The 60,948-nt window shown below is 43.0% G+C and overlaps 3 protein-coding genes across 3 annotated transcripts; 1 reads left to right on the forward strand and 2 right to left on the reverse strand.

The window, feature by feature from the left end:
• Positions 1 to 1,794: 1,794 nt before the first annotated feature.
• LOC135477829 (fibrinogen C domain-containing protein 1-like) lies at positions 1,795 to 8,406 on the reverse strand. The gene is made up of 4 exons (XM_064758034.1): positions 8,304 to 8,406; positions 7,136 to 7,232; positions 4,994 to 5,158; positions 1,795 to 2,057 (listed from the first exon to the last, which is right to left on the reverse strand). Exons 1-4 carry the CDS (start codon positions 8,328 to 8,330, stop codon positions 1,795 to 1,797), a joined length of 552 nt encoding a protein of 183 aa, XP_064614104.1. The 5' UTR covers positions 8,331 to 8,406.
• A 13,688-nt stretch (positions 8,407 to 22,094) lies between these two features.
• On the reverse strand, positions 22,095 to 44,987 carry LOC135477830 (fibrinogen C domain-containing protein 1-like). Its single transcript, XM_064758035.1, has 5 exons — positions 44,612 to 44,987; positions 41,963 to 42,120; positions 40,291 to 40,387; positions 23,829 to 23,993; positions 22,095 to 22,889 (listed from the first exon to the last, which is right to left on the reverse strand). Exons 1-5 carry the CDS (start codon positions 44,745 to 44,747, stop codon positions 22,627 to 22,629), a joined length of 819 nt encoding a protein of 272 aa, XP_064614105.1. The 5' UTR covers positions 44,748 to 44,987; the 3' UTR covers positions 22,095 to 22,626.
• Positions 44,988 to 57,474: 12,487 nt separating this feature from the next.
• Positions 57,475 to 57,990, forward strand: LOC135477831 (uncharacterized). The gene has a single exon (XM_064758036.1). It carries the CDS (start codon positions 57,475 to 57,477, stop codon positions 57,988 to 57,990), a length of 516 nt encoding a protein of 171 aa, XP_064614106.1.
• The last annotated feature ends 2,958 nt before the right edge of the window (positions 57,991 to 60,948 follow it).

Here is a 60,948-nt window from a genome sequence, read left to right on the forward strand (position 1 = left end):
TGTTTGTGTCAATGGTTAAATAGTAGCAAATTACATGCTCCTACCCCAATGGCTTAGGTAAAATTAGGTACAAAAATGCACTGATGTTAACTGCAATTTAGTACACGTCACTGGTCTAGAATTACTTAAAATGCTATAATGCCATCACATGTAATATACAATAAGATTAAAACTGTACGAAGGAATTTAATTAACACTAAAACAATGCAAAACTGAAGTGTCTTCAGAATTCCGAACTGCATCATCAACAACTTGCTGTAACAAAACGTATTTCATGTAATGACAACTGTTGCAAGTAATGGAAGGAGAAATGTGTAGGAACAGTCCACAAGAAGTCTGTAATTGTCCTGAGAAAGTTAAACAATAGATATAATGAAATTCTATCAATTAAATTTCTGTGCAAGATAGAAGTGTAGAGATGTCCTTATACTGTACGCGTATCTTAGCCTCCAGTTCTACAGTGAGGCGTTTGGAGTTTTGAAGAACAAACATACAGTTGACGTCTGAATTTTGGGTAATTACACAACGGTACTTATTTCAAAATGACTACTTCTTGTAGTGCCTTTGTTAAAAAGATAGATCTTCGCCTAGCGCCTTTGTTAAGAAAGGAGATACAAGTTTGGGGGTACAGCTTCTCGACCCCTCAATAAAGCGAGCTTTGTATGGGGATTTGTGGGATGTTTGGGATACAGTAAAGTTGTGCTTTACTGGTGTGACGTGAAGGTATGGATATACTCTGTTTGTTGAACGACACATGTGACGTCACGCTATTGTCTAAGCAGTTGACTAAGCAGCCAACACTTTGGTGTTGGCAGATCCAGTGGTGAAAACTTTCACCACCTTAGTCCTCTTTTGTTTGGTGTACGGTAGAGCGGAATTCGAACCCACGAACACAAGGCTCTAAGTCATTCTAATACCTCACCGAGCTCTCCGGTATGACCATAAACCCTTCTCCTTTTAGGCGACTTTACACATTTGTTATGACGTCAATTATTTGTCTAACCGGATTCGATTCCACTTGGCAAACTGAAAGGCCATCGCCGGGCGAGGGAAACTGGTCCTGTTTCCTGCGTGGCTGAATATTGCCATCCAGAGGCTTTGGCTCACGAAATTTAAGTTGCCTTATTCCAATGACTTGATTTGTGTACTCACATAACACGCCTCGTGGCACAACAGTTACACAGCTTTACATGCAAATTGTCTTGGGTTTTTTATATGTATGGTATCCGTTTAAAGATATTCCATGGAAATCGAGCTAACCGCGTTCACAAAGTATTTGCATGCATGAACATACATGAACTATCAATTCTTGAAAAGTAATGTACAATTATTGCAGGGGTCTATGATGCCGTGTAAGTAGGAGAAAAAACTCGTAACTGTAGGTTCTTGAAAAAGAATGAGAGAGACGCTCGCGCTTCCTTCATTTTGTTTCAAAAATCTACAAATACGAGTGCTATCTCTACTACAGAAAAGACTGATGTTTTGTAAATAGTTCCTTCTAAAAAGTTATGATCATTTCACATAGTTTGGATGTGATAGCCTAGTTATTGTGATCAGCGTTACGGCATGTTATATTTCTATAGTCCGAAATTTATCTCACTAAAATGATAAAATATAGAATAAGTCATATTCATTAATTATACTTTTTTTGTTTTAAAATCATTTGAAAGGTTAAAAACAGGAAGAGGAAAACAAAAAAGAAAGATCAAGTGAAAGCTTAAAAGGAACAACTACCAAGAACGTTTGATTTATTTATAAGCAAACAATTTGTAAACAATCACGTGCATCGTCTATTTAGTGGATATTGACCGGGCGTATTTTCAACTCGCTGAACTGAAGAGGGAGATATTTAGACGACCAATGGTACCACGTGACTGATGAAGTATTTTCCTGGGATTTCTCCTTCACATGAACATATAGCCCATTGAGATTGCTGTTATGACAACCATGGTACCACCAGGCCCCATGGTATGAGGCAGCACAGTTCACCTTGTTGTAGTCCTTGTCTCGGTCATATGTGGAAAACTCCAAGCCGTTGTGCCAAGCCAAGGAGTCACCTAAGAGAACAAAAAACCATCAAAAGTCGTAAAAAAGCTGTATTCTGTAGAAATAAACTAGTTAATTAAGAATAGACACAGGTTATTTTCTAACTCAGATTGATTGGATTTATTCATTTGATTCATGTTTGCCGTTAGAAAATTGTGGTCAATAAATCCGAAAAAGTGCAACTAAACAGACGCGCCCGGCCCGAAACATCGGGCGACGAAATTTAAAGGGTCAAAGCGACCCTATACTTTAGTGAGTGAGTCGGTGCTTGGGGTTTAACGTCGTACTCAACAATTTTTCAGTCATATGACGACGACCTATAATTTAGGAGCACACTGCGACGTCGGATTGGGTCCATTCTTGGCCGAACAACATTTTTGCCAAAACCTCACATCAAGGCAGCTTCGGGCTAGGGTGTGTTGTAGCACTTTTGTCGCCCTACCACAAGAAAACACAGTACATGTATGCACACAAAATGACTTCCCGTCAAATGACTCGAAACATTGTTAAGTAAGACGTAAAGCGCCAAGCATACATACATGCATACATGCATAAATACATGCATTTGTTTTTGGGTTTTTTTTTTTCAAGTATATGTGTTCAATAGTTAAAAATTATTTTCAATTAGCTATTTTATTCGAGAGGTCCACTTGTTTTGGAAGTTGGGTCGTGTTGTTGTGTGTCGGGCTATCGTTGGTGAACGAGTCTGTGTGCTGGTGTTGCGTGGAACGATCTTCATTGTCCTGCCATCCCGATGTATGATATATCTGTACTTAGTTTAAAATTAATTCGTGTATTTAATTTAAAATTAATTTGTGTATTAAATTGATAGTTACACTGTCATCGCATTCCTTTACTAGAATTAACAAGGCCAAAGCCAGTATAGTAACTGAACATTATATTGGTTGCTTTGACATCTGCTACAATAATGGCCTATGGTTACCTTCAACTAACATGTCTAAGTATACACATCAGATTGAAAGATTTAATGGCTGTGGATGTTCAGGGGATGTACTCAACCTTTTCAAAACCATTTCCAAAATATGATAAAGGATTTCCCATCATAACTTGCATTAAGATAATAAATTTGATACAGGTATACAGGTAAGGGTCTAATTAAAGAATACTAATAGAAACCTATTTGAAAAATTTAACGGACTCAGGTTGATGCCTTTATGAACAGTTGCAATTAAAGCGCGACTGAGATACTTGTTTAGCTGTTATTTGACATGGAACTCATTCACGGACTACGAATTTGAACTTTGATATGGAATTCATGCCTGGAATATTCATTGTCTGCCCGGCATCATTGGAAACTGATGACCGCTTCTCTCTTGTGTGTTACCGGCTTCTTACATACCTTTGTCTTCGGGAGTTAGTATTAAACGTTGATGTGGAAATGGATCATGCCATTATCGACTTGGAACGCCCTTTACAGACTACGAATGGTATAGAAATGTCGGACGCTTATATGTATATTCATTTCCAGTTAAGCTGGGACGTAATAAGGCAGCCTCATATACTTGTAATCTTCATGGAGTTTTGATGAAGAGCAGAATATCAACATTGCAATAAGTAATTTTTTAAAATTTAAACAATCATATTAAACATTAATTTAGTTCTTTTGTTGGATTGTTGTTTTACTCCGTACTCAAGAATATTTTACTTATGCGACGGCGACTAGCATTATGGTGGAAGCAAACCGGGTAAAGCCCGGTGAAAACCCACGACCATCTGCAGGTTGTTGGCAGACCTTCCCATGTACTCCTATGGAAAAACATTTTCAGCTACACTTATTTAAATAATGACAAAAGCTAAAAAGTGTGACCTCACCTTTATCCATTTCAATATGATTTGCAACTAAGTCCAGAACTTTATAGACTGCAATTTTTGTATGTAAAAGATACAGAGTCTGAAGCGCTGGTCATACGTCAAAAGTACAAAATGCTTTGTTATCATAATATAGAGAGCACTCTCATTTATGAAAAAGCGATGTCTGGTGTACGTCTCTTTGATAACGTAAATTTTATTTTTTGCGTATCTTCGACCAGTCCAAATACCAGGACAAAGGTCAGGGATCACACTTTTTTTTTCTCAGTTGTTTTTCCAGATAGGAAGACGTGCACAAAGTAGCAATAGGCTAGGTTACATTCTACTTTCAGGTGAGAAATATAAAAAGCCAACAACAGTACTAATATTCTACAATTAAAAAAACAGAAAAATATAAAATAGACCAGATAAAAATAAGACAGAATAGAAACAAAAAGATATCATGATTAAGTAAATTCAAAAGTTGTCAACATGCACGGATTTGGCTGGACTTCTAAACTCATCCAAGACAGAATTAACAATGTGGCGTTAAGCCATAATCGTTCATTCATTCAAATTTAATCCTCCTCGGTGACTATATATTTCTTTCCGCCGACCATACTTTTTACTGTGACCAAGAATATTAGACCATAAGAATTTTGGTCGCTTGCTTTACACTATTCGCCCAAACTTTTTCGACCATCATTCCCACGGTCACCAACTTTTCAGCTATTATTTACACTTAGTGGCAACTTTTCAGGATAATTTTCTGGGCGGGTTTTAGTTGATGGTTTTTGTCTGAGATTATATTTCTCTCAGATAGAAAAACATGTCGGCCAACTTACCGGTATCCCCCTTGGTATTCCTCCCCACCCTTCGGTGACTATATTTTTCTTTCCGCCCACCATACTTTTTTCTTCCACTAAGAATATTTGACGCTAATAATTTTGGTCGCTTCTCTTCCACCTTTCTCCCAGAGTTTTTCCACCATCATTCCTACGGTCAACAACTGCTCAGCTATTATTCACGCTTAGTTGCAACTTTTCAGGATAACTTTTTGGCGTATTTTAGTTGATATGTTTTTAAAATTTATTTTTAAGATTATGTTTCTATCAGAAAAACATTTCGGTCAACTTACCGGCATTCCCCTTGAACGTGCCCAGTAAGAGTCGGAAGTTTTGAGTCTCGTCGGCCACACGAAATCTGCTGTAGGAAGCGTAACCCGTTCCATTGGTGTACCTTTTCATATTCACCAGGAGTTCAAAGTGCGCTTGAGAGGTCAGGAGGTGAATCTTCTTCAGGCCTGCGGAGACAAAATTGTATGGTTTTGACCGACTACTGTATCTGAGTGAACTACCTCGCAAAGCGCTGTTTATGGAGTGCAGTTCATCGTATTTCATCTCATCGGCATATTATGTTACATGGACAATGTCGTCAAGATGTCTGAAAGAGGTAATTGCAATTCAAGGCAAACTGCTTTAGATAATGATTTCTTATTTGGGTATGTATGTTCACTGTGGCAGATTTAATCCGCGGCTGTTGTAATCATATTTCTCGTTTACGTTGAAATTGACGGAAATTAGTTTCAGTTATATGTTAGTAAGAAAGCAGCTGGAAAAGAAGTTTCAGAGACGTCATCTCAATGGAAGTCAAAAGTGTTTGCGATAAAGATTTCACTTTTAGTCTGAGATTAAAAACTGGGGCGAACTGGATTCTTTTGTTAACTAAGGCTGTTTCAAAGAAATTGTTGGTTTATATGGCAGTAGACTAGCATTGCACAGTTTGTACGTGTTTTAAATTTGTTATATATATATATATATATATATATATATATATATATATATATATATATATATATATATATATATATATATATATATATATATATATATATATATATATATATATATTGTTACAACCCAAACTGTCTGCATTATAAAGAGATGGCTTCTTCGAAATACACGACAGTTTAGCCGCACAAAAAAGTAACCAAAACCAGCAGATTTTATTTTACAACAATTTATTAGCTTTAACAAGAACAGATAATAAGACTTATACAAATACTAAAGTACTTAAGTTTAACAAGAAAGGATAGCAGTATCTACACAAATACTAAAGTACTTACGGTGTCAAGTCCAAACGGACGCATATATTCCACTATATATTCCACACAGGCATAAATGCTCAGAGGCAAATTCACAAGAGGGAAAATCCACAGTTTAACTGAGTGTATGACGAAATATACACAAAATTCCACAGACAGGGTCCGTGTACTAATAAGCACTGTGTACACAAGAGCACGAATCAAATATACAAGCTCGGACTGAACAAGTGCTCGGTGGAGATATAACAAAGCCAGAGGCTATAAAGACACCAAAATTCAGCACAAAACCCCTACTAAAGTAATACACAGCGAAAGCATCCAAAACTCTCAATAATTCTCCGTTCTCTTTTTGACCTGCTTTCATAGGTCTTATATAGCCTGGTGGAATTGTCTAGAATAAGAAAATTCCTGAACACTTGATGTAAACAAACAGGCACCGAACTGAGCGCATTCTGGAACACTCTAAGGCAGAGGCAGACAGCAGGCGCCGAACTCAGCGTATGTAAACAGTGGCAAGCTAAATTTAGAAACTGACGGCGTTATACGTCGTTTTTGGGAAATGGGCGTGTGATTATGGACATGGAACGTCCTTATTGGTTCACGACTGGTACACGAATGTCTGTTTCGGCGCATTGCTTCCGAACTCTACCTAAACACTTAGGTTTATTATTCGACATAGTACTTTCTTGAACAGTTGCAATCAAAGCGCGAGTGAGATACCTACAAATGGATTTGACCTGAAAATTATTCACAGTCTAACGTTTTGAATGTTGACTGGGATTTCATGCCTAGAAAATCGACTTCGTTCCCTGTAACACTGAAAACCAATGACTAATGAGTCACTTCATGCACCTTATTTTTTAATATCATAGGTCATAAGATCACTTGCCTGTTTCCTGTTTAGCCTGGGTTAAGGATTTTACGCATAGAACAGTATTTCTTAAATTGCACGAATAGGTCTACAGGCACGTTATATCTAGAATAATGTCCCTAAGGTTGTGCCCGGCTCACACCACCATAATACTGACCGCCGTCAAATAAACAATTAGAAAAATATAGACATTGTAAAAAAAATAATTCCCGCCAAAGCCAGTTACCGTGATGTGGACTTGGTGATATTAAACTGAGTTAAGTAAGATTTACTGCATGAACTTTGACCTGTTTAAGGTAACTTACCCAACCAGAACTCCCCGTAGAGGTTACCAAACCCATCCGTATAATTCTGCCAGTTACGATAGAAGTCAACAGAGCCGTCTTGTCGTCTTTGGAACACCTGGAACGCCAGTTAACATTAAGATTACCATTAACAAAACAGAGGCATAATGACTTTATTTCTGTGTTTTACGCCGTACTAAGGCTTTTTTTCACTTATACAACGGCGGCCAACATCACGGTGGGAACCTGGCAGAGGCCAAAGGAAAACCACGTAGATCTGCAGGTTGTTGCCACAGGAATAATTAAAATATGTACTATAACTTCCACATGTTTCCGGCCTAAGAAAATCCTTCTGCGTTTCTTTGTATGTGCGTGGCCATGTGTGGTTGTATGGGTGTAGGAGGCGTTGACATCTGTTTGGGGTTTTTAGATTTGAAACTTCTACTCGCAGAATGTGTCTGAAAATAATGTATAATTTTAATAATACACCAACTTGTGAAAACATGTTCGCATGTCAGAGTAATTTCCAGTATCATTCCTTAAAGTGACGTATACAGCCCTTTTACCGTACCTCGTCGCAGAGGCGTTTTGTCTTCATGCCAGTCATCTGGATACTTTTTCAGGGCAAGCAGCATGGGGTACCATTCTCTTAGGTCGCTTTAATCTCAAATTTATTTATGTATTTATTTTGGTTGGTGGTTTACGCCGTACTTTCGCTTATGCAACGCCGGCTATCATTAAGGTGAGAGGAAACCTTCCACAGCCCGGGGCAAATACAGAACCATCCACAGGTTCCTGTCAGATCTTCCCACGTACGTTCGGCGAGGAAGCCAGCATGAGCTGAACGTGAACTCACAGGGACCGCATTGAGCGTCTATTTTAGCCCATTAAAACATCAAAGGAAAATAAAAAAATTACTCAATTTGTTGAAACTTTGTCATTTCTGAATGTGTAACAGGCTGCATTACAGAACATGGACCTAACTACATTTCTGTGTGTTGTTGTGTAAAAAATTATCCCCAGTCACACTCTTAAATTAGTGTTGTTCGTATCTCTAAAACGTCATTCAACTGTTTGGAATAGTCTAACAGACTTAGATTTAGGCGTTGTAGAAGGCCTTCGTAACCAATCGTAAATCATGACGAGCGTTCCAGGTTTGTCATGTTATAATCCCTATTTACAAACTCACCAGCCATCCACCTCCCTGCGTCACCATGTCACAGTACACAAGGAAGCCTTTTCCCACTCCGAACGGAAACACTCGGTAAACGCCGCTCTTTGTGTGATTGCATTTCTGTATTACTATACAATCGGTAGGGTATGCGCATTCGAGAAAGTTGCTGTGACCTGAAAAAAATCGTGGCGTGGTATTAATTGCGATTTACATCAATACACGACACGTCGATCCTGGTAATACTCTGCAAACATTTGTACACAACATATCCTTAACCTGTACAATATCAGCCTAAGATGATGAATTCTGGACAAAACCTTAACTGAATGATTCACTTGAATCACGCCAAATACAGTGCTTCTCTCTGTCGATGTGAGAACCAACAAAACCTGGTGGGCCACTATATCTATTCCATCATCCCTTTTAGACAAACATCACGGAAAAAAGGTAAGGGCCTACCGTTTAATAAAAACGTCAGTTCTCAACAAAGCTCTGTTGCACACCCTTTACTGGTGTAGCTGTCTACCACAGTTCTTGTAATATTTCTGCTTCACATGAGGTACCCACTTTCTAACGGAAATCCGACATTGTCATGCTTTTTCTCAACGAAAATTAGGGCTGTGCTAATCATAATTTTCACTTGTCTGTCTGGTATCTAATGAGAAATAAGTACGACTAGACATCGTTACCATGTCAATGCGATGTTATAAAGGTGATTGTTAGACTAAAGGGCCAAAATGGCGAAAGCTGGACTCAAACACGCGACCACTTATTGGTCATGATAGCCACAGCCAGTCGGCGCTTTAAAGGAAAACCCCAACGACTTTATTTTCACACTAAATTTTCCCTAAACACAGTACTTATGCTATGTTAATCTGTAAACTGCATCAAAAAATATTATGTGAACTGATTCCATTAAAAAAAAAAAAAACATTCAAGTTGGACCCTTTGTCTATCTTGTCGACCGCAGAGCCCTTGCCAAGTGACGTCATGCCTTGGGTACCGCCCTTGAATATCTATTGAAAAGCCCTGCAAAGCATAGCCGACTCCATGCATTAGGCCTACCGACTATAGCCCCACATGTACACCTCTTAATAAGCACCCTGAAAACAATATAATTAAATCAGCTTTACAACAAATATTTTAAAGATAGGCTACCGGAGATGTCTTAGACACGGTAAATCATGTACAGCATAGCGCGATACGATGACCGATTTTCGCTCACATATCGGCCATATTCGCTCCCTACTGATTTGACTGACACCGAGCGGACATCCACCGAATTATGGTAGTATATGTGGAGAATTTGTCACGGTTTCGCAGATAACAGGCCATTCATTTTTATAGTCAAGTTGAGCGATGCCGGCTTACTCACGAATATCCATGCAGTCGGGCCAGCCCATTGTGAGTTGCACTCGCGGCAAAAGTCTGTCACTCAACGCCGGGAAACTAACAATGAAGTTAATCCTTTGTGTTATATCACCGACAAAAATAAATAACTGAATGGAAACAACGATTTTTGACTCATAGAAATGCCAGTTTAAATTGTGTCTGGGTTACCGTTACGGACTTCCAGGTAAGGTATCACTGAGCTCGGGATGGGGTTGGAGGGGGGCACCCTGCAGCCTCGTGGCCGTTGTACTGCACAGGCTAGAGCCTTCAGTTTGTGTCACAGGCTGCTGTTTCAAATAAGGAAGAAGCTTCACAAATTCTGCATTCAGTGGGTGAAAATCCGGACGTCTTTTTCGTTTGGATTTGGGGGTGTTTGGCTGGGGGATATTACAAGGCTCGTCCTTCGGCCTGTTCTTTTAGGAGGTATGTCTCATACGGCTACGATCGTGTGCACCGAATTAAAGGGCGTGTTTGACTAGATCTGGACCGTATTTTGTAAATCTGTGGTATATTTAGGGCATGTATGTAACTTTAAAGATTCCTGCGTTGTGTTACTGCAGTCGGAAGCCACACCGCAGTGGGAAGAGCATGGAATAATCTCGAGATTATCTGTACAAGTATTATTTCCTGCTGTTTCTGTTGTACACATAGAGGGCTCAGATATCAGCCGTGACTGTACCACGTCACAATGTCAGCGCTGGCTCGATCGTAGCGGAGTAGATTTTCTCTTGTTTGGTGTCCAAATTCTTACATGTTTTAAACAGTAGGACTTGATCCATGCGACATCAAATTATCCATCTGCAATTTGTAAGGCCCAGCGCTGGGAGTCTACTTTTATTATATGAGACAGTGAGGGCACCGTAAGTCATATTGACATGTCAGAGTGAGTTCTCTTCTACTGGGTTAGTATTCATTTATATATTGATTATTAATTCAGTCAAATTGGCAGGCTCAGCACGATATCTACTCAAAATTTGATTCCCTGCATGCTCCATCTACATATTTATTCATTGTTTTTATTGGTATTTTACGTTGAATTAAAGATTATGTAACTTCTACGATGGCGGAGAGCATGTATGGTGGGAGGAAACCGGGGAAAATACGCCGGCAGAAATTTTCTAGTATGACTGGAGAGCAAGCCACCATGAGCTGGACTTGATCTCACAGCGATCGCAATGGTGAGAGGCTTCAGATGATTGTGCTGCACTGGAACGCTAACTTTTCCGTCATACTCATACTAAGTCGTACTACGCATTTTAGTGGGCTAGAACAAGTACATTGGAATTATTCCTGTGAACTTTATCTTAAATTTAACCCCTTTTTTGACATATGAATTTATGATGCATTTATTTATATTCTCGACTGAGTTGAATCACATCTTTCTCTCTCTCTCAAATTCCGTTGACAGCTCCTCAACTGAAAACACAACTCAGGGTAACCGGCCTTCAGAATCTAGGTGAATGATTTCAATTCTTTAAGTGGCCCAGCTTGTAATCTTTCAGGTAAAATTTTAAACGATTTCCATTATCATTTCTAAAATGACGTATACATCCCGTTTGTAGTAACTCGTCGCAGAGCCGTTTTGTCTTAATTATTTAATCACTGCATGAAGTATCATGTGAAATTACCAGTTGCAGTTATCATGTGCATAACAGGATGTTTCCAATACGAAAAAGATAACACTGATGGTTTCGTATTATGTCATATTTTAGTCTATCACAACTCCATGTATGTGAACTACCGCACTGTTCTCATGTTCCTCTAATCGCGTATAAATGAATGTTATCAGATGTACATACCGGTCCACGTGGAAACATCGTCTTCATCGGCTTGTTCCACCAATGGTTGAACATCATATTTCTTCAAAACTGTGTTGTACGAAGACTCCACAAAGCCGGTGTTCAACAAAATAATTCCACACATAACGGACAACATCTTGAATGGTTAGAATCTAACAACTCTCGACTGAAGATTGTATGTTCACATCCACTCTACAGTGACTTTATAGCTGCTTACTCAAACCGGACTGGTGGGCTGTGTTGACAGCAATTAACGTCATCACTGCGCGCTACTTTTCCCGACTGATGTTAACAAAACTGTCGTTTAAAGCCATTTTACTTCATCAGAAGAAACAGGAGAGCCTTTTTTTTGTACTTGTAGCTTTTATGACATATCCTAACTTAAATGCTGAGAAATAAAAATAAACCGTTTCGTGTATCTTTCAAAAGAGCTGATTAGTGAATACTAAATCATATTAGTATGATCTAAGCAGTGCTCCGACATGTGTAATTTGTGATGCCTAATATGACATGTAACATATTCTGGTTAATAATGTACACTTTGCAAACGTTCTACACGGATGGCTTAGCTCTATACACATGTATGATTTATGTCACAGTGTCCTTGGTGATGAGGTCATTATTTGAGAGCTGGTGGCCTGTCATAAACTATACCTTTATATTCTGTGGACAGGTATAAAACATCTTCCTCATTACATGTTTTATTTTACCGAATTTGTTTGGATTTTTTTCAGTGGTTTTTAAAAGTGTCTGTATATTTTAGTTTGGTTTTTTGACGCTCTCTTCCGAACTCCATTCACTGCCACTTTTAAATATATTCTCAACACGATGTGACCGAAAAATTACCGACGTGACGTTACGTCATAATCATTCTTTCGTCCTTTCCTCCTTTCTACCAACCTGTCCCATTTGTATTCCAAAATATCCATCATACAAAAATTCTCCTTCTCAAAGACAATTCGAGAAAAAAAAATCCGATAAATAATGCTATACCTATAGTGTCACATCAGAGGGGATAGCAATTAGTTATAACAGCAACTCACTTGTATCGTTACGTTGTCTTTCTTCTACACTTTAAGGTAACGTCACTGGAAGCCATTTCTGTTGTGACGCTGAACATACGTGATAGCAAAGATCTATACTTGTATGTGGCGTTGCTTTCAGCCTACAGGATTGTATTCATTGTGAAAAAAAAAACACCTACCAGATTGAAATTAAGTAGGCGGTCTTATTCTTGGTTCAGAAAAGCACAACTCTGAAAGAATATCAGGATATGTATGGTGCCCCAAAACAAGATAACAAAATACAGTGGTAAATGGAGGGAAAGAGCCAAGTCTGGCAAAAGAGGACATGATGTATCTGTTGCAGTTGGTGATATGTGACACGATCACCTGAACGACCCCATATTCTGTCTTCATTCTGCAAGACTTAAGAGTGTATGGGTTAAAGTGTTTGTGCTTTTTGTCTTATGTCACGAACAGTGTTTATACGCAGAAGAAATAGACTGACTGAAATATTCCATGCATAAGGGCGTTCCACAGACAACACTTAAAAGACTGTACATCTTAATATACTGCTATCTACAGCTATAACGTTTTTTACCCCACTATTTTCTAACTGCCGTCGTTTTATTGAAAGATTATTGAGTACGGCGTAAAACACCGATCAAATAAATTAACAAGTCGACAGTTATAAATGCCTTAAAGCGGTGACACGGATCTGTACTGAAACAGATACCAAACACTGAGTATGAACACTGTTGGGAGATGTGAAACGTAATGGAATTTTGTAATGTAAACCTCAGATACGCCTTGATCAAAACCCTTACACAGTTCACTGGCACTAAACGTATCCCCTGCCTTCAGGATCCGGTTTTAGTGAAACCAGATGTTCACACTGACTCAACTTGACGTAAGTCTGCACCAAATGAAGGAGTCGGTTTAAGCCAGATTACATCTATACATTCACGTATACGTAACAAAACCCCCACAAGGTCGACGATGAAAAATCCAGGCTAGTGTTTTTGCAGTTCGGAGTGTAAAATTTCTTGTCACGTAACGGGAACTGATTAGTGGTCATGTAGACTTTACACTAGAAGAACGCTTAAACTGAGGGTCTCATGTGCTTGCCACGTGTGTGACATGTGTGATGTGTTAAGGACAGGCAGAAACTTTTTTCACCTATATAAAGTGACGAGTATAATTTTGTACTTTTTGCGTGTGACGTTGAGTTTAAATCGCGTGAGAATTTGTAGAGCAGTGAGCAGTACATTTTGATATCAGAGTGGATTTTCGATGTTTTACGAAGTAAAATATCCGTTATTCAGAAAAAAATTAGTCAATTAAACGACTGTTTCATTAATGGTAATAATAATAATGAGATAACGATTATTGGAATTGAAATCAGTGTGGTATATGTTTTGGTGTAATAAGTATTTTTGACAGATCATATTTAATTCCTCTAAGGCTTGTTTTTAATTAGTTTCTACATGTAGAACCACATCCAGGTGGGGACTGGTCATTTTATAGCCTATATGTGTGTAGATACTATAAAACCACTTCCACGTGAGGACTGGTCATTCTAATTCCCTATGAAAACACCACAGAATCCCCTCCACGCTGGGGTTAGTAATTCTTATTCGTAGATTCTTAGATACTGTAGAACCCACTCCACTTGTGGGCTGCTCATTCTAACTTCTTATGTGAATGCGACACAATGATCTCCACGCTGGGGCTGATCATTTTTATTGCCTGTATGGACACAGACCCCCAGTACAGCAAGGAATGTAATTCTGGGTTCTTAAGGGTGTAATTTGTTTTTTTTTTGCTGCCAGCCTGCCGTTTTTAGTGTACAGGTCTATGCTTGGTATCAAAATGATGCAAATTATCTAAGCTTTGGGTAGGTTTGAGTTTCAGTGATGGAAGTTTGAAATTCTGGGCGAGATAACACAAGTAGACAGGGTGATGAGGCTGCGAGTGACGTCCCCTGGGCGTTGCAAGGCACCCCTTCCAGCTGCCGGCATAGAAAGGTCCAGATTTTGACAGTCAACCTATGTCAAGATTTTCATGGCTTCAGCCTGGGCCATGTATGAACCAAAGCTTATTGGCCACGGAATGTTTGGGACTGAGCTACAGCGCTAAACGTTAACAATATCGCTCATAGAAAATTAATGGGGGTCTGTGGCCATATAGGTACTGTAGAACCTTCTCCACTTGTGGGATGGTCATTCTAATATCTTATGTAAATACTACACAATCACCTTCACGCTGGGGCTTGTCATTTTTCTAGCCTATACAGGTGCTCTGCAATTACCTCCACGTGGGGACTGGCCATTCTAATTTCTGATGTAAATACTACAGAATGACTTCCACGCTGGGACTGGTCATTTTTATGGCCTATATAGATATCACAGAACCACCATATTACTTGTCTCAAAAACAGAAAATGAGCCTCATGCATGTGTTACAAAATTCATAAATGATTTGTTTGGCTTCATTCCAGGAAAACATTACTACCTTGGTTCACAACAAGATATACATTTTGTCTGTTCCGACGTAAAGCCAAGGTCAAACTATCCAGAGTTGGATTAGAACCAGTGTGAATGACAGAAATGATCAAGGATAAAGAGCGTCCGATGGAAGCCTTTGGGTACCTTACCTGTGCAAGAATGTATGTTATACTCTACACACTAGCATAGTAATGACTGGTTACAGTAGAAATATATTTTTATATTTTAACATCAATTTCGAATTAACAAGCCAGTTTGAAAACTCTTTAATTTCTTTTTTGAAAAATTTTTTGAAAGTCTCCGTTTCCGAGGTAGTTAGCGCGCCAGCGTGGCGCAATGACCCAGGAGCCTCCCAAGTGGCTGTGAGTTCAAGTCCAGCTCAGACTGGATTCTTCTCCGGCTTTAGGCTGCGTGAGAAGGCCTGTTAGCTGTGCGAGAGTGGATGTTATACTCTATATACTAGCATAGTAATGACTGTTTACAGTAGAAATATATTTTTACATTTTAACATTAATTTCGAAACATCGTGACAGTTTGAAAACTCTGTAAACTCTTTTTTTGAACAATTCTAGTATTAAATAAGTCTTCGAAGACTCCGTCGTCGAGGTGGTTAGCGCGCTAGCGTGGCGCAATGACCGAGGAGGCTCTCACAAATGTGGTCGCTGTGAATTCAAGTCCAGTTCAGACAGCATTCCTCTCGGACTTAGGCTACATGAGAAGTTTTTCTAACAACCTGTGGATGATTGCGATTTCCTTCCACCATAATGCCGGCCGCCGTTGTATAAGTGAAATATTGAGTTCGGCTTAAAACACCAATCAAACAAGTTCTCCGTTACTCACATATAGTGTGTGACACATTCAGTGGAGAGGAAATGTTGACAAATCTTGTGTAAACAGAATAAAACTTAATTTAATGGTAGGCCCATTTTGTGTTGCATTATTGTATGACGAATTTAACATTGTTAAGGGACACATGAAAAAGAACTCCAAAACGAAGAATATCGTTTTAAGGGAAAAGATGTGAAAAAAAAATGTTTAAATCTTTTTTGAGGCATAAGTTTAATCTTTTAACAACCCCTCTATTTTCTACATATTTTTCGTCGATAGCTGGAAACTTTCGAAAATGACGTCATTGATGAAGCTACAAAGAACGCGAGGTCAGCTTTGCGTACACCCAACCAACCCAACCCCCATTTCGGACCGTTTGTACACACACATTTGTTTGATAGTTATCATTGTTGACCTCACCACTGCAGATTACTTTATTTCTGCACTGACTGCTAGGCCATTGGGAAAACTGTAGTGTAAAGTCAATTTTACGTCCAAAAGAAGATAGCTGTGGAGTTTTTTTTTTTGTTCTTTTATATCTTAGGACCCAACCCAACCTGCATATTGAGAGATAAAAACCAACCGTTTCACAGAAACCTTCTACATACATGTCATGAATACCCTACCTAACAGACTAAAACAAAACACAGGAAAGGGACTGCTGCCAAATTTCAGCAACCATGGGAAAACATATCAGCTTAAAAACACGGAAATCAAACTTATACCAAAAAATTAGCTCCCTCTATAAATATGTCTGAAAATAACTTCGGCATAACTAGGAGAACAGCAGGATATGGTTTTTTTATGATAGGGAGCTTGGCAGGAGACCGTAACTGGCACTGAAGACAAGCGGCAGGTTACAGCTCTTTTAGCTGTGAGCAAAGCAGGTGATATCCTACCGCCTTAGGTCTTATATGAGAGAAAGAGTGGAGTAACACCCACACGTTTAGATATTAGAGCACGGAATAGTCAATACTGTGAACGAGGCCATGGCCCCATATTTTCAGAGACCAAGGAAAGTCCTAAAGTTACGAGCGACACAAAAATGCCTGCAGATTTTTAGCTCGCCTGTATAAAGTATAGGTGTAGCTTATGTCGAACCCTGAGCGTCGGCGTCGAATAACAGAGAGAGCAATTTTAAACAAAATGTTGGGTGTCGTACTTAACACTTTTTCAGTCATATATGACGACGAAGCAATCCTTAGAATGGATGTAATGTGCCGCCTCCTTGTTGCAGGACGGATTTCCACCGCTCTTTTGTCTAGTGCTGCTTAACTGAGACGTCTTAAGTCGCCCTGCCCGAGCCATTCTACTTATACGGGTCAACCAGTAGTTGCACTCTCCCCTTCATGCTGAACGCCAAGCTAGGAAGCTGCAAATACCTCTTTTAAAGTCTAAGGTGTGACTCGACCCAGGATTGACCGTGGACCTACCGCTCCCGAAGCGGACGGGTCAAAATGTCACGGGTGGCACCTATAAAAGTAATGCAGATTTTGGGGTCAGGCCTTAAGTTAGGAGCGACACAAAAATGCCTTGGTATTTTTTACCCCACCTGTATAAAGTAGAGGCGTAGCTTATGTCGAACCCTGAGCGTCGGCGCCGAATGACACAGAGAGCAATTTTATACAAAGTGTTAGGGTGGTATCTATTAAAGCACTGCAGATATTGGGGTCAGGGTTTGCACACATGTAGAGCGCAATAACTCGAGGGGGGTATTCCATCGTTGATTGGGTTTGTGCACGTTAAATATCGTGAATTACTGTATTTCTGACTCAGTATATAGTGTATATTAGAATCACTATTAGACAAAATGTTATAGATGGTATCTTAACTGGTATTGTATGTATTGACTTTAGGTTTTACATGCAAATAAAGCACAATGACACAAGGAAAGGGGGGGGGGCTCCATCGCTGATGCTTTATGTTCACATTAATTACCGTAAATTACCAAATTTATACATTCATGTGTCTCATACAGGCGAGCTCTTTGGCAGCCTTGCTTCCAGTTTTAAGTGGCTGTATTTAAGGTACACAAGGGAGAGACTTTACTGGCGTTACTCATGTAACTCATGCGTTACACCTTCTGTGTGATTATGCAATCTCTAGACTTGTCCGTTAACAAACAGTTCAAAGGCGAACTGAAGAACAGTTCCCAAGGCCTGTACGCTGGGAGAGGAAAGTCATGTGGACACCAAGACTTCCATCATGAAGACCATACATAACAGGCGTTTGATGAAGGCCTACGAGGTAATTGCCAAGCAAAAACAACTTATACTAGACACGGTGTGTTGTAATTTATTGTCTGTACATGTTTCTTTTCTTTCTTAAATATTAGTAATTTGAAACTCAAAAAAAAGGGAAATCATTTTATCTTGTTCTTCTTTCGCCCACTTTGTAATAGAAAGATTTTATGCCATGCTACATTGTATATTCGCTGGTTGTGTTTTTTAGATAATTTGGGCCCTATTTTCAACGGGAATATCCTCTAACCATTGTGTTTGCAGTGTTTTAGAGGCACCATGGGTTCCTCGGTCTTTACACCTTGTGGGAATATCCTTAAATAGAAAGTACAGACAAAAATTTATCCATTCCCCAATCCACTGCTCGGCGTCCCGCTTTAAAAGCATTATACATTATGTGCAACCCACAGCTACCGGTGTTCATTTGTCAGACTGAAGTTTATCCACATCTTTCTGTCTAGTTGGTCATGTAACTCTCAGTTAACATTAGGACGGCCCATAGATATTTGCAACGGCTGGGCAAGTGACAACTCCCTGGCAGATTCATTGAAATAAATGACTAAATTATTTGCACTGGGGTGCCAAAAGAACTGAGAAAACGGGTGCAGACACCGTCTGTTTCACAAACACGAATATACACATCAAGTTGCATGGAGTGAGTTTTTCTACTGAGGCTTTCATCAAACAGCAGCACTGAACAGTCCCGAGACCCGACCTTCTCTAACCCCACATTCTGGAAATGTGGAGCAATCTCGAAACAGCTTAAATACCAGTTCTTTGTCTCACCACAAAAAATGGTCTTGCAATGCCAGTGTCACGACACATGGCCTGCAAAACCCTGGAGAACTACGCCATCATGTAATCTGAAGATGTCGCTGTCGCCAGCCTCTCTGTCGGCCCTGGCGCCCAAAAGCTCAGTGTGAGTCAGTGTTGGACAAGGCTAGGGGTTTTTGCCACTCGTGCGACCTGTTAATGCCGTGTCAGTACAACTATTTTTGAAATGTGTCTTATGCTTTTTACTTGACACGGACTGTAGACATTTCTGAAATCTGTGGTGAAACGGCCAAAAGGCTGCTGAAAACACTGTCCCGGTGAGGTGCAGTCTGGAAGAAAATGCGACAGTCCGTCCTTGTCATGGAGACGAACTTGTCTCTTCGCACATTACGCCGTCAATGATGTACAAAAAAATATTACTTTCCGAAACATAAGAGGGGTATTGGATTGACAGGACCATCTAAAATGTGGTTAACATTCTTAGCACCGATGTATATGATGTGTTCGACCAGTTTGGCTTGCAGTCTAGATACATTTCGTTAAGCATTTTACAGCATGTTGGTAGTAAATTACTGGAGATAAAAAAATATTTAGACCTGTTTTCCAAATTTCAAACTCTCACTTGAGAAAACTTGGTTTCCAAGCGCTTTCTAGATCTGGAAATCACATCTAAAATCAAGGACTTTAAAGGACCCAAACGAACCCTGTCACACTTTCTAGAGATGATACACGTTCTATGTGCAGAAATCAGTGGCTACAGTCCTTTATCCGGAAGGAACTGTGAATCGGGTGTATCCAGTGTGTGCCTGAATGACAGCGTGAACCCTTCTCCTCATACCACCTGTCAGCCTCCTAATATTCTGAAGGCAAAGATGCCGCCATTCCTCGTGCAAGGCAGCCCCCAATTGGGCCAGATTATGTAGTGGTAGATCCCATGCTTCCACACGACGACCACCTGGCCCAGTTGACGTAAAACGCTTGATGAAAACAAATGATGCTTTTATCGAGTAATTTCAACCACTGCTTTAAAACTGCTCACTCCAGGACCATACTTATCTCCGGCCTTGACTCGTCTCAAGCCTAATCTATCTGTCTACAGAGATAATGGTAAGGGTTTGTCTAATAACCTCCCCTGTCCTTTGCACTTGGATATATTAGATTCAGGTGTGGAGGAAAACCAGGATGGCTAATGAGGATTAGGGTGTAACTAACAGCACGGTGTCTCTGTGGCTCCTTCCATGAGGAAAGGAGGTGCACGGAACAGATCCATAAGCGAGGAAAAGGGCAACAGCTGATAGAGCTGCTGTGGCGAGAAGATCAGGGAGCAGTGAATTGTTTTTGATCTAACAATATTCAAAATGAACTTAAAACAGACGGACGGGTTAAAAGACCAGTTAAAAGAACTAAAGCTTAGTTAAAATCCGAAAAGCACGGTATGACACATGTCATATACACAGCTTAAGTAATGACAGCATCGCCGGACAATACAGTCCACACAGTCAACAACGACATGTTTGCTGCAGTGTTCAGATGCACTAACGCCATCGGGAATACAATTTTGTGTTAAGAGAGACTACCCAATACGACACATCGATAAAAGTAATTGATGTATGTGCGATGATTAAAGACTTAGACCATAGAGAATTAAAAAAGAGCGGCGACAACTGTTTGATTGGTGGCAAAAGGTCACACATGGGCGATGAAACACGGACGGTCAATTTACCTCAATTAAAAAAGAGTTTTTATTGTGTTAATGTAAATAGTTAAATAGTAGCAGGTTACACGATCCAACACAAAAAAATTTGCGTGCAAAATAGTAGTGTAGAGATGTCCTACTGTACGCGTATCTGAACCCCTGGTTCTTCCCTGAGACGTTTGCACTTTTGAAAAACCCGCCCACAATTGACGGCTGAATTTTGGGCTATTCCACAACGGTACTTATTCCAAAATGACTACTTCTTGCAGTAACTTTGTTAAATACATAGATCTTCCTGTAGTGCCTTTCTTAGGAGATGAGATACAAGTTTGAGAGTACAGCTTCTCGACCTTGGAATAAAGCGAGCTTTGTATGTGGTAGGAATTTATACCTAACCGTGTTACCTCCCTTTGCCCGTGGCGCTGTGGCAGGTCTTTGCCAGCTCAGTCAGCTGATTACACTTGGCTGATTGGGCTACAGTGACCCATTCTTCAGGTAATCTGGCAATTTATTATTTGAAGATTTTGGTGAATTATTTTATCACCCGGTTTTATAGTCCAGGTTAATTAACAACTGTGAGACTGGTTGTAAGTGCCAAATACACAAGTGCATTCTTAGTCATCATTCAGCTGCCGTTGGTCGATGTGGCAGCTAGTTTCAGCTTTAGCTCTTGTTGAAAGTTGCGACATACGATCAATAAAAAACTATGTCAAAGTATGTATTTTATATCTTTGTATTGTAGATATAGTGGAATTTGTTTGCCATAATTATAAGGATGAAAAATTTGTCTTAAAACTAATGTTTTATTTATTGAGGAAAAACTAGAAATATTTAGGCGTGTGTGATGGGTTTACCTGTTAACAGTAAAAGGTGTAGAGAAAGTGTGATATTTAAAGGAAACAACTCATTGTTTGGATGTGAGTAGTGCATTCTGTGATACATGATGACCACTGTGTGGTATATTGTTTATTTTTGTGTCCTGTTTTAAGAACACGACGTTTTATTCTGTGGGAATAAACAGAGATGTATCCCTCCAGTTCTTATTGTATCGTCTATCCCGTACAGTATAGGGATTTGTGGATGTTTGAAATACAGTAAAACTGTGCTTTATCCGTGTGACGGAAAGATATGGATATACTCCTCTGTTTGTTGAACGACAAATGTGACGTTACGCTATTTTCTAAGCAGTTGATTTTTTGTTTTCAAGAATCCACACTTTGGTGTTAGCGGTTTCAGTGGTGAAAACTTGCACTACCTTTGAGCTCCTTCGTTTGCTGTACAGTAGAGCGGAATTCGGGCCCACAAACACAAGGCTCTAAATCATTCTTATACCGCACTGAGCAATCCAAGATGACCATAAAACCTTCTCCTACTTGGCGATCTGAAAGGCCTTCATCGTCGGGCGAGGGAAACTGGTCCTCTTTCATGCGTGGTCGGATATGGGCATCCAGAGAATTTGGCACACGAAATTTACGTCGTCTTATACCAATGACTTCATCTGTGTACTAACATGACACGCCTGGCGGCAGAGCAGTTACGCAGCTTCACCTGCAAAATGTCTTGGTTTTATTTCATATTAAAGATATTCTGTCTAAATCTGGCTAACCGCGTTCACCAAGTATTTGTATTGTTATGCACATACATAAACTCTCAATTTTTGACAGATTACGTACAATGATTGCATTGATCTGTGGTGTCGTATAAATAGAAGAAAACATTCGTAACTGTAGGTTAGCGCCTCCTTTATTATGTTTCAAAAATCTACAATTACGAGTGTATCTCCAGTACAGACTAATGTTTTGTAAATAGTTCCTTCTAAAAAGTTATCATTTTTGTGTTTTCTCCCTTGACATTGGGCATATTGGGATTATCCTTACGGCATGTTATATTTCTTTAGTCCGAGTTTCATCCTACTAATATGATAAAATATAACATAAGTCATTTACAGCTATTGGACATTTTTGGCTTTAAAATCATTTGAAAAGGTTAAAAACAGGAACAAAAAAAAGAAAGATCAAGTTAAAGTTTAAAATGAACAATTACCACGAACTTTTGATCTATCTTCGTCCATAATTTATAAACAATCACGAGTATCGTCTATTTAGTGGATTTTCACCGGGCGTATCTTCATCTCACTGAACTGAAGAGGGAGATGTTTAGACGACCATTCGTACCACGTGACTGACGAAGTATTTACTGTGGACTTCTCCTTCACATGAACATAGAGCCCATTCAGATTACTGCGATGGCAACTATTGTACCACCAGGCCCCGTGACATGATGCAGCACAGTTCATCTTGTGAAAGTCGTTATCTCGGTCATATGTGGAAAACTCCAAGCCGTTGTGCAGAGCCAAGGAGTCACCTGAGAGAACAAAAAAATGGTTCCAAAATCTCTAGACACAGAGAAACACAGATTATTGCACAGCTCGGATTTACTAGATTTATTCATTTGATTCAAGTTTACCGTTAGGAGAATCTGGTTGATAAGTCCAACATAAAAAGTTGGTCGTCAGCGACTGTCCAGATAAGCCCGACCCCCAAAATCGGGGTTGTTTTTTTATTGGTGGGGGGGGGGGGGGGGGAATCAAACAAAACTTACGTATCAAAATTATATTGGTTGCTTTGACATCTTATACAATAATGGCCCATAGTTACCTTAACGAATGTCTTATTATAGACATTTTAGTGCTGTATGTGGTCAAGGTATCACTAGTGATACTAACACACGTACAGTGTATATCACATGATGTGATCCAACATAAAAACCCACCAAAGATGACCCGAAGTGATCAATATATTGATATGTTCCGAATGACCAGCTAGCAACAATAGGTCTACATAGGTTTATTGATCAATTTATAAGCCTCTCTGAGGCCTACTACATGTATTCGTGATGTCTATAAACAAATCATACATTGGCTCATTGCCGCTGTGATGTCAAAATTCAAAACAAATTTTAGAGTAGGCCTACTTAAGGTTTCGGCCAATCTTTTTAGTTTTGAGGAAAATCAGCCACCAAAATTTCTTCGCCACCATTATCGATGACCACATTTTTCTTTCCGCCCACCATACTTTTTTCTCTGACTAAGAATATTTGACGCTAATAATTAAGGTCGCATCTCTTCCATTTTTCGCCCAGAGTTTTCCTACCACCATTCCCACGGTCACTAACTGCTCAAATATTAATCACGTTTAGTTGCAACTTTTCAGAAAAACGTTTTGGCAGATTTTAGTTTATATCTTTTTAAAATTTGTTTTCTTAGATTATGTTTCTCTCAGAAAAACATGTCGGTCAACTTACCGGCATTCCCCTTGAATGCACCCAGTAAAAGTCGGAAGTTGTGAGGCTCGTTTGCCACTCGAAATCTGCTGTAGGAAGCGTAACCCGTTTCCAAGGTGTAGTTTCCCAGATTCACGAGGAGCTCAAAGTGCGCCTGAGAGGTCAGGAGGTGAATCTTCTGCAGGCCTGGGGAGATAAAATTCGACGGTTTTCACCGACTTCTGTATTTGTGGGAACGACCTCGCAAAGCGCTGTTTGTGGAATGCAGTTCATCGTATTTCATCTCATCGGCATATTATCTTACATGGATAATGTCGTCAAGATGTCTGACAGATGTAATCGCAATTCAAACCAAACTGGTTTTGATAATGATTTCATATTTGATGTTGTTATGTGCACAACTGCCGTCAGCTTCTAAATTTAGCTGGCCTTTGTTATATCCTATCTCCACCGAGCACTTGTTCAGTCTGAACTTGTGTATTTAATTTGTGCTCTTGTGTACACAGAATTCTGTGTATATTTCGTCACACACTCCCCTATACTGTGGATTTTCCCTCTTATGAATATTGCCTCTGTGCAATTTTTAAGCATTGTGGAGTATATGCGTCCGTTTGGACTTGACACCGTTGTACATGTAAGTACATTAGTATTTGTATAGATACTGCTATCCTTTCTTGTTAAACTTAAGTACTTTAGTATTTGTTAAAAGTCTTGTTATTTGTTCTTGTTAAACCTAATAAATTGTTGTAAAATAAAATCTGCTGGGTTTGGTTACTTTTTTTGTGCGGCTACAATGTCATGTATTTCGAACAAGCCATCTCTTTATAATACAGACAGTTTGGGTCGTAACAATGTTCACTGAAGCAGATTTAACCTGCGGCTGTTGTGATCACATTTCACGATTACATTGAATTCATGGAAATTAGTTTCATCTGTGTTGGTAAGAAAGCAAATGGAAATGAAAACTTTTCAGCGACGACATCGAAATGGAAGTCAAAAGCGCTTGCGATAAAGATTTCACTTTTAAACTGTAGATTTAAGTTGAGTTGTACTGGAATCTTATGTTAACTAATGCAGTTTCAAAGGAATTGTTGGTTTATATGGCAGTAGACTAGCATTGAACAGTTTGAATGATAGGAATACTCCATGTATTGTAGTCATTCCCGATTAGAGAATCCCTATTTGATATACAGGTTCATATTGTGAGTCAGTTCCAGCCAACCGATAGTAAACAATAACCCACCATTCCTGAGTTTTGCATAAATAGCATAAAATTTTTCTTCAGCTAAACGTAATACCAGTTACCTCAGTACAGTTTTAGTAGTATACAGAGTATAGGTTCTGGCCCACCCTCCTGTTTGTGGAATGCAGTTCATCGTATTTCATCTCATCGGCATATTATCTTACATGGATAATGTCGTCAAGATGTCTGACAGATGTAATCGCAATTCAAACCAAACTGGTTTTGATAATGATTTCATATTTGATGTTGTTATGTGCACAACTGCCGTCAGCTTCTAAATTTAGCTGGCCTTTGTTATATCCTATCTCCACCGAGCACTTGTTCAGTCTGAACTTGTGTATTTAATTTGTGCTCTTGTGTACACAGAATTCTGTGTATATTTCGTCACACACTCCCCTATACTGTGGATTTTCCCTCTTATGAATATTGCCTCTGTGCAATTTTTAAGCATTGTGGAGTATATGCGTCCGTTTGGACTTGACACCGTTGTACATGTAAGTACATTAGTATTTGTATAGATACTGCTATCCTTTCTTGTTAAACTTAAGTACTTTAGTATTTGTTAAAAGTCTTGTTATTTGTTCTTGTTAAACCTAATAAATTGTTGTAAAATAAAATCTGCTGGGTTTGGTTACTTTTTTTGTGCGGCTACAATGTCATGTATTTCGAACAAGCCATCTCTTTATAATACAGACAGTTTGGGTCGTAACAATGTTCACTGAAGCAGATTTAACCTGCGGCTGTTGTGATCACATTTCACGATTACATTGAATTCATGGAAATTAGTTTCATCTGTGTTGGTAAGAAAGCAAATGGAAATGAAAACTTTTCAGCGACGACATCGAAATGGAAGTCAAAAGCGCTTGCGATAAAGATTTCACTTTTAAACTGTAGATTTAAGTTGAGTTGTACTGGAATCTTATGTTAACTAATGCAGTTTCAAAGGAATTGTTGGTTTATATGGCAGTAGACTAGCATTGAACAGTTTGAATGATAGGAATACTCCATGTATTGTAGTCATTCCCGATTAGAGAATCCCTATTTGATATACAGGTTCATATTGTGAGTCAGTTCCAGCCAACCGATAGTAAACAATAACCCACCATTCCTGAGTTTTGCATAAATAGCATAAAATTTTTCTTCAGCTAAACGTAATACCAGTTACCTCAGTACAGTTTTAGTAGTATACAGAGTATAGGTTCTGGCCCACCCTCCCCTTGGTAAATAGAGGCTCCCAGCCTCCCTTCCCTTCCCTACTTCTAGGGGTAGTATACACAAGGCCGATTCTGGCGCCCCCCCCCCCCCCGGGCCATCCCCAGAACAAATAGAGGCCCCCAGCCCCTTCTCGGGTTATAGTTAGACACATCAGCCTTTCGCTCTATCCCCCCCACGCCCTCCTAGCAGTTTCAAGGCAAGGATTATAGGCTGCACATCATCATCATGGGATCTCCCGCCCAGGCGACGCAGACGCTGGAAACGACCAGCCCACCATCCGCGGACGGCCAGCCTCTTTGGGCGAAGTTAGTCGGCACGGTGCAAGCCTTGCGAGGCTATCAAGAAGTCACCCGCAGCATGTTTGAAGACGGCCGCGTCCACGCGGGCCGGCTGCTCGTGCTGAAGCTCTCCACCAACGACGTGTGTGCTTCGGTGGAGCACCCTGAGACCATTCGGCAGTATTATGAACACCAGCTGCCGCCAGAGCTGATGAGGCTGAAAAACCCTCCAGCCGTTTCTGGCGCACCCTCCCCTTGGTAAATAGAGGCTCCCAGCCCATTCTCGTGTCGCAGCTAGACACATCGGTCTTTCGGCCTATCCTCCGCCGAAACACATACCAGAACGACAAAACAGATATAGCGTCTAATAATATCACCTTCGACTGCCGCCAAGGCCTCCGGCAAGCCGCTTTCGACGGTCTTCTCGATTGAAACCTCCGCCCGCCCGGCCCCCACGGTACGAAGTACATGGGGCGGCTGATGGTGCGAGTTCTCAAGGAGAAGCACGTCGGCCAAATCTACCCCCCCCCCCCCCGCCACCCTCGACTACACGAAGGCCCACCGCGAACGCCACCCCACCCTCAATGTGCAGCTATATAAGGACCGCGTCGAGACAGACGACCAAGGCGGCTCCAAAGGAGCCCTGACCGGCGGCGACCAGAAGTCCGTGCACTTTCGCGTCCGCCAGTTCGTCGATGAATTCTTCAACGCGACGATAAAGAAACGCCTAACCGACGGGACCATCATCCTCCGGGATGCTCGACGCAAGGACTACCAGCCCGGCGTGGTCGTCGTGCCCAACACCACGATCGTTCCGCTCTTCCAGACCCACGTGTCGATAGAGGCAAAGACGGATCCCGGTACTGAGCTGGCGAACCCGATCTGCCCCACGAAGATGAAGTTCGACAAGGACACGGGCCTCCCCAAAAGGTCACATTCTTCGACTACACGAAGGCCCACCGCTACGCCAAGACTGGCAAACCCACCTATGAGCCTCTAACCTTTGACGGCCACCCGGTGACGGCGCACAATGATCCGCTCCCATTCGGCCTTCAGCGGCATCGTCAATATGAACGCCGTCTGCGCCTCGAACATGGGCTTCTCAATTCCCCCAGAGATGGAGGTGGTCGTCGTGGAGCCGCCCGCCAGCCACAGTATCACGGTCCACGACGTCTTCGAGGGAGACGAGCTCGACGACGGCGACACCGCAGCCCCGCCCTCCGCAGCCACAACTCCGCCCGACAGCCGCCTTATCACCAAGGGGGATCGCCAGCGCAAAAAAATCCGGAGCCCGCCGTTAGGGTGGTGATTAATTGGTAACAGGTTGAGCTATAAACCAGGCCTTTTTGGACAATGGTTCGAGCCCCCACACTGGGCACCTCCCCAGAACATCATTCGGAAAGAGCGTTTATCAGCTCTTGCCGAGCTAGTTTTCGGCCGCGATCTATAAGCTGTTTTTCGTGCTTTCATTGATCTCTACGGCGTTGAATACTTTACGAGACTTGGCGCGTGTCTCCTGCTTCAGATCAGAGTAGTTCTTGAGCTTCTGGACGATTTGTCTGAACTCTACGTATGAAATAGCACCATCAGATAAAGCCGTAGATACCGGCGTACGGATGCTGTTAAGTTTGGCCTCAGCCAACAGCCGTATGTTGTTGTGCTTTTTGGCCTTTGCGTGAAGTCGGCTAACGAATTTTCTGGCGACATTTAAGATACCGCAAGCTAGGGCCGCAGCTTCCATGGCGAAGACACCAGGGGTTGCAATTATTGTTGTGAGTAGCCCCACGCCTGCAACCCATAGGCCCAAACCAGCCATGAGCTTGGCCGAATCAAGGGCCTCGGTGGCTAAGACACCACGCCGGTGCTTTTTGTACAAGGCCCAGCGGAGATCTCGATCAGATTCAAGCTGCCTCTGTATTTCGCTGATATACTGTAGGCAATGGGCGTGCGCTACGTTCTCCGGCGGCGCGGTCGGGGCCAAGGGATTTTCAACCATAATCGTCGGCGCGGTCGGGGCCAAGGGGTTTTCATCCGTGATCGTCGGGTACAGTCGTACCATATTCAATAAATATCAATAACGTCGGATAGCTCTAAATTGTCATCGGGACTACTGATACGAAAGTGGCGAAAGCCTATGCCGCACTCTAAATAGATTTCATCGAGATTTAAAACGCCCCCTGTGACGACTCGTATATCCTCGAGAGAGCTCTGGATGACTGGGTCGCTCTGGGCCGGTAATTTGATCATAAGTCTGAGATCCTTTGTATCGTGTTCTGCAGGCCACCTTATTTTCAACCCGGTAATCAAGGTGCAACGGCGACTGCCCGCGCCAAGTATGAAGTCGATGATAAGTATAGATCCAGGATTTAGTGGTAGTGCGGCCCTAAAATCGGTTTGCGCGGTAAGACGCACGAGCTCTCCCAGCCCCGACATTAGTACGAAGCGGCCTCTTCTGTCCCGATCTAGAAAACAGCCGCAGGTTGGTATGTACGACACGAAATAGGTTCCGGAGTTGAAACTTTTTCACATCGGCCCTAGTGGCCTGGACCGACATCGGGGTCACCTTCACATCTATCAAACAATCAGGGTCCGAGCTCTGGTAAGAACAAAGCGGTCTTCAAAGCGAATTAATGAGAGTTTTTGTTCTTCAATCACCTCAGACGGCGACCTGCGCTCTTGCTCTGCAGAGGATGAGACATCTTCAGGGGAAGCAAACATGGTAGGTTCTGCTTGACCCTCCTAATCTTTTTGCGGTTGTACTTGCCACTGTGAAACTGGAAGGCGTAGATTTTACCTTCCTGGCCTTGAAGTTCAAACTCCGACACATCAGCCAAGTCGCTTAAAGACAGGCACGCAGACCTGGGACCGGCTGCGTCCATCATGCTCATTGTATTTCTAGGGTAGCACTGAGGTACCCTACATTCATATACTTGCCGTCTTTATCTAAAAGTGCCACGGTCAAGTGCGTTATATAGTCGGCGCGCAAAGTTGTACTGTGGGTTGGGAAATGAAACCATCTTACCGCGGTTAAACCCTGCACCAGTCACGGCGATGTCCTGAAGTAGTGTGGAGGCACCACTGAAACCTGAGGTTATTCTCACGTTTTCTGAGGTGCTCAGTTCGTCTAAATGCACGAAGGCTTCTTTTTGCGGGACCAAGTTAGATGGCATATTCCCGTTGGAGAACCCTAAGATGGGGGCAAGCTCTTGGAGCATTATGATGGCATTTCTAGGGAGGGTAAGGACTAGGCGGCCCGTAGCTTCATTCATTTCCAGAGAAACTCCATGCGGGCGGAATATACCCTTGTCCAGCGTACAGACATTGTAGTAGCCCGTCTGCACTTCAACACGTTTGCCATCAAGCAAGAAGCCCGCTCCGGAGGGGATATTCACCCAGTTCGGGTAGAATGTTATCTCACGAAGGATGGTTTTAAGGCGGCCGTCAAGGTTGTTAAGGGCGTGAGGCAGCGTGTGCTGTACCCCATTTAGAATGTCAGTCAATGTGAAAAACATCTTAGCCACGATGAACAACCAGGCTTATAGGTTCAATAGAGAGGCCACTTACAAGGCCGGGGCATTTCATAGTATCAAAACCCACGCAGAGCAGCTCACGCGATTTGACATCTACATCGATGAAAAGAAGGCCTTTCCAGTCCAGTTCACAGATGTGTTGGCCAAGTACCGGCTGCCAAAGATAAGCAGCGATTCCATTGTTAAGGACTAAAACACCAATCCTATGCAATTCTGGCAGAACCAAGTGAACTTCGCGGTCTGGTGCGCAACCACGGGCTGTGGCGTCTCTGCAATAGACCATCTTCTCGCCCCCGACCAACGAATAAGAGCCCTGTACACATTCCATGTGTATTACCAAGTTAGGCGGATCTTGGAAGAGATCCAGCCCCGCCCCCCCCCTTCCCCCCCCACGCCGCAAGACAGAGCGTGGGCGGCATTCAAAAACCCCTACGACCAGAGGGCCTATGAGAGTATTTGTAGGGAGTTCCACGTAGATGCGCACACAGACTGGAGGCGCGGTGGAGTGAATTACGGCCTTCAAGTGGCATATTACTATGTCACGAGAACGGGCTACAGCCCCATTGGCGGTGGTTCCCTAGAAAGCCTACAGCGCTCCACGTCGACTACATCGAGCAGGACGCCGAAGAGGCTTGGGCGTCGTTCATTGTCGACACATCCCAAGGATTCACGCAGCCGGGCGTAGAGCGCCTAAACGATTCCATCCGGACATACGTGTGGGCTATTCTAGGAGCCCAAGCGCAAACAAGGGCGCGTATTCTAGGCACGGGCACAGCCTTCGACGCGCAAAAACAGTTTGCCGCGAACGTTGAAGACGCTATTTCCTCTCCGATCGACCTTCCGTCTGCTATCAAACGCTACCAGGACGTGCTACAGTATGCGGGGAGCGCTGTAGACTTTGTGTATGGCATAGGCCTATATATGGCCCCCAGCTGCATGCTTCTGCAGATCGGCCATGTGGGGAAATACAACAACAAAATCGTCGTGGCCACAGAGGACCAGAAGCTAGGCGCCAATGAGGGTGTGAACACTAAACTGCCGCCCACTTTGCACAAGCGCGCACCTTCCCACGGGATCGTTGAGCCAAAAGAAAGCGTCCCACCACCAACCGCGCGCGTTCAGCATGTTGCTGCGCGCCGCAAAGCGGCTGAAGAACCACCAGACCAAAAGATTCACGATGCGGAGAAGACAGCCATCGTCGTCGCTGGGGTTGGTATCGGCTTACTGCTGCTGTGGACTATGCGTTAAATACTTACGAACAGCCACGAGCAATAGGCCACCTACTGCGACGACTAGAGCCCAGACATTATCAGCCAGCCACCCAGCCGCTTTCCCGAGAAGGCTCAGTAGCCAGGACACGATACTGCCAATAATACCAGGAATCGCGGCGGCAGCCTTCCCACCCAGCTTGCCAAGGGCGCGCGCCAGGGACTGGAGATGCTTTTTCACCCATTCTTTAAGACCACGCCTGTCGGATGGGGGTGGCGTTGGCTGGATGCCCCCGCCGGTCCCGCCAGTCAGCGCCAACTTTATCGCTAGCCCCAGTGTCGAGATCGCCAACCCAATTGCCGTGAGAATGGAGACCACGGTTATTCCCTCCTCCCGGAAGAGTGGTATTCTTGTGTAGGATGCGATCGATCGTCTGCTTGATGCGGCGTATTTGCGTGCGCAGGGCTTCGCCCGTTAAAGAGGCTGCTTCGAGCCGGGCCACCCTCTCGTCCTCGAGATTCCTTATCAGGTCTGCGATCCGGCGCCGGGAGAATTCATCAGTGGCCTCCTCCAACTTCTGTTTTTCTTTTGCGATGTCCTTATCGAGACTTGACAGCTTGGCGAGGTTATTCGCGTGTTCGCCTTCCGAGGTCTACAGTGCCTTGTCAAGCCCCAGAAGTTCTCTCATGGGAAGAGGAGGCTCGTTTATCCTTGAAAGAGCCCACTCGACCTCACTATCCGTCAAGCTTGTATCCATTATGTGGACAGCATCAACGGCCTTTTTCGCTGGTTGGTTTAAATCCTTCAGCTCCATGGTATCTGCCTCGGCGGCTGCGGCATCGAGTTTTGAACTCGCTGTCTCCAGAGCTGCGGCTGCTGCCTTAGGCAATGATTTCTGTTTTCTGTGTTTCATTCTGCCTTCTCTTTTCCAGTCTACAAAGCCCAGCCCCTCCGCATCCCGAACAATTTCAGCCGCTCTTTTTTTACCGGCGATTGTTAAGAGGGCTAGCAGTTCACCAGTTTGTTCGTTGGTGATTTCCAGATCAGGGTAGTCCACGAGTCGCAGACGCCCATCGACAAGCATAAACTTTTTTTCTTCGTTTAAACGGAGTGGGGTAAGGTGGTGCTACCAATCACCCTTCGCCATGATTTTGTTATAAGACTGCAGGGCGCTCTGTACCACCTCTGGTTTTTGTTTTTCGTAGACCGTACCCAATATTGGTATCTTCGGAACAACATCACTTGTAGAGAGAGAGGTCTGTTCGCCGTCGTCGTTGTTGCCCTCTCGGGCGTTCTCCTCTCGGGCGTCCACCTCTCGGGCGTTGCCGAACTCCGGGATACCATAGCCTGCCATAATCCCCGTATTGAACATTGCAAGATATGCCTTCAATACAACAATGGATGCATACGGACGCAGGCTAAACCCCTTCAGAACACTCCGTAAGCCTCTCGGGGTACAAGGTGTACGGCAGTCCGTGGTCGTCACCAACAACCCGAGTACGATCGACCAGAATCAACTACTCGTGGTCCGCTTCCACAACCATGGTGTTGACCACTGCTGAGCACGTCTCCTTTAAACATCACTGCTGTCCTAGAAATGAGCCGTATGATCCAGAGGAACATGAGTACAACAAATCCGGAAGTGGAGATGGTGACAGCGGATTCTACAGATCCGTTAACCATGGCGTTGACCACTGCTGAGCACTGCTGAGCATTGCTCATTTAAACACCACTGCTGTCCTAGAAATGAGCCGTATGATCCAGAGGAACATGAGTACAACGAATCCGGAAGGCCCGAAGGAAGTGAAGTGGGTTACAGCGGATTCTACGAATGACGGCCCTGCGAAGAATCCCAAAAAAGTCGCTGCGGGTCGAGCGAGTGCTGCAGCGAGAAAGGCCAAGGCTGAAAAGCTCAAGAACGATCTTCGCGAAGCTACGGCTGCTTTGCTTGGCGCAGCTGATTTTACCAAGAAACAGCCGAAGGAATCGGATTCTACGAAGGAGGGGGGAGCCACAGATTTTGCGAAGGAACCGGATTCTATGAAGGCACACCAAATCACCCACTGGAGGGCGCCCCTGGCATTATTAGGCGTTGGCAGCCTTGCAGTGCTTGTGTTGCTACGCGTGTGGCGCAGCCGCTATACAGCACAAAAAGATATTACGCGCAAAAAGATATCACGCCGCAAGAACAGAAACCCCATTTGAATACACGTCGCGACCCTTTCCATATAGAGCAGCATGTCTACTCCAGCCAGTGACGGAAAAGTGCTAGTCAACGCGGCCTACCACGCCGCTGTGGTCTCTCTCCTGGCTAATGGGTACGCTCGTCTTCGCCAGATGTTCCTGAAAGGAGCCCTCCCGAAGCTGGACTTAATACCCCGAGAGGTCGGCATGGTCATTGCAAATGTAGGCCAGGCCATGTTTTCAAAGGAATTGCTAATTAAACAAGGGCTCCTTCCTCCCAATATAATCAAGTAGTAATGGCCTCCATCGCAATGAGGATGGGCGGCGCCCTCGTAAACGCTCTGGCCTTCAGCGGGAGCAGCTATATGTTTTCGATGCTAAGGAGTTCCGGTGTCGACGAAGAGCGGAGGCGCCATGACCGCGCTGTAGAGCAGCTCCAAGCCGCCTAGGAAAAATGGGCCCGAAAGCGCACTGAGCGCTTGGACTGGCTCAACGATGAACTCCGCCGCCAGGGCCACGCTGTCCAAACGTTCCGGAATGTCGACGCTGCAATCCGCGAGTATTCTAGGGTCACGGGAAAAACTCTTACACGCGACGCACGCGACGCGTTGCTGGGCTCACAGCCACAGCTCTCCGATTTCTATGTGCCTAGTGAAGACCAAAATCACCGCGAGATGACCTTCGTCATCCTGGGAATGTGTGTGGTGGGGGATGTGAGTTACGGAATCGCAAAACTCACGCAGTAATCCGAACTGACTGTGCCGTATGGCAGGCACGATCTTAGAAGTGAGGTGGTTATGCGCGCGCAGATACGCCGCGATGAATAACATCTTTTTCGTCGCAAATCTGTTAGAGGGCTGCTAGAATACCTTGATGACATGGCTAGTAAGGTGTCTGCTCGCCTGGAAAATATCTACTACAGCCCTCGTGGGTACTGGAAGGGCCGCCCGGCCATCCAGAGACTTGCCACTGCGGCTAAAGTCTCCGAAGATGTGGTCCGGGCCTGGCTGGAAAAGCAGGCTATCTGGCAGATCTACTTGCCTGCGCCACGAAAAATACCGAGGCCTATGTTCGATGTTTTCACGCCGAATGACATCCACCAAGCCGATCTTCTATTTCTACCACATGATCGGCGAGGCCGGAAGCTGTATAAGTACGCGCTGACAGTTGTTGATGTCGCTTCTCGCTACAAGGAGGCTTAACCTCTGGCTACTAAAGATTCCAAAGAAGTCGCTGATGCTCTCTCTCGCATTTACAAGCGGGGGGCTCCTTCGATGGCCGAAGCTTCTCCAAGTTGACCCTGGGCGCGAGTTTATGGGTGCGGTGAGCCAACTGCTGGCCAAACACCATGTTACAGTCCGCCGAGGCCGCGTGGATATCCACCGAGACCAAGGCATAGTTAAGCGTTTCAACCGTACTCTGGCTGAGCGGGTCTTTGGACATCAATACTCCCTCCCTCCTGAACACCGGTTTACTGAATGGGTGGCTCGGCTGCCCTCTGTTGTGGCCGCTCTGAATAACGAGACAACGAGACTGATCGGTAAAAAGCCGAAAGAAGCCATCAAGGCAAAAGGGGTGCCCCATAAGCCTTCCTCGATGGTTCCAGGTCGTCCCGTTGGAGTTAATGAGCGGAAGATCCCCGAGGTTCTTGGTGTTCGTTATCTCCATCAGCCTGGAGAGCAGGAGGGCGGCCGCCGTCGCGCGACTGATCCTGTGTGGTCTCTAGGGATATATCGGCTTGGGCGCTGTGTCACAAAGCCTAATGAGCCCGTGCTGTACTATCTAGACGATACGTCGGATGGCCCGCGACGGGGCTTCGTTCGTGAAGAGTTGCTTAGAGTGCCTCCCAATACTCAGCTTCCCCCGTATGGGGTTCTACGGCGCTAGGAGTTCCTCGATGGGGATGTCCATTCCAGCCCATCTTGCGGGCGCCACATCTCTATGGCCGTAAGCCAGGATGTGGACACCATCTTCGGCGATCCAGCGCTTACTATCGAAGGGGGACAGTGAGACCTTATTCAGGTGCTGTTCGTAGATATGGTGGCGCTCTGATCGCAGCACGTCCATATCGTGACGGAAGATCTTCTTCTCGAAGAGGACCTCTTTGTACTGCTTATGGTGGATGTGCTTTTCCACAACTTGCTTTTTCACGCCCTTGGCCTTCTTTATGTTGGCTCCGCCGGCCTCCAGAATGGAGTACATCTTGGGACGCAGACCTATGTATTCGGCGATCGGCCGCCCCGCGCACTTGTCCGTCATTTTCCTCAAGACCTTCATATTTGCTACGCTGTGCAGGGGGTGGTCTTTGGGGTAATCTTAGGTGTCGTACAGGTGTGCATTCTCAGCCATATCCCTATAAACATCATCAGTCTGAATCTCGAGTAGCAGACTATCCGTGTCAGTGTAGAGGAGCTGCAGCGCTCTCCGTACTGGGCCTTCATGTGGTTGTAGTAGAAGTCGTACATCAGGCGCTTTGAGAGATCTAGAATGCTCATGCCTACATAGATAAATCGGTTTAGGACTAGGCGGGTCTTGTGCATCTGAATCGCTGCGAGGTCATCATCAAATATGTTTGCCCGTGCGAAGCTCGGGCTGCCTATCAAGCGTCGGAGCTTGTCGTCTTCTCCAGAGCGTACCAGCTTGACGTCCACACGCTTCCGAAGGTTCTCCATAGTTTTTCCGAAAACCGAGTTGCTCATTAGCTTGTACAGGTCCTTCTCGAATTTACTCGCGGCCGTTTTTCGGAGCTCGGTGTTCATACTGATATAGGGTTCCATTCAAGGGCTCTGGGCGAATCTCAGGGCCCGGTGAACCTTTGTCAGGCGCCTTCCCAGAGATAGATACAGCTGTAGGTTCCAGTAGTGCAGGACGAACCGTTCCTTGTTGCGGAGGTTGGGTACCAGCTTTTCGACCTCGGTAGGCGCTTTCTTGCTGAGAAGACCGTGCTGATAGTCCGACATCCACCCCTTCTGGACCACCAGACGCTCCGTGGCCAATGGGTAGCCGTTATATGCGTTATGTAGGTCGGCCGGATACTCTAGGTCGACCTCGAGGATGTAACCGGAAAGATTGTCGTGGGGGTGGGTAGCAATCGTTTCACCGAGACGCTGCGCGTCGCCTACCCACTGGAAGCCGCTCGTTGGAAGGAACTGACTCATAGCCCAGCCATATAGATTATTGGCATCTAGGCATTGGATGTAGCTGTTTGGACTTTCGGGGTTGAATTCCTCCACCTACGGATTATTGGCTTTGGCGTATCGCTTACTTACCATGGAGATACCTCCCCGCAACCCCTTCTCAATGAAGAGATGTTGGTCATAGTCCGTCAACAGCTCCAGCTCTACCCCGGTCTTCTCGAACAGCGCATCCCACGAGAGACCTGAGCTCGTAAAGTAGTGAGTGGGGTCCAATCCATACTGCTTTAAACATGTCTTCCGGAAGGACTCAAACACATCAGCCAACAGGAGCACGTCTGTGCGGCAGTAAAGGTCTGTGTAGTCTCCCAGATTGGTGCAGTCAAATGCTTTCCATACCTGTTTCGCATGAATGTAGTCCTCATCGCTAATGCCTGAGACTTTGAGCTTACTGTAGAAAGCCTCTTTAGGCGGGAGGCTAGACTCGTCGAAGCCCTCCCAAGAGTCCATATACTCATAGGGGTAGACGCCCTTGGGCATGAGTAACTTACGTTTTTCTTCGGCCGGCTCATACCGCGCTGTGATGTGGAAAGCCGAAGGTTTGTTAGCCTCTACCAGATTGTCAAGGGAAGCCGGTAAGAATTGAACGCTGTCGTTGAAGCGGAGCTGCCCCAGCGAGAAGGAGATGTACTTTTCCGTGTTGTTGGGGATGCAGGAGATGCGGCGCTCCACCTTACTTATGGCTTGCATCAGGAGGTGCCCCGTAGGTTGTGGAAGACTACTGGTATGGCTGTCTTGGGACCCAGCCGCAACTTTAGGTTGCATACGTTATGAACCGCGCCTCTGTACTTGCTGGTGATATGGCAGTGATCGCGCACAGGTTGTGGCGTTGTTGTAGGCCTGCCAGTCCTGGGAAGTCATTCTCATGGTTGGGTTAGCTAGAACATTTTTGATATCCCGCTCCTCCTGCCGGAGAGCTCTGAGGAAGTGTTCCGTCGCGTTAGGGCCTCTGTATTCCACGGGGCGTTTTGTGCGGCCGTCGCAACGCACCACAACGTAGCAGTTAATACTGGGCTTGTGATGCTGAGTCTTTTGAGTGTTGCTCTCTGTAGGGCTGAGCGGCGGGCCTTCAACCTTTTTGGTCAGAGCCTCGAAGTCGGCATATATGATGAACGGAGCCGGTAGCTGTTTGTGGTGGTTCTTAAAGGTGTACTTGCTTTCCCCCTCCTGGGGCATCTCCACCCTCACCACCGTCTGGCCAATTCCTCGGCATTCCGACTTATGCACCTCGAGCAGATCCTCCCTTGTGTAACCGTGTAGACACCGCTCGCAGAAGTGTTTGCGATTTCGTGTCTTACTTTCTTGGAACAGGAGACGATCTAGATCTTTTATCCACGTATAATGGAATTTACCTGCCTTCCCAATCAGCAGCATATTGATTCGGGGCGTGTCGCCGGGCTGCTTACTGAAACGATGCACGATAACACCCTTGTCCCACCCGAACACGTTGATGGCGAGGTCGTTCTTTTCCTCCACTTTAGGGATCTGAGAGATGGGTGTGGAGGGCGTCGATCCCCTCAAAGTCAAGACCATCATTGGTAGGATACTTTGTTGGTCTCTGAGGGTTCCGGGCGGCTGGAAATAAGGCGGATCGGAGGCAGTCGTCGTCTTTGTTCTTCAAATTGATGACTGCTTTCTTGTTACTCACAGCTGCAGGTAGGGGGATGTAGGACCCGCCTCTCAGTGGCTGATACCTTGCAATGTCAAGCCAGAGTGTTTGTACGCTATTGACAACCCACCCTGACATTTGCTGTGTCCATTTTTCCATCACCTCCGGGATGGTGGGGAAGGCCTTATCCAGAGCCCCGTAAATGTCACCAGCCTCTAAGAGGGCCTCCTGTTTGCTGTGGAGTACTGGGTTGGTATACTCTTCACTGCCATCGGCGTTGTACTTTGGCAACTGAACCCTGAGGCCTAGTTGGAACTTAACCCCGTTGAGTGCAGGATCTCTTCTTCTAGCTTCTGGCGAATAATGGTTCGTATTTCTTCCAAGAAGGCTACTGGGTCCGTCCAAACACCTTCGGGCACGTTCATCTGCCAGACCCGGAGGAGATTCCTTATCGCCCTGCCGGTGTTAATGAATTCTAGTTACTTTTCACCCTGTATTCCGCCTAGCAATTCATCCAACTCCTCGTTACTGAGGAAGTTCTTTTTGTCTTGCTTCAACTCCTCGTTACTGAGGGGGTTCTTGACGTCTTGCTTCAACACCTCGTTACTGAGGGGGTTCTTGACGTCTTGCTTCAACTCCTCATTACTTCGGGAGTTCTTGCTGTCTTGCAGCCGCTTCCACTCAGCAACAGCCGTTTTATACCTGTTGAGGATCCCCTGCAGTTCTTCCAACGCAATGCGGGACCGTGGGTACTTGGGCCGCACACCTAGGAGCGCCTCAATCTCCTCCCGAAGTTCTCGCGCTTTTTGATGGTGCCTCATTGTACGCGCCGATATCATCATTATACTAATAACATCAACTCTCTAATTGTAAATTTCGATAGCCGCCAGCCGTTTGAACTCGTCCAAGAAAGCCTTGATCCTCCGCTGCCTTTCACACGTCTGGACCCTATTATATCCACAGGCCATGCAAAGCCGAAATCGGTTTTTAACACCCCGACCACAGCTAATACATGGCTTGGTGCTAAGACCTTTCCGCAGACGGTTTAGGTGAACCCCGCAGTACTCCCCGAGACAACTCTTTCCACAGAGCTCCGTGAAGCCGATGGGTAGCCACCGGCAATTATTGTAACCCCTTGGCATGTTGTTGTTGTATACACAATTGGTGTAGAAGCATATCTGAGCAATGGGCATGTCTAATAGAACCCCAGAAGCAGGGAAAGGGGGGGGGGGGGGCTGGGGGCCTCTATTTGTTATGGGGAGGGCCCCAAGGGGGGCGTGCGCCAGAGCCTATAGTGTGTATACTAGAACTTCTGGACCTCGCCGGGAATAGGGGCTGGGGGCCTCTATTTACCAAGGGGAGGGTGTTTAGGGAATGGGGGCTGGGAGCCTCTATTTGTTATGGGGAGGGCCCCAAGGGGAGGAGTGCGCCAGAACCCCTATTCCCTATACTACTCTAACTCTACCTAAACACTTAGGTTTATTATTCGACATAATACTTTCTTGAACAGTTGCAATCAAAGTGATTGTGATCAGAGTGAGATACTTACAAATGGATTTGACCTGAAAATTATTCACAGGCAAATGTTTTGAATGTTGACTTGGATTTCATGACTAGAAAATTGACTCTGTTCCCTGCAACAATGAAAACCAGTGACTGCTGAGTCACTTCATGCACCTTATTTTTCAGTATCATAGGCCATAAGGTCATTTGTCGGTTTCCTGTTTAGACTGGGTTCAGGATTTTACGTATAGTACGGGAGCAGTATTTTATAAATTGTACGAATAGTTCTACTGGTACGTTATATCTAGAATAATGTCCTTGACGTTTTCCCCGGCTCCCTCCACCATACTAATGACCGCCGTCAAACAGACAATCATAATAATATAAACATAGTCAAAAAATACTTCCCGCCAAAGCCAGTTAACAACGAGAAAGCTTTCGTTACTGTAATGTAGACTTGGTGATTTTAAATTGAGTTAAGTAAGATTTACTGCATGACTTGCTCCATGGTAACTTACCCAACCAGAACTCCCCGTAAAGGTTACCAAATCCATCAGTGTAATTCTGCCAGTTCCGATAGAAGTCAACAGAGCCATCTTGTCGTCTTTGGAACACCTGGAACGCCAGTTAACATCAAGCTTACAATTAACCAAACAGAAGCATAATTACTTTGTTTCGTTGTTATATGCGGTACTTAGGATTATTTCACTTATACGACGGCGGCCAGTATTATTATGGTGAGAACCGGACGGAGACCAGGGGAAACCCACAAACATCCGCAGGTTGGTGCCACAAGAATAAATAAAATATGAACCATAGCTTTTACATGTTTTCGGCATAAGAAAATCTTTCCGCGCTTTTTGTAAGTGCTTGGCCATGCGTTTTTGTATGGCTGTAAGACTGGTTGACACGTGTTGGCTTTAGGTAGTTTTCAGACTAGAAATTTCCAACAGAGTGTGTTTTAAACTATTGTGTCAGTTTTACTAAAACAGCAGCTTGTGAAACAGTCATTTCGCATGTCAGAGTAATTTTCGCTGCACAAAAGCATATTGTTACTTATTGAACCAGTATTATTATTATTATTACCACACGGTGGACTTCTAAATCGGCGGGTTTGTCAAACCCCACGATTTCCAGTGTTCTTCCTTGACGTGACGTGCACATCCCTTTTATAGTAGATCGTCGCACAACCGTTTTGTCTTCATACCAGCTGTCTGTATACTTTAACAGCGCAAGCAGTACTTGGTAGCCTAATCCTAGATCCCTTTGATGTCAAAATTATTTATTTATCTATTTGCTTGGTAGTTTACGCCGTACTTAAGAATATTTCGCTTATACGACGGCGGCTATCATTAAGGTGAGAGGAAACCGTGCAGAACCCGGGACAAACACACAACCATCCGCAGGCTGCTCTGAGACTCTCCCATGTACGGCCGGAGAGGAAGCCAGCATGAGCTGAACTTGAACTCACAGGGACTGCTTAAATGGGGTTACTTTTAACCAATGAAGCAATCAATTCAGTCATTCCAAGCAAATTCCTTTATCTCCTGGACAAATAATCTAGACTGCTTTACTCTGACATAGTTAATGAGCAGTGACGTCGAGATCTATAGACTATAAACATGTCGGCCTACACATCAGATTATTCCTTTAAAATAAGGCACCAGCAGTTTAGTCCGCCTCGGATTAGACCACATATCTAAAATAAGGAATTCATTACAATCTAAACTACGTCATGTCTGACTCTTTGGTCTCAGATGCTGCTAGTTATCACTGGCCCTGAGCCCTGAAGTTTTTTTAGATACTTTTCAAGGTACAAGATTTTTCTTCCTCATAACATCCACGTAAAATATTAAACAAAATAAAAAAAAAATAACTTGATTTGCTGAATCTTTGTCATTGCTGTTGAGTATGTGACAGGCTGCATTACAGAGCACGGAACTAACTACATTTCTATGTATTTTGTATAAAATTATCACCATTTATCCCTTTAAATTTGTGTTGTTCTGCACTGAGTTTATCGACAAGTGCACGCGACCTGATTGTTCGTACTTCTGAAATGGGTTTCAGCTGTTTAGAATTGTCCAACAGACGTAGATATAGGCGTTGTAGCAGACATTCGTAAACAGATCGTAAATCATGACCAGCGTTACAGGTTTGTCATTTTATAATCCCTATTTACAAACTCACCAGCCATCCACCTCCCTGCGTCACCATGTCACAGTACACAAGGAAGCCTTTTCCCACTCCGAACGGAAACACTCGGTACACGCCGCTCTTTGTGTGATTACATTTCTGTATTACTGTACAATCGGTAGGATATGAGCATTCGAGAAAATTGCTGTGATCTGAAAAAAAATTCCTAGCGTAGTATTACTTTCGATTTACATCAATACACGAAACGTCGATCATGGCAATACTGTCCAAACGTTTGTACACAAGAAAGAATTGACCTGTACGATATCAGCTCATGATGATGAATTCTGAACAAAACCATAACTGAATAATTCACGACAATTACGCCAAATACAGCACTGTGCCTCTTCCTGTCGATGTGAGAACTAGCAAAACTGGGCGGGCCACTATGTCTATTCCATCGTCCTTTTTGGAAAAACACCAAGGAGAAAAGGTAAGGTCCTACCGTTTTAAAAATACGTCAGTTTTCAACAAAGCCCTCTTGTGCCGCCTCTACTGGTGTAGCTGGCCACCACAGTTTTTGTAATATTCCTGCTTCACACAAGATACCCCACTTACTGACTGAAATCCACCAGTATCATGTTTTTTCTCAGACGAAAATTAAGACGGTGCTAATCATAATGTTCCCTTGCCTTTCTGGTATCTAATGAGAAATAAGTACGACTAGATATCGTTACCATATGTCAATGTGATGACATCAGGTTTATGGGTTGTCTGAAGGGGCCCTAACGGCGAAAGCTCGACTCGAACACGCGACACCTTATTGGTAGAAGGTCGCAGTAGGTCGGCGCTTTAAAGGAGAACCCAACGATTTTGATATTTTCACACTAAATTTTCCCTAAAGACAATATTAAGGTTGTTAATCTGTAAACTATATATTAATATATTATGTTCCATTTAAAAAAAAATAACATTAAAGTTGGACCTTCTGTCTATCTTGTCGGCCGCAAAGCCCTGGTCGGGTGACGTCATGCCGTGCATACCTCCTTCGATTATGTATTGAAAAGCTTACCCGAAGCCATGCATTAGGCCTGCCCACATGTACACTTCTTAATTAGCACGCTGAAGATAATATAAGTAAAACAGTTTTACAACAAATATTTTGAAAGACGGGCTACAGGAGTTGTTTTAAATCATGGAAAATCGTGTACAGTTAGCGGCTGCGCGATACGATGACCAATTTTGGCTCACTTATCGGCCGCATAGATGACACAACTGCGCTCCCGACTGGTTTGTCTGGCACCTGGTAGTACCTGTGGAGAATTTGTGAAACTAACAATCAAGTTAATCCTTTGTGTTATATCACCGGCAAAAAAACAATAAGGCATTATTGGGCCTTGTATGTATCTTTACAGTATGCTGCGTTATTTTACTGCAGCCACAAGTCACACTGGGGCATGAAATAATCTCGAAATTGCCTGTAAAAAGATTGTTTCCTGCTCTCTGTGTTGTAAACATAGAAACATCTGATGCCTGCGGTAAATGTATCGCTGTGACATCACATGGTCAGCGGTGGAGCGATCGAAGCGGAGTAGATTTTCTGATGTTTGATGACCAAATTCTGCAGGTTTTTCTCCCGTGTTCGACGTTTTAAACATTCGGAATGGATTTAGGGGACGTCAGACTACCCAGATTAAATGTCCCAGGGCTGGGGATCTACTTGAATTATCTAAGCCAGCGAGATCACCGAAATTGATCTTGACAGGTCACAGTGAGTTCTCTTTTACTGGATTATTACTCATTCATATAAAATTCACTCACATTCTTTGTTCAAATCAATGTCTATTTGTTCAAATCGAAGATAAAATATCTCTTCATTCAAACTGACACTTTTGCGCGATATATACTCGAAGTGTGGTTCACTGCGTGTCCCCTCTATATATTCATTCATTGTTTTGATTGATATTTTACGTCGTACTCAAGAATAATTAACTTACCCGATGGCGGACAGCATGTATTGTAGGAGGAAACCTGGGGAAACACATGAACTGGATTTGAACTCAAAGCGACCGCATTGGTGAGAGGTTTAAGGGTCATTGTGCTGCATTAGCGTACTATGTTTTCAATGGGAAATAAACAAGTCCATTGCTTTATCTAAAATCCCGTCACCTTAATTTTAACTCTTATTTTGATATCTGATTTTATGGTGCATTTTTTTATATTCTCAAATGATCTAAATCATATCTTTCTCTCTTAAGTTCGGTTGACAGCTCCTAAAGAGTAAACAAAGCTCGGGGTAACAGGCCTTCAGAATCGAAGTGAATGATTTGAGTTTGTGGTAAAAGGTAACCGGGCAGGACCCGGGGGAAACCCACGACCATCCACACAGTGGTGGCAGACTTTCCCCCGTACGACCGGAGAGGATAGCTCTTTGAGTGGCACAGCTTGTAATACTGCAGGTAAAGTTTTAGATTTTACGGGAAATTTAATCACCTAATAACTATCATGTGAAATTACCAGTTGCAGTTATAGTGTGCTTATTAGAATATTTCCAGTATAAAATACATGTTACTTACATATTCTCAAAAAGATAACACTGACGGTTAGGTATTATTCCTTATTTTAGTCGGTGACAACTCCATACGTGTGAACTACCGCACTGTTCTCAAACTAGTATAAATAAGTGTTATCAGATGTACATACCGGTCCACGTGGAAACATCGTCTTCATCGGCTTGTTCCACCAATGGTTGAACATCAAACTTTTTCAAAAATGTGTTATACGAAGACGCCACAAGGCCGGTGTTCAACAAAAGAAATCCACACATAACGGACAACATCTTGGATTGTTAGAATCTGACAGCTCTCGACTGAAGATTGTATGTTCACATACACTCTACAGTGACTTTATATCTGCTTGCTCAAGCCTGATTCGAGGGTAGTGTTGACAGCTATTAACAGTGCCGTCATCACTGCACGCTACTGTTCCCGACTGATGTTAAGAAAACTGTAGTTTGAAGCCATATATACGTCATCAGAAAAAGCATGAGAAGCTTTTCTTCTACTTCTGACTTTTAGGACACAACCTAACTTAAATGTTGAGAAATAAAATCAAACCGCTTCGTGTATCAATTAAAACACCTGATTTGTGACGTTACACTTTGTTGAATACTAAATCATATTGTTGTCGTACACAGTGAGGCCAGGCGTATTTCTTCTCTCAGGCATATTGGTATCGTACACAGGGAGACCAGGCGTATTTCTTGTCTCAGGCATATTGGTATCGTACACAGGGAGGCCAGCCTTATTTCGTCTCTCAGACATATTGGTATCGTACACAGGGAGGCCAGGCGTATTTTTGTCTCAGGCATATTGGTATCGTACACAGGGAGGCCAGGCGTATTTCTTGTCTCAGGTATATTGGTATCGTACACAGGGAGGCCAGGCGTATTTCTTCTCTCAGGCATATTGGTATCGTACACAGTGACCAGGCGTATTTCTTGTCTCAGGCATATTGGTATCGTACACAGGGAGACCAGGCGTATTTCTTCTCTCAGACATATTGGTATCGTACACAGGGAGGCCAGGCGTATTTTTGTCTCAGGCATATTGGTATCGTACACAGGGAGGCCAGGCGTATTTCTTGTCTCAGGCATATTGGTTTCGTACACAGGGAGACCAGGCGTATTTCTTGTCTCAGGCATATTGGTTTCGTACACAGGGAGGCCAGGCGTATTTCATGTCTCAGGCATATTGGTATCGTACACAGGGAGGCCAGGCGTATTTCTTGTCTCAGGCATATTGGTATCGTGCACAGGGAGACCAGGCGTATTTCTTGTCTCAGACATATTGGTATCGTACACAGGGAGGCCAGGCGTATTCACCCTGCCATAAAATCTTAACTGATGGGAGCAGTGCTCCAGGGTGTGTATGTTGTGATGCCTAATATGGCATGTAACGTATCCTAGTTGGCAATGTACACTTTACAAATGTTCTACATGGAAGGCTTAGCTCTATATACATATATGATCTATGTCACAGCACTTATGTTGGTGCGGTCATTATTTGAGAGCTGCTGGCCTCTCAGAAATTATACCTTTATATTGTGTATACAGGTATATAACATTTTTCTGATTACATATTTTATTTTACCGAATTTGTTTGGATTTTTTTCACTGGTTTTTAAAAGTGTCTGTATAGTTTATTTTGGTTTTTTGACGCTCTCTTTCGCTGTCCATTCACGTCACGTCATACTCATTCTTTCATCCGTTTCCTTCATTCTACCAACCTGTCCCATTTGTATTCCAAAATATCCATCATACAGTTATATAATGTTATACTTATATAGTGTCACGTCCCAATAGGTTATAACAGCAGCTCACTTGTATAATTACGTTACCCCCTGTTTTACACTATAAGGTAACGTCGCTGGAAGCCATTTCTGTTGTGACGCTGATCATGCGTGGTAACAAAGATTTATACCAATAAGATTTTTCTCCTTAGAAAAGATCTGTACGTGGCGTTGTTTTAACCGAAAATATTGAATTCTTTCTTTTAAAAAATTATTCTTTCTTTTATTGAAATTAAGTAGGCGGTCTTACTTTCAGTTCAAAAAGTACCATTCTGAAAAGAAGATCAGAACATGTATTGTCCCTTATAACAAGATAACAAGATACAGTGTTAAAGGAGGTAAAGAGCCTAGTTCGGCAAAAGAGGACGTGATGCTTCTGTTGCACCCTGTAACATCCGACATGATCACCGAGCGACCCATATTCTGCCTTCATTCTGCAAGATTTAAGACTGTATTGGTTAAAGTGTTTGTGCTTTTTGTCTTATGTCAATAACAATGTTTATATGGAGAAGAAATAGATTAAGTAAAATATTCCATGCATAAAGGCGTTCAACAGACAACACTTAAAAGACTGCAAATCTTAAAATACTGCTATCTACAGCTGTAACTTTTTTTACCCCACTATATTGCTGACCGCCATCGTATGATTGAAAGATTATTGAGTACGGCATAAAACACAAGTCAAAAAAATTAAGAGCTCGACAGTTATAAATGTCTTAAGGCGGTGACACGGATCAGTACTGAAACAGATACCAAACACTGGGTATGAAGACAGTTGGAAGACGTGAAACGTAATAGAATTGTGTACTGTGAACCTCAGATCCGCCTTGATCAAAACCCGTATACAGTGCACTGGGACTAAACGTACCCCTGCCTTCAGGATCCGGGTTAAACGAAACCAGATATACACACTGACGTACTTGACGTAAGTCTACACCAAGTGAAGCAGTCGGCTTAAGCCAGATTACATTCACGTATACGTAACGTAATAAAAGCCTCACAGCAAGGTCGACGATGAAATATTAAACCCAGTGGTTTTGCAGGTCGGAGTGTAAAATTTCTTGAGAAGTAACGTGAACTGATTTATGGTCATGTGGACTTGGGAGCATGCAATAGAACAACGCTTAAAATGAGTGTGACATATGTTTGTCATGTGTGTGACATGTGTGATGTATTAGGGACCTGCACAAACTTTCTTCACCTATATAAATTTACGAGTGTATCTTTGTATTTTTGGTAACCATGTGTGTACCATTGACGATGGATTTAAATGGCGTGAGAATTTGTAGAACAGCGAGCAATACATTTTGAAATCAAATTGGATTTTTGGAATTTTACGACGTAAAATATGCGTTATTCAGAAGAAATTAGTCAACTAAACGACTGTTTCATTAATAATAATAATAATAATAATAATAATAATTAGATAATGATTATTGGAATTGTAACTGTTGACATTCAGAGTGGTATATGCTTTGGTGTAATTAATTTTCCAAAATATTCCACATTTGTACATATGCTTCTGTAAACTGCTGAAGTCTTTATTTTTTGCGGATAATTCCGTGTTCAGACAATGGTCCATTGTCTTGGATGATCTCACACTATTTTGGGAAGATCGTGTTTAATTGTTCTGAGGCTTGTTTTTAATTAGTTTCTACATGTAAAACCACCTTCGCCCTGGGACTGGTCAATTGTATAGCCTTCATAGATACTGTAGAACCACCTCCACGTGGTTACTGGTCATTTGTATAGCCTACATAGATACTGTAGAACCACCTCCACGTGTGGACTGGTCATTTTATAGCCTATATAGATGCTGAAGAACCACCTCCACGTGGGGACTGGTCATTTGTATAGTTTATATGCATGTTGATACTATAAAACCACTTCCACGTGGGACTGGTTAGTTTATAACCTATTTGCATGTAGATTCTATAAAACCACTCCCATGTGGGGACTGGTCAGTTTATAGCCTATATGCATGTAGATACTGTAAAACCACTTCCACGTGGGAACTGGTCAGTTTATAGCCTATATGCATGTAGATACTATAAAACCACTTCCACGTGGGGACTGGTCATTTTATAGTCTATATGCATGTAGATACTATAAAACCACTCCCACGTGGGGACTGGTCAGTTTATAGCCTATATGCATGTAGATACTATAAAACCGCTTCCACGTGAGGACAGGTCATTCTTATTTCATATAAAAATACTATAGAATGACTTCAACGCAGGGGCTAGTGATTCTTATAGCCTATATAGGTGCTGTAGGATTACCTCCACGTGGAGACTGGTCATTCTAGCTGCTGATACAAGTACTAAAAATCCACGCTGGGGCTGGTCATTTTTATAGGCTATATACGTATTGCAGAACCACCATATCATTCTCTTAAAAGCAGAAACTGAGCCTCTTGCATGTGTGACAAAATTCATATATGATTTTTTTGCCAATTATTTTCAGTCAAGAATTGTCCAGCCTCTAGTCAAGCTGTGAATACAATAAAATATATCTAACTGTAAAGTTCTGAAAAAAAATAACGTTCCATAAAAGCGTAAATTCGTGTTGTATCTTTAAAGTCCCGAGGGATGGAACCCTGGTGTGTGATTAAATCCACTGTTTTGTTAACATATGAATACACTGTATATATGGTCTACACTTCAAAGGTCTTCACAAGCAGTTGTGTACAGGTATAGACAAATGTTTTACAGGAGACATCCTCCTAATCAGTGGCTACTAAGAAAACACTGGGATTAAGAGAGGCTATCTTAATCCCAGAAAAAAACACTACTACCTTAGTTCACAACAAGCTATACATTTTGTAAATTCCGACGTGAAGCCAAGGTTAAACTATCCAGAGTTGGATTAGAATCAGCATGATTGACAGAAATGGTCAAGGATAAAGAGCGTCCGATGGAAGCCTTTGGGTCCCTTAGCTGTGCGAGAATGTGTGCTATATATATTATATACTAGCATAGTATTACAGTAGAAATATATTTTTATATTTTAACATCCTTTTCGAAATAACGAGTTTTCGAAGCCTCCGTTGCCGAGGTGGATAGCGCGCCACGGTGACGCAAACACCCTGAAGCCTCTCACAAATGCTGTCGCTGTGATTGGATTCCTCTCCGGCCTTATGCCACGTGAGAAGGTATGCTAGCAACCCGTGGATGGTTGCTATTTCCTTCCAGCATAATGCCGGCCGGTGTTGAATAAGTGAAGTATTGAGTACGGCTTAAAACACCAATGAAAAAGTGAGTAGACAGAATAAAAGTGAATTTATTGCACATTATTATTTCACTTTATCTGATTGGTGTTTTCGCTCCACTCAAGAATATTTCACTAATGGTAGGCCCATTATGTGCTGCCTTATTATATGGCGAATTTAGCATTGTCAAAGTACACATGGAAAAGACCTCCAAAACGAAGAATATCGTGTTAAGGTAAAAGTTATGCAAACAACAATTTTTTTTAAAATCTTTTTTGAGGCATATGTTATATCTTTTAATAACCTCTCTATTTTCTACATATTTTCCGTCGATAGCTGAAAACTGTCGAAAATGAGGTCATTGATGAACTTGAACATTGATAAGAACGTGAGGTCAGCTTTGTGCACACCCACTCAATCCCACGCTCAATTTGGACTCTTTTTCCACACACACTTGTTTGATAGTAGGCCCTATGTTGGAAATACGTGTGACAATGATGAGCTGATCACTAACGATAGTTAGGTTGACCTCGGCACAACTAGCAGAAAAGCAGGAGATGTTTGTTTTTTATGATATTTACAAAATTGGAATTTATGAGAATTGATATCTTTACTATTTATGATTTCAAAGTTTTGTGGTTTTCGTAAAAATTAATGACTGCTCACCGTGAATTATGATACTGACATTAATATTTAGCCTCTGTTGAAACGCTGTCCGTAACCATATCCATTTTCGGTTGGTAGGCCAACTGCATGTAAACCGTCTCGTCCACGGGTAGGTCTATGATATATTTCCATAACATTGGAGTCCACGATTAAAATTTATATTTCCAAGATTTCATTATCTTTCAAAAATGCCCACTTGCAACTTAACTCCTGTTTTGAGGGCTAGCGTTCAGCTACAGGTTTACTACTTCCAGCATGTGTACAAATTGCGCGCGTCAAGCCTACACTACATATACGCAGTTGTGAGACCCAGGCTAGCTTCGGCGCAGTAGATTTGTACCTTGTTAAGGCATCGACTGCTGCGATCGGTTGATCCTTAGCATTCATAAAATATAAACTAAGCGTTAAATAAACCAATCACTACATAGCGCACACTATAATATAAACACTCGTTTTATATATATATAATAAATAATAATAAAAGCGGCGATTTGAGAGTATTTTGTATTGATGTTGGTGGCAACATTTTCTGCTGGTTGAAGCTGCTCCCACACTTTTAGCCACTAGAGCACGTACCAGTCCAATCTGAGCAATGTGGACGGGGTCATGCTCCCACACTTTTAGCCACTAGAGCACGTACCAGTCCAATCTGAGCAATGTGGACAAGGTCATGCTCCCATATTTTCAGAAACCAGGGAAAGTCCTTAAGTTACGAAAGGCACAAAATGTCCGGACATTTTTGACCCGCCTGTATATAGTACAGGTGTAGCTTATGTTAAACCCTGAGGGTCGGCGTCGAATAACAGAGAAAGCAATTCTAAACAAATCTTAGGGGTTGTGTATATAAAAGTACTGCAGATACTGAGGTCAGGGTTTGCACACATGTAGAGCACAATAGCACGAGGGGGATAGTCCATTGTTGATTGAGTTTGTGCATATTAAATATCGTGAATTACTGAATTTCTGACTTAGTATATAGTGTATATTAGAATCACTGTTAGACAAAATGTTAGAGTTTGTGTCTTAGCAGGTACTGTATGTATTGACCTGAGGTTTTACATGCACATAATGCACAATGACGCAAGGGGGTTGCTCCATCGCTCCAATTTTAAGTTGCTGTATTTAAGGCACACCATAGAGAAAATTTACTGGTAAAACTGACGCGGAACAACATTCTGTGTGTTTATGTTCCAGCTTGTTACATTGACAAACTGCAACCTCTAGACTTGTCCGTGAACAAACAGTTCAAAGACGAATTGAAGAGCAGTTTCCAAGGCCGGGACGCTGGGAGAGGAAACTCACGTGGACACGAAGACTTTCATTATGAAGCCCATACATAATAGGTGGTTAATGAAGGCCTGCGAGGTAATTGTCAAGCAAAGACAACTTTTTAGACTGAATTTGTGAAATCCGGGCTACATGTATTTAAGTAAATGTAAATACTAGGTACGGTGTGTTGTGATGTATTGTCTGTACATGTATTTCTTTCCTTTCTTAAATATCAGTAATTTGAAACTTCAAAAAGGGAAAGTTATTTAATTTTGCTCTTCTTTAACGCCCTTCACCTTTGTAGTGGAAATATCTTATGAGATTGCAAGATTGTATATTCGCTTTTTGTTTATTTCCAGATAATTTGGCCACTATCTGCAGTAGGAATATCCCCTAAGCATTGGTATTTGTAGTATTTTTGAAGCACCATGGATTGGCGTCTTCACACCTTGTGGGATTATCCTTAAATCGAATGTACAGATTTGACAAAAATCTATCTCCCATTCCATTTCTCGGCACCCCGCTTTGATAGCATTATACATTATGTGCATCCCACAGCTACCAATGTTCTTTTGTTAGCATAAGCTTATCATCATCTGGGGAGGGGGGGGGGGGAAGGGGGCTCCGTGGCTCAGTTGTTTAGCTCGCTCGCGCAGCGCATTGAGCCAGGAGCCTCTCACCAATGTGGTCGCTGTGAGTTCAAGTCAAGCTCATGCTTGCTTCCTCTCCGGCCGTATCCCGGAAGGTCTGCGGCAACATGCGGATGGTCGTGGGTTTTCCCTGGGCTCTGCCCGGTTTACCCCCACCATAATCCTGGCTGCCGTCGTATAAGAGAAATATTCTTGAGTACGGCGTAAAACACCAGTCTAATAAATAAATAAATAAACAAATAAATAAAATAAGTGCCATACGTCCATCTGTGCATTCGTCTGACCCACTATTTGACCTGTTTCCGAGATGACTTTACACAGTAACGAGGAAACGTGCTTTAATACATACATGTAGCTGAATCTTTGTCTGCTTGCCTGTCGTCCATAGCCCTCTGTTCTATCCTGAGCTGTATCTACAATGTAGCTTAGCATATTAACATGAACCAGTAACTTTGCTTTAATTGATATCTTACACTTTACTCAACTACTATGTTAAAATGAAACTTGTTTAAAACAGACATTGCATATTGGCAATGTGCATTGCATATTGGCAATGTGCATTGCATATTGGCAATGTGCATTGCATATTGGCAATGTGCATTGCATATTGGCAATGTGCATTGCATATCTACAATGTAGCTTAGCATATTAACATGAACCATTAACTTTGCTTTAATTGATATCTTACACTTTACTCAACTAAGCTGCATCTTCAAGATGTCTTTGCTTTGTGGCAGCGGATTGTAGCCTAGAGGTAAAGACGTACACGAGGTTCAAATCCAGCCTTGGTCTGCAGTTAAGCATAACTGAAGCAAATTTGAGACCCTTTTGTGAACCCCTAACTCTTCTTGTTGCATTTGAAAGTCCACAACCTGTGAGAGGAAAAATGACCCAAAGTCCATAGCCCATAAATAAAACATATTTATTGACCACAGAACAAAACGCTTTTTTTGTTCGCTGCTCAAAGGAAAATGAGTACCCAATACATCCTTTGACCACTTGAGACATGTTTCAAGTCCATGGCTACACTTAATGAAAGGTCACTCTCCACAATTCAGCTGAAACCCTCTAGTGGAATAATAATCATGGAGTAAAACAGACATTGCATAATGGCTTTTCATTAGTTTTTGTGATTTATACTTGGTGAAACTCTGATAATTCATGGTGGCCTTATACGAATACATTTTGGTCCAACAAACTGTTTTAACAAAACACACATTGATAAACATCAAGTTACACTTTAAACATTCGCCTGAAGTAAAGACAATAGATAACTTATCATAAGTGTTTTGAAGGATTAAAATTATAGTGATCACAGCTTGTGACTAAATCATTAATTGTGCTGAAATGTAGTCACAAATGGTCACCATGGAGGCTAAGAGCTCTCATTTTAGGCTGAACCTGTGCATGCAAATACTTGAAGTTTTGTTCACTCATTTGAGTGTTGATTGCCAGGTATGGTACAGCAAAGGTCATGAACAACAGATGAATAAATATCATCTTCAGCTACAACTCCATGTGTTCAGACTGGATGTTTGTTCAAATGATTTGTCGGATTTCTGCTATAGATTTCTGAATTCAAGAGTATGAACTGTAGTTATGCACCATCATTATACTTTGCTTCACTGGTTAAATTTTTGTGATTTATTTACCATAAATCACATAAATTACCATTAAGTTCTTGGTTTGATTTATCCTAAACTGTCAGCCAGTTTAAATTGATGTTGTAGCTTTTTGTTCAATTTGTTTTTGTAGTCAATTTGTTTGATTTTTTTCTAATATTTTTTCTAGTATATAACAAAAATAGACAGCTCTGTACATAAGTGAATGGTTGTCATAGCATTGGAGATTGGTTCAATCGATATATGGCTATGACTAGTGTTTCGGGTATGTTTGGCATGAAATGCTCGAGTCTTCCCTCATTAGGAGTCACAGACATAGCATATGCTTTCATCTGGATTATTGCATCTATTGTAGCCGATCAGGAAGAAGGGGAAATATTTCATTAGAACCTTTATTTCCTTCGATCAGACACAAGTATTTGTTAAGGATGTTTCTAATATTCCTTTCTCGATTGTGATACGTCGCTATAAATCGTATTTGTTTGTTGGACACGACTTTAGTAGTCTTGTTTTTCCTGAGGCGTCTCATAGGACAGTCCTCAAAGTTCACTTGTTGAAAATGGAATCAACCTCAGGTTTCGAGTATTCTCTGATGAGCAATTTAGATTTGAAGAGTGCCGATTTCTTAAAGAAGTCCGGCGCATTGTTGCAGTTACGACAGTACCTGGTGATTTGTCCGCTGATAAAAGATTTAAAGCAGGACGGGTGGTGTGCCGACCCCGTGTGTAGATATTGGTACATTTCGGTGGCCTTTGAGTAGCATTTCAGGTCAAGGATCGAATCCCGCTTGAATCTCTCTCCCTTAAAGATAGTAGTTTCCAAATGTTCATTTCCGAATTTCAAATCTCATAAATAAATTTAAGGAGTGAGTGTTCTTGGTTCGTAAGCTCAAAGAGACGATTAGCCACAAATCTGTTGGACTTCAAGATAATAAGTCCATCATCTCTAAATCGTTTGTGAATGATTATGCTATTGCGATGGGGAAATTTGTTCAGGATCTCATTGATGTGTCTGAAAATGGTAATGTCACAAAGTTCAGGGGAGGGAACTGCACTCTGGGGGGCACCCACTATCTGCTTGTAATGTTTGTCGTTAAAGTTAAACTCATTAGAATTTAGAATAAGTTCAGCAAGTTTTCAAAAGTGACTGTTCAATCAGAGGGACGATTGATATCGTATTCGATGTCATGGTAAAGGGACATGTCGGCCTCAAGCGCACTCTATATTTCTGAAAAACTGAGATTGGTGTAAAGCGACGTTATATCATACGCAATTCGGAGCGCGTTATCTGGGACATGCAGTCCTTCAGTTAGATTGATAAGATGACTCATAACCGATAGGTATGTGTCCTGTTTCCAACGATAGATAGGAGAAAATAGTCAAGAAAACGCCCAAGTTTTTCTCTTGGTGTGCCACACTGGGAAACTAAGAATGCACCGGGCTAGTAGGGTACAGTTCATGAAGCACCTCTTTGATTTTGTGGATTTTGGGTAGGAAGTATAGTGTTGGCCTGCGACGGGAAATATCAGATAGATATTCATGACACATATCTTGTGTTGAATAGTTCACATGCAACCCAATTTAATTTGGTTCTTTTGATATTGAGGTCAATCGTTCCGATTTCCTGGTACTGAATACCATCACAGAGCGATCTATTTGCCTCCTTAATGTAAGTAGAGACATTGTGCCTTACACTGCTGTTGTTCTTATCAGCTTTTGTAATGATAATTACACGGTAGAGGGTGTGTAATTTATTAAGAGACTTCTTTTCTGCCTCCGAAATTTTGTTCATGCCAGTGAGATTACGGCCTACATTGGATATGAGTAGTTTGGTTCCATAGAGATGATTCTCCACAGAGTCATTTAACAGAAACTGGACAATTTGATATTTGCGTCCAAATGAAGTGTCCCTTTGTTCATATCTCTCAGCAGTATAGAAGGGGCTGAACGTTGGGGAGAAACAGGAGCGAGGCGGATGCGTGCTGAATTTCGTTGACGTCCGCGCTGCGCAACCCATGAGCGAGGAGCACGACAGACCTATGTGCGAATGGACCCGTGGGTGACAACGCGGTCTTGGCGCCTGAATTTCGTTGACGTCCGCGCCGTGCAACCCATGAGCGGGGCGTGTGACCGACCAATGAGCGACAGGGAGCGAAAACGTCGGCTTGCAAAGTTGGGTTGAGCAGCACCTTCAGCTCCATTACGCGCCAAAAATGACCAATGGGTGTGCTCCATGCGCACCAAAACTGACCAGTGGGTGAGCTCCATTCGCGCCAAAACTTACCAATGGGTGACCGCGTAGTTCTGTCCTCTACCTCGATGGTAGTGGGGTGAGATTACTTGCCGAACGTGCGACAGGCGGTTTGCCCGGCAGGACAACTGGCTGAGGCATGCGAGAACGTACCGCGCGGAGGTAGAGTGGTTCACATGCCCTACCTGCGCCCGGACGTTTCCCCGACGAACATATTTGGTCCGGCACCAGCATGTGCATGGGAAGAAGAAAAAGCGTGTGGGAAGCTGTTTAACCGGTTATGGGATTGGCGAGTGCATCGACGTGCTGAACACGGCAGGGTAAGTCACACACATAGACACGCACTTGTATCGTATAGCTATAATATCGTATAGTATAGTATGGTATAGTATAACTATAGTAGAGTATAACTCTAATATTGTATAGCTATAATATAGTAAAACTACAGTAATAGTACGGTCGCACAGCACGGTGACTGGGCGTGTGATGACGCCACACCCCGCGTACAGTGTCAGCAAGCATGGTGAACACGGCAGGGTAAGTCACACACTGTGTTAAAAGCCGAACGGTTTTGGCACCTTGTCACACACCGCAGCCCTTTGTGCAAGTCACACATGGCATTAAACAATCGTCTTATTTATGTTCTTCTCTAGACCTGAAGGTCGTCGACTAAAACTGATATATTTATTAAACGATGCAGTATAAACACCTGCCGTAATTCGTACTATGACTGGTCCAGTTTTCGATACTTGAGTCGGCTTTGCTGAAGTCAGAGCTGGAGGCGGTGCTGACTGAGTTGCTGTGCAAGGCTTACGACGTGGGTCTCCACCCCCACATCCTACAACTTTGTGTTGGTTATTTCTCACCTGCACCGCATATGGAATTTATTTACTTATTTTTGTATATATTTATTTTTTTAGTTATGCATCATTTACGGTGAGTGAATTTTGATTGATGGCTACAGGGCTCTGTCGGTGACGGCACTAGAATGACATTGTCTTTTTTGTTTCTTTTCTAACCTGAATAAGGTGCGCACCACGCCCAGTTGGAAAGAATAGGCGGATGCCGTCACCGACCTTCAAGGCTACAAGGTTGTACTCCGTAGTATGTTTGCGGATGGTATTGTCAATCAGGGACGTCTGCAGGTCGTGCCAACTTACACTGAAGATGCCTGCCGATATGTCAAGGATCGCCGGCCCATTCAGCAGTATTGCTTAGAGATTGTTCACCAAACGTCAATGTACGAGTTACCAACCATGTTGAGTCACTACTCTATAGATGCTCCGTGTTAAATGCATGTACAGTGGTGTAAAAAAGAAAAAGAAAATACAAACAGTTGATTTTTATGTTCACGATACACTGGCGTGTTTTCTTATATATCTATCTGGAATAGGTTCACTCACTATAAACGGAGTGTAGGCAAGGCAAAGAGTTTCTGAACAGAGCGTTCCAGACATTTTCAAAGGACAACATTGTGTTTTTCTTTCACACGTTTAACGAAACCAAAGCGCCCGTGGAAGAACGGTATAACCATACTTGAAAGGACGCATGTATTCACCGCTCACAACACTCGGCGGTACCTGGACGCCTTACCGACACTGGTTCGCGGTTACAATCGAGCATAATCACCGGAGTATACGGCGGGCCCCCATCGAAGTCACCACCCAGAACCAGAAAGAAGTGCGTCAAGCCTTGTACGGTCCACCCACGTCCAAACGATCGGTGTACCGTTATCGCCCCGGCGATCTCGTAACTATAAGTAAAGTGAAAGGGAAATTGGAAAAATCGTACCTCCCTAACTGGAGCACGGAAATGTTCCGCATCGTCCGCACCCACCCTCACCAGCCTGTTGTGTACACGCTGGAGGATTTGAACGGGGAACGGTTGTTCGGGACGTTTAACGAGACCGAACTGCAACCGGTGACGGCCGCGGCAGACAAGTTTTATCAGGTGAAGAAGATCTTAAAAACGGAACGTTGCCGAGGAAAACTGTACTATTGGTTGAAGTGGGTCGTTCATCCACCCAGCTTTAATTCTTGGGCCACGGACATTAAACGTATTTAACCCCAAGGATGACGGGGGCGACTGTCACTCCCCATCGACCTACCTCAAGGGATGCATCAATGGTCACAAGGCTTGCGCGAGAATAAAGGCACCGTGGCAGCCGTGCTCGGAGTTCTCTTGTACATCGGAGTTTTAGCGTGTGGATTTGCCGCGGAACTCAGCATGCAGCTCCTCCAAGACCAGTCGACCACTCAATATCTACAAGGGCAATTGAACAAGACGTTTCTCCGTTGGTCCGGGAAGCTTTTGTCCCGCCGCTGCCGTCGCCGCCGCCGCCGTCACCACCCGGTTGACAGCACTGTCCCGGGCGAGGACCTGACCTCCAATTTGCTACCCCCGCTGTGCACTGCGATGGACGAGTTCAGCCGAGTAAAAGTTGTCCATTTGGAGGAGCTGGTACACTTGAATGTTCACGTTGAATAGGCTCTCCACCGTGTCCAGTGCACTGAGAGGTACACTGCGGAAATGCCTGGGCTCCACCTCTGCCGCCTCCAGACAAATTCAGTGGTGATGTCAAGCCTGATCTATGATCCATTTCGTGTTGGGACGTTGTTGCTGCGCCCAGGTGAGTGGATCTTTGCTGGGGAGATGGGCGAGGAATTCACGCAGGTCAGCCCGACTGGCCACGTGGTACGGAGCGTCGAGTAGCCGGGAATTATTGGTACTGGGGCAAAAGTAACGCACCTGTCCCGTCTCCTTGTGGAGAAGGATGTACCCAAAGCTGTAGTTGACGATGAACGCAATGGGCTGGTCATCATAAATACCGTTCAGATAATCCGGGATGGCTCCGAGGTCGCTGAGCCTGTAGTTGTAGAGGTTCTGCACCGGCCTGCCGCGATGAAAATGCTGGCGGATGGAACGCCAATGCTGCCGACACAGTTGCCGTAGATCACTCTCACTCTCATTGCTAGGCAGGAGATAGTCAAGAGGTTGATTTAGGTCGGGTTGGAAGTGGCTCGCTGGGATCTTCCACTTTTTCTTGTCCGACTCATCAGTCTCTAGACTTGCTGCACTCGATGAGCTGGCTTCGTTTGTGGGGAAAGCGCGTCTCTGTAACACAGAAGCGTGTAGAGTATAACTATAATATAGTAGAGTATCGTATAGTATAACTATAGCATAGTATATTATAGTATAGTATAGTATAGTATAACTACAGTATAGTATAGAACAGTACAGTATAGTATAGTATAATATAGTATAGTATAGCATAGTACAGTATAAAAATAGTATAATATAACTATAGTATAGTATATTTATAGTTGAGTGTAACTATAGTATCGTATCGCATAGTATAGTATAGTATAACTATAGTAGAATATAATCACATTCGACACAGCGCCATCTGTGATGTTCAACAATTATTTTTTTTATTCAGTTTTACATAAAAGGCACCAGCTCTAGAGAATATGGCCACAGAAACGTTTAAGTGTCGAACATGACGCTTATATTTAGGTAACATATAGTTAAAAAAAATAAGCTTATGACTTGGAAGCATACGTTTATGTAACACTCGCTGTTCCACTTCGAAAGCAGTTCACCAGTAAATCTAAAGTATCGAAAATTGGATCATGCCAGTTTTAGTCGACCGCTTTCTTTATGTCTAACGTTATGTTGTACAGCGTTATGAGTTCTGCAAAAACACCTGGACTATCTGGAAAGCTGAAAATTTACACAAATCCAACGAATACACCATCGCTGACATCGATTTGACAACAGGCATTTCCATATCTAATATTTTGCGGGACGAATTTCTTCACCCACCCTGTTTGCTCCTCCCCAATGCGACACGTTCTACCCCGTGTATACTACTTCTCTCTTAGCATTATGTAAGTGAAACTTTGTTATCATGTGTTTTTAAAAGTCTTAAAATCCGACATAAGATTTGGAGGACCAATATATGGGGATGGGACAAAGTTGAGTTCTTTAGATGGGAAAAGAATATCATCCTTCTTAAAAGATATACGAGAGAGGTTTCTGATAAACTGCTTAGCTGTATCCAGCGCTTTCGCTTCTATTTTTCAGGTTCTCTGTAGTGATACGTTCCACACATTTTACCTTACGACGTTTAGCCTTCGCCTTATAAGAGAATCACTTCGTGCTGAGCACGCGCGCTTCTGTCACGTGGGTTAACCCGAACTTGTGCGCTTCGAATGGGGGGTATGCTTATCATGAGATAGGCAATAGACAGTACTAAGCTTAGCAAGCGTCATGGGGCGTCTTGAGTATATCAAACCGGATTTACATTCGAACAGCTTTCTGCATACCCAAACGAACCTGATGCCAAACTGTCAGATTTTTTGTCTGGTTCAGACTTAAGCAAAAGAGTTACAAGTTAACGAAATTAACGAAACTAATACTGTTGCTGCATCTCTAGCTACACAGAGCATTAAGGGCTCCTCTCTCCGGCCGTACGTGGGAAGGTCTGTCACAACCTGCGGATGGTCGTGGGTTTCCCCCGGGCTCTGCCCGGTTTCCACCCACCAAAATGCTGGCCGCCGTTGTATAAGTGTAATATTCTTGAGTACAGCGTAAAAACACCAATCAAATAAATAAATAAATAAATAAATTAAGAGGTCCTCTGAATGCTAACAAGGGCGAGGATTTTTTAAATCGTTAGTCCCAGAACTAGGACTACAGGGGTCCAGGCGACAAATCTCTGCAGGAAAATGAAAGACCTGTGACACTTAAACTGTCAGAAAGGACGGAAGTTTTTCCAGAGATATCCGAAATAAATAAACACAAGGTATGTCTGTCTGACCATGCTTGGCAGCATTATATAACTAATACCAGTACGTCTCTGCAAGTGAAAATGAGTAAATTTAAAGCTGGAAAACTAAGAGATTGTGTCGAATTTTGGAAAAGCTTAACCTCTGATAAACACATTTTGTAGTGTGTGAGTATGAGATGGAGTTTAATATTATTCTTTCATAGAATCCAACTCCTTATAAGTTTTCTAAA

Source organism: Liolophura sinensis, chromosome 11, assembly GCF_032854445.1.
Source record: "Liolophura sinensis isolate JHLJ2023 chromosome 11, CUHK_Ljap_v2, whole genome shotgun sequence".
In the NCBI taxonomy this organism is placed as follows: Eukaryota; Metazoa; Mollusca; class Polyplacophora; order Chitonida; family Chitonidae; genus Liolophura; species Liolophura sinensis.

Bases quoted from the DNA above. Each gene is read 5' to 3' on its own strand.
- LOC135477830 (XM_064758035.1), bottom strand. From the start codon at position 44,747: ATGTTGTCCGTTATGTGTGGATTTCTTTTGTTGAACACCGGCCTTGTG. The intron at 40,388-41,962 runs GTGAGTTTGTAA...CTGGCGTTCCAG, and splicing joins CGCAGGGAGGTGGATGGCTG to GTGTTCCAAAGACGACAAGA. The intron at 23,994-40,290 runs GTAAGTTACCAT...TTATCTCCCCAG, and splicing joins TTACGGGGAGTTCTGGTTGG to GCCTGCAGAAGATTCACCTC.
- LOC135477831 (XM_064758036.1), top strand. From the start codon at position 57,475: ATGTATTCACCGCTCACAACACTCGGCGGTACCTGGACGCCTTACCGA.
- LOC135477829 (XM_064758034.1), bottom strand. From the start codon at position 8,330: ATGGTGACGCAGGGAGGTGGATGGCTG. The intron at 5,159-7,135 runs GTAAGTTACCTT...TTGTCTCCGCAG, and splicing joins CTACGGGGAGTTCTGGTTGG to GCCTGAAGAAGATTCACCTC. The intron at 2,058-4,993 runs GTAAGTTGACCG...TTGTTCTCTTAG, and splicing joins CACGTTCAAGGGGAATGCCG to GTGACTCCTTGGCTTGGCAC.